The 72,089-nt window shown below is 45.6% G+C and overlaps 1 protein-coding gene and 1 long non-coding RNA gene across 2 annotated transcripts; one reads left to right on the forward strand and one right to left on the reverse strand.

Moving 5' to 3' along the window:
- Positions 1-15,694: 15,694 nt before the first annotated feature.
- Positions 15,695-30,242, reverse strand: LOC102404280 (b(0,+)-type amino acid transporter 1-like). Its single transcript, XM_006076054.3, has 7 exons — positions 29,493-30,242; positions 27,109-27,242; positions 26,812-26,941; positions 25,421-25,545; positions 23,809-23,893; positions 23,055-23,300; positions 15,695-16,196 (listed from the first exon to the last, which is right to left on the reverse strand). The coding sequence occupies exons 1-6, from the start codon at positions 30,240-30,242 to the stop codon at positions 23,067-23,069; spliced, it is 1,458 nt and encodes a 485-aa protein (XP_006076116.3). The 3' UTR covers positions 15,695-16,196; positions 23,055-23,066.
- A 30,678-nt stretch (positions 30,243-60,920) lies between these two features.
- Positions 60,921-63,820, forward strand: LOC123328604. Its single transcript, XR_006543533.2, has 2 exons — positions 60,921-61,537; positions 63,251-63,820. It is a non-coding gene; the product is annotated as an uncharacterized LOC123328604 (long non-coding RNA).
- The last annotated feature ends 8,269 nt before the right edge of the window (positions 63,821-72,089 follow it).

Here is a 72,089-nt window from a genome sequence, read left to right on the forward strand (position 1 = left end):
CTGATGCCATCCAACCATCTCATCTTCTGTCACTTGCTTCTCCTGCCCTCAGTCTTTCCTAGCATCAGGGTCTTTTCCAATGAGTTGGCTCTTTGCATCAGGTAGCCAAAGTTTCGGAGCTTCAGCTTCAGCATCAGCATCAGTCCTTGTGATAAATAATCAGGACTGATTTCCTTTAGGATTGGCTGGTTTGATCTCCTTGCAGTCCAAGGGACTCTTCAAGAGTCTTCCTCCAACGCCACAGTTCAAAAGCACCAATTCTTTGGCGCTCAGCCTTCTTTATGATCCAGCTCTCACAACCATACATGACTACTGGAAAAAAACATATTTTTGACTATACAGACCTTTTCAGCAAAGTGATGTCTCTGCTTTTTAATACACTGTCTAGGTTTGTCATCGTTTTTCTTCCAAGGTGCAAGCAGCTTTTAATTTTGTGGCTGCAGTCACTGTCCACAGTGATTTTGGAGCCCAAGGAAATGAAATCTGCCACTGTTTCCACTTTTCCCCCATCTATTAGCTATGAAGTGATGGGATTGGATGTCATGATCTTAGTTTTTTGAATGTTGAGTTTTAAACCAGCTTTTTCACTCTCCTCTTTCACCTTCATCAAGAGGCCCTTTAGTTCTTTGCTTTCTGCTGTAAGGGTGGTGTCATGTGCATATCTGAGGTTATTGATATTTCTCCCCGCAATCTTGATTCCAGCTTGTGCTTTATCCAGCCCAGCATTTCATATGATGTACTCTGTTTATAGCTTTCCTGGTAGCTTGGACAGTAAAGCGTCTGCCTACAATGCGGGAGACCCAGGTTCAATCCCTGGGTCGGGAAGATCCCCTGGAGAAGGAAATGGCAACCCACTCCAGTATTCATGCCTGGAGAATCCTATGGACCGAGGAGCCTGGTGGGCTACAGTCCATGGGGTCTCAAAGAGTCGGACACAACTGAGCGACTTCTCTTCACTTCTTCTTCACTCTGTTTATAAGTTAAATAAGCAGGGTGACAAAATACAGTGGGCACATGGTGGCTCAACCCAAATGGAGAATGCTCCACAACCTCTTGACCGCAATTGGATTTTTTAAACTTCTGGCTGAAGTTCTTGGAATTCAAACAAAATAAATAAGTTCTTAGAAATAATAAGACCAATGATGGTGATTATAGTAATAGGAGTAATAAGTAATCATTTGGGGACTTACCTGTTAGTTACTATTAAGTTGTTGACATACATTATCTCATCTAATTCTCACAACGAGCTTGAGCAAGGTGCGATTGTGACAATGATAAAAAGGGTCTGATACTGAGAGTCTTCTCCAGCCACCACTTCCCCCTCGCCCCTTTCCAGAGCTATTCTGGGTTTGCCCGCTGGACTGTAGACTCTGCTCTGTGATCATGAGTGGGGAGTAGAATGGAAAGGAGCTGAAAGGCCACGTTGATTTACAATTTAAAAGGCTCTGGAGCTTCTCCCAGAAGAAAACAGCTTGTCCAGAAGGACACAGGAGAGGTCCAGGGAGAAGTGGGGGTGAGAGGAGATTGAGAGAAGAGACATTTGGGGGAGGGGCTGCCTCGAGGACAGAGCTCTGGGGAATTTGCTGGGTTAAGAGGATGTTCAAGAAATTTTTGCTGTGCATCTTGCACTATGGCTCCCCTTGACCACTTCTGTGGGAGATGTATGTACATATTTGCATTCTTTTCAAGATTTTTTTGAGCTGAAGTTATATGTCTTCCGAAAGCAACCCAGAACAGCTAGAACTGAGTCAACCCAGTTATATTTGCCTTTCACTATTATTAGCTCCACCACTCAGCGATAAGGACACAGAGATTAGATAGTTTAAATTACTGGCCTACAGTCACACTGCCAGTAAATGTTGAAACCAAGGTCTGATGAGCACTCTGGGCTGGGGGCAGCAGTCGCCTCCCAGGGGTTCAGAGGAGCAGGTAAACACGATGCTATTTCCAGGCTTCTCCGGGTGGATGGTCTCCTAACTGCCCAGCTCACAGAGAAGTGACTCCAGGACTCTTGGGCTACGAATACCATTTTCTTCACTTGAAGTGAAGCGTGCTTCCCACATTGTCCCTTCCTCCACTTGTCCTTCTTCAGTGAATCACCTGCTCCCTTCCAGAAGCAGGCCTCCGCGTGAGCTTCTCTACCCAGGCAGTGTCTGTCTTTAAAGTCGACAGCTGCCATGGGTAACGAGGGGCCAGCAGGCCTGGCAGAGCACATTCCATGCAGAAAGTCCTGCCAGCCATTCAGTCCCTCCGCAGTCATTTCTTGGGCTCACACTCCCTGGAGGCAACTCTCCAGACTCTCAGAGCTTTCCTCTGAAACTCCATGACTTGATGGTCTATTATCATAAAATAAAACTAAGCAGGTCATTGACCTCTTAATGTTTTTTCCTTTTTCCCAAGTGGCACAAGGGTTACCACAAAGTAATATTGAAAGTCTTAGATTGCAGAAAAGATATACCTGACCAGTAAGAAGAAGGGGGTGAGGGTGGAGGCTTTGTATTTTTTGTCACGTAATGATTTCAATGCTAAAAAAACAAAAGTAAAGAGAATGATATCTACCACCCGTTTTGACAATCTTTGAATATCCCGTATTTATTTCAAATCATTTTGGTTCAGGTAAAACTCCTGTGTATCCCCCCATCCTGTTCCCCACCCTCCCTCCCTCAGATATACTGTTTAACACCCTATGCATCTACTATACACTTACTACATAGGAATGTGTCCTAAAGAATAGTTGGTGGTGTTCTACATGTTTTAAAATTTTGCACGAATAGTATTGAAATGGAGCAGGACTGTATGATCCTTGCCCCCCATCCCCTTGGTCTGTTTTTGGTCTGTGGAAAACCTTAGACAAAGAATAAGTTTAGGGGGCTTCCCTGGTAATTAAGTGGTTAAGAATCTGCCTGCCAGTGCAGGTGACATAGGTTTGATCCCTGGTCCAGGAAGATCCCACATGCTGCGAGGCAACTAATTTTGTGTGCCACAACTACTGAGCCTGTGCTCTGGAGCCTATGAACCACAACTACTGAGTCCACGTGCAGCAACTACTGAAGCCTGCGTGCCCTGGAACCCATACTCCACAACCAGAGAAGCCACCGCAACGAGAAGCCCACACCACAACGAGAGAGTAGCCCACGCTTGTTGCAACTAAAGACTGCATGTAGCAACGAAGACCCAGCGCAGCCGATAAATAAATAAATTAAATAATTTTTTTAAAAAAATGTAATCAGAGAAGTTAGAACATGCGAAAACAAAGGAAAACAGTCAAAGGAGATAAAATAATAACAGTTTAGTCGTTAAACAGTTTCAAGGACCTTTAGTTCCTTCTCAAGGGCTATAGATAATATTCTGAGCCATATCCTGTGAACCGTCTCATAGATACTACAACACTCACCACGTGGAAGAAGTTAACTACATGATGCCGAGACTGGAGCCGTGACATAAACTGCCACAATTCCGAGAACTGGCCTCAGAGAAATGGGAACAAACAGACCCTGAAACTGAAGAGTAACTGTATTTAAAATGATCAAGATGATGCAGATCTGACAGCTGATGATCAGTTTCAAGATGACTGTCAGAGCTGACTGCTGTTTCTACATGGAACCTCCTCCCTCTCTTGTCTAGAAAAGCTCTTGCCCTCTGATTGTAAGGGGAAAGTAAAGCTGTTCTTTGAACAAGCATCCACCACCACACCACACACACCTCCCAGTCCCTGGGATCCAAAATAAAGCAAACTTTCTTTTCCAACAACCTGGCCTCTTTATTGGCTTTTGAGCAGCAAGCAGCTAGACCCTGTTTCAGTTATAGTATCACACTTTACATAACTTCGGCAACTTGCTGTTTTCTCTCAATGATGTGTCTTGGTGGGCTACAGTTCATGGGGTTGCAAAATGAGTCAGACATAACTTAGCAACTAAATAACAACAAAAAGTTTAATGCATGGAGCTCTTGTTCATTCATTTTACCTGTATGGTATTCCATGATGTACATATCCATTGTTGGGCATTTGGGTTATCCTAAGTTTTTTCTGAGACAAACAATGCTGTGGTGATCAATGCTGCAAGTGGACAGGCCAGTGCGTACATGTGGAAGTTTCTAGGATCTCCTCCTGTGTCATAGGAAGAAGTTTTCTACATGGCAAAAATCCTGGGTTGCATTTCAAGTTTAGAAATTGCAGCCAAAGTCAAATGAGGTGTGCCAGTGACCCTGCCTCTGGTTTCCAGCTCAAGAGCCCTGTGTCCTAGGTGAGGGAATGTGGCCCCCTTTCCAAGAATATGCTCCCTAACAACGCCCTACCCACAGACTCAGCTGAAGTCACATATATAGACCCCACCGTGAGTCAGTTATCTTGTCTGTTTTCTTTTCAGGATTTACAGTTGGAAATAGCATTCTAGACTGTTCTGATGATTCATACTGAGTGTGACAGTGAGAGTCAGGAGGGAGGGCATGAGTGTTTAGAGAAGGGGAAATGAGATGATCAGGCAGAAATCAGGAGGACTGACATCCCATTCAGCATTTCTGGGTAATGAAGCACCCAGCAATGATCTGTTATTCTCCCAATTCTGTGGGTTCCTCTGTTGGCTTCTCTGGGCTTGCTCTTGTGGTTAATTTCATCTGGAAGATGAGCTGGGCAGGAAGACCTAAAAGGTTTTTGGTTGTATGTCTAAAAGGTGGTGCTGGCTGTTGGCTGGTTGCCTTGATTCCCTTCTATTTGTTCTTTCACTATCCAGGAGGCTAATCCAGCTTATTTCTATGGTGGTCCTGCGGTAGCATTCCAAAATGCTCTAAGGACTCTAGTGGGCAGGGCCTATACTCAGCATCACTTCTGTGAAATTCTATTGGCCACAGCAAGTCACAGGGCCAGTCCAGATTTAAGGGGAAGACTAGCTAACATTCCTCCTTGTTAGAAGGAGCAGCAAAGTCATGGGCTATTGGACAAATTGCTTCAACTATCTTCAAAACAGTCTCCCATGATTGAGCAGTTTGGGTGGAGATGGAAATCTATCATTGAGATTTTAGCTAGAGTCTTCTGTATAAATTCCAAAGTAGGTCAAGATAATATAATTCTCAACAACCTTGGCTTTCCTGACTAGAAAGAGGTTCACTGAAGGAGAGAGTTTTTTAATTATTGATGATTTCTGGCATTTCTCTTCACCTGAAAATCCAATAAAGAATCTACCTTCCATCTTTAAATAATCTGTTTTTAAGGTTTTCATGTGTACAGTGCCGTGTGCTAGGTCCTGGGGTTACAGCAGTAGATGAAACAGAGACAGTCCTTACTGTTTTGGAACTTTACTCCTACGGAAGGGAAAGGGGCATTAAACAATTAATTATACAGTTAAAGATTTAATCACAATGGTAGTAAGTGTCACAGGAGAAGTAAGGCATGCAAAGAAGAAATATAAGTGAGGGATCCTGGCCTGGTGTTAAAGCCATGGGAAACTTCCTTGAGGAAGACATGTGACTAATTTTTGAGAACTAAGTAGGCATTCTATAAACTAAGGAAGTGGAGGAGAGGGTAAAAAGGGAATATTTCAAGCAGAAGAAACAGCATGTACTAAGGCCCTAGAAAGGGAAGAAGCCTGCATGTTTGAGGAACTGAGAAATAAACAGAAGATGGGGAGGAGCTGACCACCTGAGACAGGAGAACAGACAAGAGCCGGATCGTGCAGGCCCTTGAAGACCATATAAAGGATTTTGGCTGACCTGGACTGAATTGTGTTCCCCATCAATTCATATGTTGGAGCTCTAAATTCCAGTGTGATCATATTTGGAAATAGGGCCTTTAAGTAGGTCATTAAGGTTATAATGAGGTCCTGGGAGTAGGGACCTTATCCAACAGAACTGATGTTCTTTTTTTAAAGATTTTTCTGATGTGGACCATTTTTAAAGTCTTTATTGAATTGTTACAACATTGCTTCTGTTTTATGTTTTCGTTTTTTGGCCACTAGTCACTTGGGGTCTTGGGCTTCCCTGGTGGCTCAGATGGTAAAGAATCTGCCTGCATTGCAGGAGACCCAGGTTCAATCCCTGGGTTGGGAATATCCTCTAGAGAAGGGCATAGCAGCCCACTCTAGTATTCATGCCTGGAGAATCCCAAGGACAGAGGAGCCTGGTGGGTTACAGCCCATGGGGTTGCAAAGAAGTGGACACGACTGAGCAGCTAACACACACACGCACGCGCACACACACACACACACACACATCTTAGCTCCCAACCAGGGATTGAACCTACACCCTCTGCATTGGAAGGTGAAGTCTTAACCACTGGGCCACCAGGGAAGTCCCAGGATTAGCTTTCTCATATAAGAGGAAGAAGAGACGCCAGGAGAGAGTGAGGGCCTGTTCAAGGAAAGGTCAAGTGAGGACTCACAGAAAGAAGGCAGCCATCTTCAAGTCCAAGGGAAAATTCCCACCAGAAACCAAGCCTGCCAACACCTTGATCTTGGACTTCCAGCCTCCAGGACTGTGCAAAAATTAATTTACACTATTTAGGTTCCCCAGGTTGTGGCATTTTGCTATGGTAACCCTAGCAGACAAAAAAAAAAAACATATGAAATACCGAGAATTTTGTTCTTAAAAGATCATCCTGTTGTGTGTGGGATAGATCCAAGGAATAAAAAATGTTACTCAGGGACTTTCCTGGTGGTCCAGTGGTTAAGACTCCACACTTTCAATGCAGAGGACATGGGTTCAATCCGCTGCCAGGAAAGTAAGATCCTGCAAGCTGAGAGGACAAAAAATGTTACTTGAAGATAAGTTTGGAGACTATCACAGAGATCTGTGTAAAAGGTGAAACTGGTGGCAGCAGGGATGGAGAGAAGGGAATCCTACCAGGGACAGAGGCCATTTAGAGAGAGAAGCAGAGATGGAGGCCTGCCTGGAAGAGGTGGTTGAGGAGTACTAGGGAGGTGAAAAACTCAGACAGCAGATATCTGTTCTTTTAAGAAGTTCGGCTTAGAGAGAAGAAGAGAGATGGGCAATAGACCTAGAGGGTCTATTGGAGTGACCCTAGTGGAGACCTAGTGGAGTGAAGTTTTGTTTCTGTTTTCCAAGAATATTTGTTTTGTTTTCTTATAAGGTAAGAGAGACTTAAGCACTTATTTTTAAATGCCAATGGAAAGGTCCCACATAAAGGTAAGTGCTGGAGATGTACCAGAGAGAAGACTTGAGTAAAAGCATCAGGAGGAGGCTGGAGGGATCAGGGCCAAACCACAGATGCTTTATGAAAGAGAGAATGAATGGATGAAACTAATATATAAATGAGAAAATGAATTTATGAAAAGCAGCACCCAGGGTGCTCTAACCTATGTGGTTTAGAGTCAATAGTGTGGCTGCCATCCTTTTCCAGCTACACCCACATAACCAAGGGGATCTATCTAGAAGAAGAGCTTTTTCTTCTTCCTGCAGCTGGTCATTTAGGGTCCTCCCTACAGCCTCTGGTGCAAATGTGGTGAGTGCCAGGGGGTTTCTGGGCTACCCGTTTGCTGTGCCCTCCAGTCCTGCTCGCACTCAGAGATGTCCTCTCCCATCTCACTGTGGATTGCTGCCGGCCTGCTCAACCTTGTGATCTGGTGGTTTCATGATTCGCAGTGTCAGCCTTGAGGTCACTTGATGTCCTTTGCTCAGAAGTTCTGTCTGTTCCAGGGGCCAGGACATACCAGAAGTTGTTTGTCAAAAGCATTTAGTTCTCTGCCCCAGAGGGCATGGTCTTCTTCCAGAACCACAAGGATCTGCACTGTGATTCTCCCCCTGGGTCTGGCCGCAAACTCAACACAGCATCTTTTCCCACCACCGATACCTCCACCACCACGGGATCTACTGGCCCAATGGCAGGAGGTGCTGGTGGCTGCAGCCAGGGCCTGCTATAGGGGTCCTTCATGCTGTTCAGTGTCCTGGCCCAGTCAGGCTCTCCCACTCCTCTGGTGACACACCATACCCAGATGTCAGTGGCACCAGCAGAGGGTGAACATGAAATCTTAACAACTTCCCCACCACACGTGATCAGTCCTCAGAAGCTAGCGGAACTCTTACCACTTCCCTGTGAAGCAGGGCTCAGCCTCCCTGTCATACTGACGAGGAGATGGAGGCACACGGAAGTGAAGAGGCTCATTCAAAAATCCTCCACAGGGTGAGACAGAACCAAAAAGAGCACTGAGCAGGTGACTCACACTCAGCAAGAAAATCTTTTAGAAACAGAGTAAGTGAGGTAGAGAGCAGGGGAGCATGATTGTGCATGTCTGTGATGGTTAATTTCATGTGTAAATATGCCTGGCCTATGGGATGCCCAATAGCTGATAAAATGCTATTTCTGGGTGTGTCTACAGGGATGTTTCTGGAAGAGATTAACATCTGTGTCTCAGTAGATGGAGTGAAGGAGATAAGGAGATCACTCTCACTACCATGGCATTGTCAAATCTGTTGAGAGTTTAAAAGGAAAACACATAAGTTTATATAGAGAGAAATGGATCATGTGATTATGAAGGCTAAGAACATTGATAATGTAATTTGGGTTAAATGTACCACTACTCAGTTTTTTCTTTTTCTTTTTTTAAAGTGCATTGGGCCTAGTGGTTTTGTTTTTTTAATCATTTTATTTATTTTTGGCTGTGCTGGTAAAGCCCAGCACATTGCTGCTCAGGCTTTTCCCCAGCTGCCATGAGCAGGGCCTGCTCCTCCTTGTAGTGCATGGACTTCTCACTGCAGTGGCTTCTTCTGTTGTAGAGGATGGCCTCTAGGGCACGAGGGCTTCAGTAGTTGGGCCACGTGGGTTCAGTAGTTGCTGTTCCTGGGCTCTAGAGCACAGGCTCCATAGTTGTGGTGGCTTGTGGAATCTTCCCAGACCAGGGACGGAATCCGTGTCCCCTGCATTGGCAGGAGGATTCTTTATCACTGAGCCACCAGGGAGGCCCCTCGGTTCTATCTTTTGAAGTGTCTTCCAAGCAGGATTTTGCTCAGTGATGTAAGCTTTAGTTGTTATCACTCTGTGAAAGAAAATGAAGTCACTCAGTCGTGTTCGACTCTTTGCAACCCCATGGACTGTAGCCTATCAGGCTCCTCCGTCCATGGGATTTTCCAGGCACGAGTGCTGGAGTGGATTGCCATTTCCTTCTCCAGGGGATCTTCCTGACCCAGGAATCAAACCCAGGTCTCCCACATTGCAGGCAGACGCTTTACCATCTGAGCCACCAGGGAAGCCTGTATCACTCTGTAGCAGATGCTATCTATGTACAGTTTAGAGGTGATCTTAAACCCTAAGAATGGACTGGTTGGATCTCCTTGCAGTCCAAGGGACTCTTAAGAGTCTTCTCCAACACCACAGTTCAAAAGCATCAATTCTTCGGCACTCAGCTTTCTTCACAGTCCAACTCTTACATCCATACATGACCACTGGAAAAACCATAGCCTTGACTAGACAGACCTTTGTTGGCAAAGTAATGTCTCTGCTTTTGAATATGCTATCTAGGCTGGTCATAACTTTCCTTCCAAGGAGTAAGCGTCTTTTAATTTCATGGCTGCAATCACCATCTGCAGTGATTTTGGAGCCCCCAAAAATAAAGTCAGCCACTGTTTCCACTGTTTCCCCATCTATTTGCCATGAAGTGATGGGACCAGATGCCATGATCTCAGTTTCTGAATGTTGAGCTTTTTTGGAAAAAACTCTGATGCTGGGAGGGATTGGGGGCAGGAGGAGAAGGGGATGACAGAGGATGAGATGGCTGGATGGCATCACTGACTCGATGGATGTGAGATTGAGTGAACTCCAGGAGTTGGTGATGGACAGGGAGGCCTGGCGTGCTGCAATTCATGGGGTTGCAGAGTCTGACATGACTGAGCGACTGAACTGAACTGAACTAAACGCTAAGAAAGGGCTTCCCGTGTGGCTCAGCAGGTGAAGAGCTGGCCTGCAATGAGGGAGACCAAAGTTTGATCCCTGGGTCAGGAAGATCCCCTGGAGAAGGGACTGGCTACCCACTCCAGTATTCTTGCCTGGAGATTCCATGGACGGAAGAGACTGGAGGGCTACAGTCCTTGGTGTCACAAAGAGTCAGACACGACTGAGCCACTAAACACTAAACACTTTCAGTTTAATCCTAAAATCTGCAGCTGGCAAGCTGGAGACCCCGGAGAGCAAGATGTAACTCCAGTCTGAAGTCTTGCAGGTTTGATAACCAGGAAGAGCCAATGTTACAGTTTGATTCCCAAGGCAAGAAAAATGAACTTCCCAACTCAAAAATAGTCAAGCAGCAGGAGTTCCTTCTTATTTGCAGAAGGGTCCATGATAGCTCAATTGGTAAAGAATCAGTCTACAACACAGGAGACCCCGGTTTGATTCCTGGGTTGGGAAGATCCCCTGGAGAAGGGATAGGCTACCCACTCCATTATTCTTGAGCTTCCCTTGTGGCTCAGCTGGTAAAGAATCCGCCTGCAATGTGGAAGACCTGGGTTTGAATCCTGGGTTGGGAAGATTCCCCTGGAGAAAGGAAAGGCTACCCATTCCAGTATTCTGGCCTACAGAATTCCATGAATTGTATAGTCCATGGGGTCGCAAAGAGATGGACACGACTGAGCAACTTTCACTTTCACTTTCAACCTTTTCATTCTGCTCAGGCCTTCTCCTGACCATGTGAGGCCCTCACGCATTGGTGAGGGCAGTCTGCTTTGCCAACATTATTTTGAGACATTACTTTGCCAACAAAGGTCTATCTATCTAGTCAAAGCAATGGTTTTTCCAGTTGTCATGTATGGATGTGAAAGTTGGACTATAAAGAAAGCTGAGCGCTGAAGAATTGATGCTTTTGAACTGTGGTGTTGGAGAAGACTCTTAAGAGTCCCTTGGGCTGAAAGGAGATTCAACTAGTCCATCCTAAAGGAAATCATCCCTGAATATTCATTAGAAGGGCTGAAGCTGAAGGTGAAGATCCAATACTTTGGCCACCTGATGCAAAGAACTGACGCATGGATGCTGGGCAAGATTGAAGGCAGGAGAAGGGGAGGACAGAGGATGAGATGTTTGGATGGCATCACTGACTCGATGGACATGAGTTTGAGCAATCTCCGTGAGTTGGTGATGGACAGGGAAGCCTGGCATGCTGCAGTCCATAGGGTCGCAAAGAGTCAACACAACTGAGTGACTGAACTGAATCTGCTTTACTCAGCCTAAGGATTCAAATGTTAATCCCACCTAGAAATGGCCTTACAGATACACCCAAAATAATATTTGACCAAATGTCTGGGCACACCCCATGAAATGCTGACACAGAAAATTAACCATCACAGATGCTGCTGCTGCTGGTCCTTGACGAGGTTAACAAGGTTTTGAAACCACTGCTGCAGAGTGTCTGCTTCCTTTTGGGGTGGAATTAGACCATTATCCCTGCTTCCAGCCCTATCCTCACAACCTAAAGGGGAACACCCATGACTCCAGGGCAGAAGTTACAGCAAAGACCAAGCTTGACCTGCTGGCAGGCCATGGGATGTAGAGAGCGCTTGGCTGAGTGGCAGGAACCCTGAACTGCCAGGCACAGGGCCCATGCAGCCCACTTCTCCTCCCTGACCTTGAGCTCCTCTTAGAGGTCACAGATAAAGTATCACACATCATTACACTTAAAAGTATTTTGTTTTTATGAAATTCAAATTTTACTAGACATCTTCTTTTTGTTGCACTTTATTTTTTGCTAAATTTGGCAATCCCAGTTTCTTTGGGAAGTGGGACACCACCAAAAGGGGTGTGAGAAGGCATCAGATGGGTGCACAGACAGGATGGGCCACTGCTCCTGCTGGTGGCATAAAAACAGCTTCTGGTCCAGGCCACCAGAGGGGAGCAGACCTGTTCCTCTGGGCTGGAGGGAGCCCAGCCTCCAACCCTGGAACAGGGCTTCCGGGGTGGATGGGGAGGACATGGGGTATGAGTCAGCCTAAGAGGAGGGTGGGAGATGTCACAGATCACATTAACCACAGGAGGAGGTCCCTCTCAGACCAGTCCTAACACTGGCAGTAAACATGAAGTTCCTTCCACCCACTCTTCTGGTCAGGGTTGAGAAGATTCTAAAGCAGAATTCAGAATAGTCGCTGGTGCCAGTGCTCTGCAACCCCAGCCTCCCAACCCAGTTCAGTTCAGTCGCTCAGTCATGTCCGACTCTTTGCTACCCCATGGATTGCAGCATGCCAGGCCTCTTTGTCCATCACCAACTCCCAGGCATCCTCTGTAGTTCCCCTTCTCCTCCTGCCTTCAATCTTTCCCTGAATCAGGGTCTTTTCAGATGAGTCATCAGGTGGCCAAAGTATTGGAGTTTCAGCTTCAACATCAGTCCTTCCAATGAATATTCAGGACTGATTTTCTTTAGGATGGACTGGTTTGATCTCCTTGCAGTTCAAGGGACTCTCAAGAGTCTTCTCCAACACCACAGTTCAAAAGCATCAGTTCTTCAGCGCTCAGCTTTCTTTATAGTCCAACTCCCACATCCATATATGACTACTGGAAAAACCATAGTTTTGACTAGACGGACCTTTGTTGGCAAAGTAATGTCTCTGCTTTTTAATACGCTGTCTAGGTTAGTCAGAGCTTTTCTTCCAAGGGGCAAGCGTCTTTTAATTGCATGGCTGAAGTCACCATCTGCAGTGATTTTGGAGCCCCCCAAAATAAAGTCTGTCACTGTTTCCATTGTTTCCCCATCTATTTGCCACGAAGTGATGGGACCAGATGCCATGATCTTCGTTTTCTGAATGTTGAGTTTTAAGCTAACTTTTTCACTCTCCTCTTTCACTTTCATCAAGAGGCTTTTCAGTTTTTCTCTGCTTTCTTCTGTAAGGGTGGTGTCATCTGCATATCTGAGGTTATTGATATTTCTCCTGGTAATCTTGATTCCAGCTTGTGCTTCTTCCAGCCCAGCGTTTCTCCTGATGTACTCTGCATATAAGTTAAATAAGCAGGGTGACAATATGCAGCCTTGACATGCTCCTTTTCTTATTTGGAACTAGTCTGTTGTTCCATGTCCAGTTCTAACTGTTGCTTCTTGACCTGCATACAGATTTCTCAGGTGGCAGGTCAGGTGGTCTGGTATTCCCATCTCTTGAAGAATTTTCACAGTTTGTTGTGATCCACTCAGTCAAAGGCTTTGGCATCGTCAATAAAGCAGAAGTAGATGTTTTTCTGGAACTCTCTTGCTTTTTTGATGATCCAGCGGATGTTGGCAATTTGATCTCTGGTTCCTCTTGCCTTTTCTAAACCCAGCTTAAACATCTGGAAGTTCATGGTTCATGTACTGTTGAAGCCTGGCTTGGAGGATTTTGAGCATTACTTTGCTAGTATGTGAAATGAGTGCAATTGTGTGGTAGTTTGAACATTCTTTAGCATTGCCTTTCTTTGAGATTGGAATGAAAAAAAAAACAACAAAAAAAACCCCACCTTTTCCAGTCCTGTGGCCACTGCTGTGTGGCCACAGTAAGTTTTCCAAATTTGCTGGCATGTTGAGTGCAGCACTTTCACAGCATCATCTTTTAGGATTTGAAATAGTTCAACTGGAATTCCTTCACCTCCACTAGCTTTGTTTGCAGTGATGCCTCCTAAGGCCCACTTGACTTCTCATTCCAGGATGTCTGGTTCTAGGTGAGTGATTACACCATTGTGGTTATCTGGGTTGTGAAGAGCTTTTTTGTGTAGTTCTTCTGTGTATTCTTGACACTTCTTCTTAATATCTTCTGCTTCTGTTAAGTCCATACCATTTCTGTCCTTTATTGTGCCCGTCTTCACATGAAATGTTCCCTTGGGATCTCTAATTTTCTTGAGGAGATCTCTAGTCTTTCCCATTCTATTGTTTTCCTCTATTTCTTTGCACTGACCACTGAGGAAGGCTTTCTTATCTTCCTTGCTAGTCTTGGAACTCTGCATTCAGATGGGTATATCTTTCCTTTTCTCCTTTGACTTTAGCTTCTCTTCTTTTCTCATTTATTTGGAAGGTCTCCTCGGGCAACCATTTTACCTTTTTGCATTTCTTTTTCTTGGGGATGGTCTTGATCCCTGCCTCCTGTACAAATGTCATGAACTTCTGTCCATAGTTCTTCAGGCACTCTATCAGATTTAATCCCTTGAATCTATTTGTCACTTCCACTGTATAATTGTTAGGGATTTGATTTAGGTCATACCTGAATGGTCTAATGGTTTTCCCTACTTTCTTCAATTTAAGTCTGAATTTGGCAATAAGGAGTTCATGATCTGAGCCACAGTCAGCTGCCAGTCTTGTTTTTGCTGACTGTATAGAGTTTCTCCATCTTTGGCTGCAAAGAATATAATCAATCTGATTTTGGTATTGACCATCTGGTGATGTCCATGTGTAGGGTCTTCTCTTGTGTTGTTGAAAGAGGGTATTTGCCATGACCAGTACATTCTCTTGGAAAAACTCTGTTAGCCTTTTCCCTGTTTCATTTTGTACTCCAAGGCCAAATTTGCCTCTTCCTCCAGGTATCTCTTGACTTCCTACTTTTGCATTCCAGTCCCCTATAATGAAAAGGACATCTTTTGGGAGTGTTAGTTCTAGAATGTCTTGTAGGTCTTCATAGAGCCATTCAACTTCAGCTTCTTCAGCATTACTGGTTGGGGTATAGACCTGCATTACTGTAATACTGAATGGTTTGCCTTGGAACAAACAGAGATCATTCTGTCGTTTTTGAGATTGCATCCAAGTACTGCATTTTGGACTCTTTTGTTGACTATGAGGGCTACTCCATTTCTTCTAAGGGATTCTTCCCACAGTAGTAGATATAATGGTCATCTGGGTTAAATTCACTCATTCCAGTACATTTTAGTTCACTGATTCTTAAAATGTTGATATTTACTCTTGCTATCTCTTGTTTGACCACTTCCAATTTACCTTGATTATGGACCTAACATTCCAGGTTCCTATGCAATATTGTTCTTTACAGCATCGGACTTGATTTCCATCACCAGTCACATCCACAACTGGGTGTTGGTTTTGCTTTGGCTCTGTGTCTTCATTATTTCTGGAGTTATTTCTCCACTGATCTCCAGTAGCATAGTTGGCACCTATCGACCTGGAGAGTTGATCTTTCAGTGTCCTATTTTTTTGCCTTTTCATACTGTTCATGGGGTTCTCAAGGCAAGAATACCGAAGTGGTTTGCCATTCCCTTCTCCAATGGACCACGTTTTATCAGAACACTCCACCATGACCCATCTGTCTTGGGTGGCCCTACATGGCATGGTTCAGGGTTTCATTGAATTAGACAAGGCTGTGGTCCATGTGATCAGTTTTATTAGTTTTCTGTGACTGTAGTTTTCATTCTGTCTGCCCTCTGATGGATAAGGATAAGAGGCTTATGGAAACTTCCTGATGGGAGAGACTGAGGGGGAAACTGGGTCTTGTTCTGATGGGCGGGGCCATGCTCAGTTAATCTTTAATACAATTTTCTATTGATGGGTGGCGCTTTGTTCCCTCCCTGTTGTTTGACCTGAGGCCAAACTATGGTGGAGGTAGTGAAGATATGGCGACCTCCTTCAAAAGGTCCCATGCATGCACTGCCACACTCAGTGCCCCCGACCCTGCAGCACGCCACCACTGACCCACGCCTCCACTGGAGACTCCTGGGCACCCACGGGCAAGTCTGGGTCAGTCTCTTGTGGGGTCACTGCTCCTTTCTCCTGGGTCCTGGTGCACACAAGGTTTTGCTTGTGCCCTCCAAGAGTCTGTTCCCCCCGTCCTGTGTAAGTTCTGGTGGCTCTGTGGTGGGGTTGATGGTGACCTCCTCCAAGAGGGCTTATGCCATATCCAGGTCTGCTGCACCCAGATGCCCTGCCCTTGTGCAGTCCACTGCTGACTTGTACCTTCACAGGAGACACTCAAACATTCAAACACAGGTCTGGCTCAGTCTCTGTGGAGTTTCCTCATGCACACAAGGTTTTGTTTGAGCCCTCCGAGCATCTCTGGAGGGTATAGGTTTTGATTCTAAATGTGATTTCACCCCTCCTACCATCTTGCTGAGGCTTCTTCTTTGCCTCTGGACGTGGGGTATACTTTTTTGGTGGGCTGCAACATATCCCTGTCGACGGTTGTTCAGCAGCAAGCTGTAATTTTGGAGTTCTCATGGGAGAAGATGAGCACATGTCCTTCTACTCCACCATCTTAAACGCCTCCTGTTCCTCCTCCTCCTTCATGGGCATTCCTCCAACAGCTTGTCAGATCTGTTAGAGACAGAAAATATGATGGAAAGGCATCCACTATGAAGGTCATATCTTATCAGCAGTATTAGTATCATCATTGGCATCAACTACATAAGCTGGCCACATTTTTCTGATTCCCATTATCCTTGGGCAAAATAGCAGCTAATGCCACGGGCCCTGGAATTCAGACTTCCTGAATTCAAATTTTAGTCCTACCACTTTCTACCTGTGTGACATTAGGCAAGTTGCTAAACCTCTCTCTGCCTTCATTCACAAGTTTGTGAAGATTAAATGAGTTAATATGTGTAGAATGTGAAGAAAAGTGAATGGTACCTGCCAGATATTCAATCAATGCTACTCATTACTATTGTCAGAGAAAAAAGTGGCGGTGTCTGGGAACCCCAGTTTGGGAGGTAAGGGAAAACAAAACCATCGCTGCTCACTTAGTCCCTAGCTTTCTTCTGGAGAGCGCTTACAACTTCAGAAACTAGAGTTCACTAAGGACCTCCTGAGCTGCGTGATCACCCTGAGGATTTTACAAGTTGACAAAATCCCTCTCATTCAGAGGTAAGGGGACAGACATACAAAGAGGGGGGCTTTCCTGCAAGTTGGCTTGTGCTCTTCAGAAGTGGATACAAGTTTCTGTAGGAAACTGGGAGGACACTGGGTCCCGAGGAAGCTGCTGGGAGGAAACCACAGGTGAGCTGAGACCCAGAGGATGGGCAAGAGTTTGTGGAGCAAGGGCAGGAGGGCAGGACAATGTGCTAATCAGTCCTCGAGCTGTGGTGTCTCTGCTCCAGACCCACATGGATTCTCTGCTTTGTGCCACTGGCGTTGGAGCCCTGGGGATCCTGCCTGTCCCTTGTCAGTGGTCCCTGGTAGGTACTGCCAATCTGTGGCACCAGAAGCAAACTAGCAAGTAGGCAGAGACAAACGACTTGCTCCCTCTTGTCTGCTCAGTGTCCTGCCAGCTTCTCCCCTCCACGACTTCTTCAGCCTGAGAGCAGCAGTGGAAGCCTCCAGGTGTCTTCAGCCTCAGTAGCTGAGCAGTTGACAAAGGGCAGGAGACAAGAGGCTGTGCAGAGAGCACCGGGGTAAAGCAGTTGGCATGTAGAATCAGAAGGGCTCCCAGGGCAAGATCAAGTGTGCAGATGGCCCTCATACACAGCACTTGATACCAGAAAGGGGCAGCTGGGGACCAGAACCGGCCCCTGAGCAGGTCAGAAACAAAGCCCAGGCCTTGGGAAGTGAGGTCAAGGTATAGGGCCTGAGTCAGGGCAGCTATGGTGCCAAGGAGCCCACACTGCCTTCCAAGCACTGGTGGTTTGTTCAGACATCCCTGAGGCCAGACTTGGGGCCAGGACTCGGAGAGTGGCAGGTCTGGGAGGGACTGCTCTAAAGACTGGGGGCTGAGACTGCACCCCCAGACCACAAGGGAGCTAACCATCCTCTAAGTGCCTTGTTGCCTGCATGGACCAAACCCCCTCCCCTTCTCCCATATTGAGAGGAAAGATCTTTAAGAGCTCCTCTGTGGGATGAACTCCAGGGAGGGGCATGAGTGTGGTGACGTGTATGCAGAAAGCGTGCACATGTATTTCTACAATTGAGTGTGGGGGCTATTTTTAGAATAGACCTGGTAGATTGCTATGAGGTTGATCATTCCCTTAAACAGCTTGTTTGTGGCATCAAAAACTTCTGTCTTCAGCACTCTTATTCACTCCTGTGGTTTCCATTTCCCCTTTATTTCTAAATATGCATTTTCAGCCTTGACTTGGTTTTTGAGCTCCAGATACACAAAGCCCCTAACCATCTTCACAGGAACCACTCACAGCATTTCAAACTAAACAAAGCAAAACATCTGCCCTTGCTCCAAACCTGCCCCTCCTCCCCTCTTCCCAATTTCCAGGAAACAGCACGCTCACCAAGTCACCCAGAGGCAAACCTTGAGTCCTGGCTGACATCTCCACCTCCTCACCCACAACCAAAAGACCAGGCCAGTCTTCCTTGCCGTATGTCCCAGGTCCTTCTGCATCCCTCACACCCTCTGCCACCAGCCCAGTTCCCATCCACAGAGAGCACTCACCCTCAGTTCCTTCCAGCACAGGGAGCCAGATTCATCTTCCAAAGCACCACCCTCCTCCCCAGAGATGCACTTTAACTCCAGCCCGCATACCTCACTCAGGGGTCCCCATTGTCTGAGCCAAACTGTCTCACAGCCTTTCCCTCTCTAGACTCACACATCCTCCCTGGGCCACCCAGACAGGCCCCACCACACTCCCAGAGCAGGCCAGCCAGGGGCATGGTCCCATGTTGGAGCAGGAGGCCGGGTAGTACAGACTTTAGCCCTGCCTGGTTGCCCATAGTAACAGGATGGAATCTCTCTGTGTCTGAGGCTCCCACTCAAGAGGCCCCTCTCTGGGCTGAGATGATTAACAGTCGTGAGCGGCACCAGGATCCATGAATCACAGACAGAGATGGACGCCTGGAGCAGGGTCAGGGCACAAAGGCAGTAACTCAGGTTCCCCCAGGCTCACACAGTCTGCCCCTCACACAGTCCCCAGGCCCCTGTGAGGACCCGGGACAGGCCTGCGCCCAGTGAGAAGTGAGGATGAGGCCAGTGCTCTTCTCTGCCAAGGGGCTATCTTTTTTCCAGTTCTTGTCTCACCATCTGTTTCTCTGCCTTTTCGTCTCTGTCCAGATCACGTGGCATTGGTGACACATTGATCAGATCACCTCTGATGGGACACTGACTCTAAAGATGGCCTCTTTAAAATATACAATATCAATTTTCCACCTTGAAAACTGTACAGTATACCTAATTCTAAGATGAAAAGCATAGCTGTATACATCTAAGCTTTATTCCCATAATAAAAGCTGTTTCCGAGGGGCATATGCTCAGAGATGGTTAGCAAAATGCTATATTTTTTCCTCCTTTTATATAGCTGTTTTAATGGCGTATCATTTTATCCCAGGACCCCGGCTAACTGGGCAGCCACTGGAAGACTGCTAATCACCAAAGCATAGGGAAGTGGAAAGTGTAGGAAATTGTGCCCTGGCGCTTGAAAGTTTAACCTTGAAATGACATGTAACAGTTCAACTCATTTTTGGGGAGGGGGGCTGTGTTCCCCAATCAGGGATTGAATCCAGGCCTTGGCAGTGAAAGTGCCGAGTCCTAACCACTGGACCGGCAGGAAATTCCCTCAACTCATGTTTTAGTGATCGAAACAAGTCATATGTTCTCATCTCACTTCAAGTAGGTAGGGAAATGCAGTTCTACCATGGACTTAGAAGGAGAGCTAAAACTAGCAAACTGCACAAATGACCAGCAATGGAGGGCTCAAATCCCTGGCCTGCGGATCGGGATATGAAGGGACAACTGCTTCCCATCAACAGGTGGAACTACCTGTCGGTTCCACCTGTTGGAACCAACTACATGGGTTGTGATTTCTCCAATGAGCAAAACAGCAGTGGACTCCCTTCCGTGGTTTACAAGTATGTACAGACGCTTCCCAGAAACAAACAAGGAACCTGATTGCTCTGGAAATGGTGGGTGTGGAGCAAGATATTTTGCCTTTCACTTTATATCCTTTGCAATGTTTGAAATTCTAATCATGGCATTCATCTGTGCAGATTTATCTATAGGATGGGTTTCCTTGGTGGCTCAGTGGTAAAGAATCTGCCTGCCAATGCAGGAGATGCAAGTTTAATCCCTGGGTTGGGAAGATCCCCTGGAGAAGGAAATAGCAACTCACTCCAGTATTCTTGCCTGGAGAATCCCATGGACAGAGGAGCCTGGAGGGCCACAGTCCATGGGATCACAAAGAGTTGGACACGACTTAGTAACTAAACAACAACAACTATCTATAAGACTCATCTTCCCTACTCTAACTACTCAGCAGAAGAGTGCAAATGGCCAAAGAATTGAGTGCTTATGATTTGGAGTAACCAAGCTTTGCCCAAAATAGATCATCCATGTGCTGATGGGACTGACCTCGGGTGAAAGAACACTGCCCTTCCCCTAGGAACCCAGCCAGCTCCAGCCCCAGATATTTCCTGGTACTTGATGCTTCTCTGGAGAAAACAGTAAATACTCCAGCCTTTGTCCTCAAGACTCAGGACATTTCTTCTCAGTCCAAAGGACACATTATACCATCTCTGGACTTAGAGAAGAAAAGCAACAGTGGACACCATGACCATGGCTCAGAGCAAGCAAGTCCAATGTACTAGTTTCTTAATAATTCTCAGATTTTCATCTGGATTGCTTCCTACTACCATCTTGGAGCCCAAGAAGGGGTCCTGGGCAGGACAGGAGTTCAGGTAAGGTGTGCTGATCAACTGCAGGCAGAAGGAAGCTGTCCTCCCAGAGCCTGGCCCTGGGGACACTTTGTGCCATCCCTGTAGGCCTGGGAGTCAAAATGCAGTTGGTAATGGGAAGGATGGGAAGATGGAGTCACAAAGTGAGAAACAGCCTACCTGGGCTGCATGACCCAGGGCCAGTGGTGGTCCAAACCCTACTCTGCTCTCCACATCCAAGCATGCATCCACTGCCAGCTAGGGGGGACTGCTCCAGACTTAGAAGATGTCCCTCATCCTCAGACAACCTTCTCAGAACAGGGCCTCAGAGCCCAGGGCAGAGCAGGGGCAAATGGGTAGAGAGTGCAAGTCATTAAAAATACAAACATGATATGTTCCTTTATCACTCAACAAATAGTTCAATATTTTGATTCACCAGGCATTTTTGATTAGCAAGGAGCCCAGGACCAAGATGGGAACTAAGGAACACACAGTTCAGTTCAGTTGCTCAGTCATGTCCGACTCTTTGCGACCCTATGAATTGCAGCACGCCAGGCCTCCCTGTCCATCACCAACTCCCGGAGTTCACCCAAATTCCTGTCCATTGAGTTGGTGATGCCATCCAGCCATCTCATCCTCTGTCGTCCCCTTCTCCTCCTGCCCCCAATCCCTCCCAGCATCAGAGTCTTTTCCAATGAGTCAATTCTTTGCATCAGGTGGCCAAAGTATTGGAGTTTCAGCTTCAACATCAGTCCTTCCAAAGAATACCCAGAACTGATCTCCTTTTGGATGGACTGGTTGGATCTCCTTGCAGTCCAAGGGACTCTCAGAGTCTTCTCCAACACCACAGTTCAAAAGCATCAATTCTTCGGCGCTCAGCTTTCTTCACAGTCCAACTCTCACATCCATGCATGACCACAGGAAAAACCATAGCCTTGACTAGACGGACCTTTGTTGGCAAAGTAATGTCTCTGCTTTTGAATATGCTATCTAGGTTGGTCATAACTTTCCTTCCAAGGAGTAAGCGTCTTTTAATTTCATGGCTGCAATCACCATCTGCAGTGATTTTGGAGCCCCCAAAAATAAAGTCAGCCACTGTTTCCACTGTTTCCCCATCTATTTGCCATGAAGTGATGGGACCAGATGCCGTGATTAGTTTTCTGAATGTTGAGCTTTAAGCCAACTTTTTCACTCTCCTCTTTCACTTTCATCAAGAGGCTTTTTAGTTCCTCTTTACTTTCTGCCAAAGGACATACAAACATGTCTAAAAACTAACCCCCACCATCACTAAACCCACCACCCAGAGGGGAGTATGACCCAAAACCAGACACTGGGGTGCAGGCTCCAGTGAGGCTGACAGAGTCACACACACACAGGAGTCACCTCTCCTGACATTTTCAGGAGCTGCATCCTCAGCATTTCCAGGTATTGAAGTCATTCCTTCCTCTCCCTCATTCCCACCTGGGCAGCCAGATACCTCTCCACTTTAGTCCTATAATCATATTAGTCTTATGGTATCTGTTCTTTTTTTTTTTTAACATTTATTTGTTTGTTTGTTTGACTGTACCATATCTTAGTTGTAACATGCAGGATCTTCGATCTTCATTGTAATATGTGCGATCTAGTTCCCTGAGCAGGGATCGAACCTGGGGCCCCTGCATTGAGAGTGTGGAGTCTTAGCCACTGGACCACCAGGGAAGTCCCCTGGGACCTGTTCTAACTTTTCTTCATTTCTTTGAGAAATTTGACTGTCCTCCCTTGTACCCAAACCAAATAAAACCCCTCTTCCCAAGGATATGCCTCTTGCTTCTTTCTCTGTTCAAGCAAGTTAGTAGCTTTAAACATTAGCTGAAGAATCGTGTCTTCTGGAACAAGTTTTATCAGAACCAGAGTTTTTCTAGTTGTAATAGATAAGAATCCATTCAAACCCACTTGAGCCAAAATTGATATATTATAAGGTGTCAGGTTGTTCCAGACAATCAAAAAGCAGGTTTTCCCAGTTCTTGGGGACCATATAATTTCTCAACACCATCTCACTATGTATCTCCTTCATCCTTCTTTGTTGACCAGGCCACACACATATCATATGGGATCTTAGTTCCCCAATATCAGGGATCGAACTCATGCCCCATGCGTTGTTAGCACAGAGTCTTAACCATTGGAATGCCAGGGAAGTCCCATCTTCTTCATTCTTCTCTCCAGGGTGGCTTTCTCTACTTCTCTACCCACATCATGGAAGATCCCAAGATTTACAATTCCTCAGCTCAAGCAACCATCAGAATTCTAATGTCAAAATTTCAAAAGAAGGGCAAGTGTTTCAAGTTGTCCACCTGAAATATCAAATAACTGTGACCCAGAGAGACAGTCATGTAATTCCAGCATGACTGTGAGATCCACCTGTGAAGAAAGAGCAGCTCTTACAGAAGAGAAGAACACTGTCCTGGGCAGATAACCCCAAACTCCACATCATCTGCATCATGGCACTTAAGGAACTTATTAGGATTATGCATAGTCAACCTACAGAGAAGCTGGCCAGGCCTCTTGTGTGCAGATGGAGGTGTCTACAGCAACAAGGGCAGTGCTGACCTGTCCAGTCCTTCAGTCAGCATTCTTCGTGGTTGAAGCAACTTCCATGAGCAGCTGGAGATGCAGGGTGACGACCTGCAAACACTCGGGCTGGTACCGGAAGTAGACAAACAGGAAATAGACCAGGAAGCCACTGAGCAGGAACAGGAAGACATACAGGAACTCTGGCTGGGGATGGGCCACGATGGGCGCCAGCACCAGGTAGACAGATGTAAGGACCATGGTGGCAGGGATGATGATGGGGACCTGCAGGGACAGAGAGACCTGGATGATGAAGACATGCCTGGGAGGTGGCACAGGGCGCCTGGGCTCTGTCCCTTCTGCCTGCCTGCCTTCCTGCTGCTTCCACCTGCCACCAACTCCTCTCTTCCAGAACCTACCATAACAACTTGTCAGGCCAAGGGAGACACCTTGGGCCACAGAGGCCCCTCCAGGGAGCAGAGACTTTGGTGCCCAGCCTGATCCTCTCTGTTACATGAGTCTCACTGGGTGCGTGCATCCTCTTCTCTGTTCAACTCCCACTGTTCTCCCTCTGTGTCCTCTAGAAGAGAAAGGCATCCCCAGCAAGGAGAGTCAATGCCTTGTGCTCCAACTGTCCTTTACCCCCAGGACACACAGAAATTCCCTCCCAAAAACAACAGTGTTGACCACTTTCTTTCTTCCTCTGGGCCTCAAGTGAGGCCGTGGTCCAACCATCTGCGTCATGCAACAGCTTATAGTTGAAAAAGAAACCCATGTAGGTCCTGAAATCTACTTTGTAAGGTCGGGGAAGATTCTTCTTTATCCGCAAGTACAGGAGACCGCTGAAGGTGATTCTGTAGGTGAGCCAGCCAAGGAAGCTGAAAGGCAAATGTGAGCCACTTGTTAACAGGCCCTGCCATGGTGGGGCTGGCAAGAGGGGCCGGCCTACTAAGTGCAGACCTAGAGTAGAGCTGCAAGCACATCAGGGCCTCTCAGCCACCCCCAGCTCCCCTGATCCATGCGGCCGAAGGAAAGAAGAATGCAAGGCTGGGGCACCGAGGACAGGGTATGCTGGAGGGCCCAGCTGGAGCTTTGTCTTCAGGCATGAAGGGGCCCACGCACAAGCCCACCCATCCACGAGGCTCCAGGCCAGGCCTTCTCTGACTGCCCCTGGCTGGCTGGAGGAGGGCAATTTCAAAGGAAGGAGGACTATCTGTGTTTCCCAAAGAAAGAATCTGGTGGAACCTCAAGGAAGGCTGTGTTCCCCTTAAGGGCTGCACACTCATAGCAGACTGCACCACCTTGGAGTTGGTGATGGGCACCAGAAAAACCTTTGGCCCCTCTGTCTGTTGTAGGTCTGATGTGAAGTCCACATAACCTTGGAGGCCATCTCTTGAGGTTGTCCAGATGGGGAGAGATGGGGCCCTGGCTGACATGAATCATCCTTGAGTTCTCATCTGTGCCAGGACATTCTCTGTCACTCGCCCCCATCTCAGGCTGAAGATCCTTAAGAGACACCACGGATTTGATTTTATCTTCACTGTACAATGAATTTTTTCTTTCTCATGGGAAAAAGATAAAAAGAAAAATAATGTCTGTTACTTAATGTTCTGAAGAAAGGGACATCGAGTACTATATATCTTGTTCCAAAAGATTACTCTTAGAACAACAGAGGAAGAGAACATGTGATGCTTGCAAAATTACTCTGAGAAGTCCTCTGCCCCAGACATCATGCCTGCCTGGTGGGTTAAGAGTCTATTTGGTGAGAGAAGTTTAAAAATGACAACTGGATATCACAACAGCCCATCATTTCTACCCCAGAGCAAGCAATAAAGGGGGTCAGAACATCTCCCCACTTTGATGCACTTCCGGAGAGTGCCCACACAGCTTGGCTGTGGGTCTGCCCTGAGTTCAGCAGAGCTCTGTTGGGTCAGATCCAGAACAAAGACCAGACTACAAAGGAAAAATGACACCAAGCCAAAGGCTATGAGTCATGTGAGTGAAGCCTGAATATTTTTTTACATTGTCCTGCAGACAGAGTAAAGGGACAAGAAAAGAGAAAGCAAATAACAAAGACAACACAAGACTTTATTTCTTGGTGAAAATTGGTCTCATTGAATTTATGGAAGCAGTGCAAGAGAGGAGGATGCTATGTTTAATTTTGGAAACTGAATTGGGAGAGAATGGTTAAAACAGTGTGTGTGTGTGTATGTGTGTGCAGACGCTCTGAGCCTGAGCCTCCAGAAGTGTGTGCATGTGTTTTTGTGTCTGTGTGCATGTTTGTGTGTATCATAGGGGCTTCTGGAAATGTGCTTGCAGGATAAGAGTATATATGTGTGCATGCCTGTAAATGGGTACACATAGGGGCCATGAGATACTCAGCCTGAGGGGGCAGTCTCACTTGCCTCAAGAAGTTCACGATGGTATTGAAGTTTCCGGAGATGACCAGGATCAAAGCCATCGCTGTGGTGAACATCAGAGCTGGAGCTGGAGTGAGGCGATGCACGTGAACCATGGACAGAAGTTGGGGCTGGGGAGCAAAGTCAGGTGTCAGGTAACCTCCAGTGGAGCCCCGGTGGGGGTCTGTCCCCAGAAACTCCCACCTTCTTCTCCTGCCAAACTCCCTCAGGACACCAGGGTACCCAACCAGATAGTCCCCAATTCCCATGGCTTCCTTCCAGATGTAGGTCACTGGGGATCTCCTGGAGTGACCAGACTCAGGGGGCAGGTTAGGGGGGCCCATCCCTCCAGACCATCCAAGACCCTGTAGCTTAGGACGTGGGGTTGCAGTGTGGAGAGCTGTAGCAGGTGCCTGGCCAACCAAATCTTTTGACTTTCTATTGCTCCCCCTGAAGATAGAAAGAGGGACCAGGAAGGGAAGACTGAGAAGGAGAGGGGAGAGGAACGGTCGGCTATGGGTGGAGCATGGAGAGGGATACAGTCTACTGTGTAGACTGCGTTATCCTTCAGCAAATACTCAGTCCCCTACTCTCTGCCTCTGTGGAAGAAATATATTAATAGTTTCCATCCACTGATTTGAGCTTGCCAATGAACAGTGAGCAGGAGAGACCCACCAGAAGCTCTAAATATGTGTGTGGTTTGGCTTGGTTTCTTGAACCCCTGCCACCTGCCATGGCAAAAACATGCCCCAGGAGCCCCTATGGCCTGGGTCCCAGGATTAGAACAGACTCACAGTCAGAGTGAGAAGATGTGAACACAAGCCCTGGCCTGCCCTAGCCACTCTGACCTTTTAACTCATGAGCAACATGGAATGTCTGTTGTTCTCAGCCTCTGGAATTAGGGGCTGTCTCCTGTACAGCGTTACTGCAGCAAAAACTGACAGAGTGACAGAGAGTCCCCCAGGCATGGGGGGCCCAGCGGGCACACACTGGCTCCTGGGGCTCCTCCCCACTGCCCCGGCACCACTGTTGAACAAAGACGTCCCTGTCACCTACAAACCTCTACAGTGTGACCCAGCACAGTGATCTCCCAGAACGTGAAGGTAAAAGGACTGGAGTGTAAGTGGAGAGGTAGGGAATATGTGAGCCCTACTCTCAGCAGAAAAGAGGGCTCTGTCTTTTGAGGAAGCCCTGGTTTGGGCTAAATGCTGAGCTCCGGGAGGAGAAAGCTTAGCTGGCTGTCCTTAGAGGTATGTCCCCCCTACAGTTCCTTAGTTCCTGCCTCACTGTTGTCCATATGAGATCAACAGCTTTTAAAAGGCTAATGTTTTAAACTCTGTACTCTGTATTCTCCTGCTGCCCCCATCACCTTGCCTAGTGCACATCCCATGTCTCACCAGGTGGCCCTCTCGGGCAGCCACGTAGGACACACGGCTTCCGCTGAAGAACGACACATTGGCAGAGCCGAACAACGAGAGGGCGACAGCCAAGGGCACCAGCCAAGCCCAGGCCCCCAGAACCTGATTCCTAGGACAACAGAGGAATCGAGGGAAGGATCTCCAGCAGCAACCAGGAAGACAGCCTCAAGGCCACATCGGAAACAGAGCGAGCAAACCCAGGGATACTTTGGAATACTCATGGGGGACTATCCTTCCCCAGGGCGGGGCTGTGAACAGGTCATGTGACTCACTTACCCCCAGCTCACAGCCATTGCATCGGTGGAAAGGATCTCACTGGGAGAGAGCACTAGGAGGTAACTGATGTTGGGCAGGATGTACAGGCCAGTGACCAGGGGGATGGTGATCATCAGTGCCCACACCAGGTTCTGCTGCAGAGTTGGGGAGAAGAGGCCACATGTTAGCCTGTGAGGTCCTTTCCAGGGTCTCCGAGCAAGCTCAGGAGTGCAGCACTGAACTGATCCTGGCCCCAGGACACACGCCAGGCCAGGGGGGCACTGGCCATGTGTCCCTCCTCCATGAACTTAGAGTCCCACGGCATGGACAGGCCAACCGACAGGTGTGCTAGGAAGCCGTGAGGAGGACTCACAGTCAGAGCGGTGGAGGTACAGTGGAGGGTGGGGACCCGGGGGCGGGGGGGGGGGTGGGAAGCCATCATCAGAACAAGCAGGGCCTTATGCTGGGTTTTCCTTGAAGAATGGAGGAGATTCCAGCAGGTGGGAAGTAGGGAGGGGCGTTCCCAGCAGGGACACCTGCAGAGCAGGGGTGCAGAGAAGAGGCAGGAAAGTTAGAGATCTCCACGGTCAGATGGTCCCTCCAGCCTGTATTCTAGGACCCACAGTGCCAACTCTGCCTAGTCTCTGGGTCCCCAGGACACAGGCCCAGACTAAGGGCCATTCCATCCAGGGGTTCTCTTCTGCACCTCAGTCTCCTAGAGAGGAAATTGGGAATCACTGGGGATCTGTGAACTGTGATTCCCCCACTGTCCTGCCTCTCTGCAGGGTGTGAGGATCAGCAAAGCGGAAGGGAAAGGAAGGGCCTGGACACAGGGACTATGGGCACTGGAACTGGTTTGCATTGAAAGAGCCTCAGCACCTAGCGGACCCAGGTCACCCCCAAAAATGTATTCAGCAAGCATGCAATAAAAGTTGAGGAATGCATGAAAAGTAGGTGAAATCAGAGTGTGGACTGCTCCTTCCCACTCCGTACCCCTAGTTCTGGATATCATTCTGGAGCCAGGAGCAAATGGAGGGAAAGGGCCTCCCTCAAACTTGACCCAGCATTTCCCTAGGCTCAGACTAGCCCTGTAAGAACACACTTCAGAGTGGGAGAATCATGTCCAGGCACTCCCAGGTCTCCTGGAGGGCTTTCTCTAGAGGTCTTTTGGTTGACCTTGGGAAGAGCAGGCAAACACTATGAATGTACAACCCCTCCCTTCCGTACCAAATGGTACAACAGAACATGACATTGCTATTCCTGACATGTGAAACAATACAGAGAAGCCACCCTTCCTCACTAAGACACAAGGAGCTCTCTTTCAGACTTGGGATGGCGCTGTCCCTGTGTGGGCTGCACCAGCGTTCCAGGCAGACCTCCTCCCCACCCCTAAAAAGGACCCTCCCTCATTTAAGCATCTACCCTTGATGCACATATCTTCTGTTCTCCAATATGATATAAAAGGCAGTTTCTATGGGGCTCTGTAATAACCTAGAGGAAAGGGTGAGACGTGGGAGGGAGACTCAAGGAGGAGGGGACATATGTACATGGTTAATTCATGTTGATGTATGACAGAAATCAAACCAATATTGTAAAACAATCACCAATCAATTAAAAATAAACAAAATAAATATTTAAGACTTTTAAAAAAGCAGTTCCTAGAGCTTTCTGCCAGAGCTGAGATCTGAGCACAGAAAAGTTTGGAAGTGGGTTTGGGAGGAAGGGCAGGGGGGCATGGAGGATGAAGAAATAATCTCGGAGCCCACTTCTGGTCCTTGGGGTCAGCCTGGGTGCTGAGCCGATCCTCAGCTATCCCCCAAGTCCCCTAGTAAAGTCCATAGTTTCCCACTGCCTCCCAAGAGCCCTGCAGACCAAGCCCCTCCCAAAGCAATGACTAGCCAGCCCCAGGTTCACAGGTGGAGTGAGACAGGCAGGACTGGCTCGTCCTTCTGTCCCAGCCCTGAAGCTATGTCCTGTAGTAGGCTCCCATGCTTCAGCAAATATGACCTATGTATCTACTACAATGTTCCAGAGAGAACAATCCAGGAGAGAGAAAGCTGAGTCATCAAGCACAGCTTCTTACAAGGGGTCTGACTTCCAAGTCACTCCCCCTTTCTAAACCTCAGTTTTCCCAACTGAAAAATGGGATGATAATGTCTACCTTCCAGGAAAGCAAAATGAGCCCATGGATAGAAAACAATAAAGATCCCCCCTTACTTGAGAAGCTAGTATTCATATAATTACATAAACTAATCAGAAAAGACATTGGGCTGGCACTTTAGTCCCATGAGTACAGAAAGGGAGCCCCTCTTTTCAGCTGATCTCAGAGTCTTCACTCAAATAACAATTATCGGAACTACTACTATTTGGAGATTTCAGCCCCTGAAGCAGTGTTGCAGACTCACGTTTGAATTCTTGAGTTCCTCCGTCACCTGGCTGAGGCTATTCCAGCCATCAAAGGACCACAGCCACTGGTAGAAGGCCATGCTGATGTGCCCGGGCTGCTGGGACGTGTTGTGGAAGGCAGACTGCAGGGCTTCCATGCGGCCTCGGCCCTGGCCCAGCACCACGGCGCCAACCCCCATGATGACCAGCAAGGAGAACACTTGGGCAGTCGTGCACATGTTCATCAGCGTGGCGGCCATCCGCGAGCTCCAGCAGTTGACCAACATCAGCAGCAGGATGCAGGTGGTAGCCACCACCTTGACCATGGCCTGGGGCAGCGAGAAGCAGCCTGGGTAAAAGGGGACCAGGACATACTTGGCAACGCTCAGTGAGATGGCTGCAATGGTGGCCGGTCTGCCCACCAGCACAAACGTGTAGATGACCAGGAAGACAGGTAAGGAGCCAAAAGTTCGTAGGATGTAGGTATATTCCCCTCCAGATTCAGGAACCAGAGCCCCCAGTTCAGCATAGCACAGGGCACCCAGTGTGGCCAGAAGGCCACAGACTGCCCAGACTGCGAGGTTGGCCCCAGGGCTGCCCGTGTAGACCAAGACACCCTGCGGTGACATGAAGATGCCACAGCCGATCATAGAGCCTGCAGTCAAGGACACGGCGCTCCACAGGCCCATGTCCCTCAGCCTCAGCCCCTCATCCCCTGCCTCCTGCTCGGCCACCCCCTCTTCGCCATCTCCTTGCTGACTTCTCTTCATCCCAGAGCTTCAACAGTCACTGCAGCTAACTGAGCAGAAGCAGATGCTCTGATACTATCAGGCTCATGGGCTTCCTGCAGGAGTTAATGATTACAGAGCCTGGAGGAATCTGAGCCAGGGGCCAGAGAGCCAGAACACAGCATTCAGAGGGGACCATGCCTCTCCTGATCTCCCAGCCCTTGTCCAGCCAGAACCCAGGACAGGGAGGTTGCAGGAGTTGTTCAGTGACTCAGCTCAGGAAAAGTTAAGGAAAGACAGGTTTTAGGAGGAATCCCTGGTGCCCAATTCCACAACAACATGTCTGTGGAATCACAGTTGGCTGAATGCTCCGTGCCAACAGTATGACTGCTGAGTTACTGCACATTAGGACCCTAAGAAACTTCTGGAATACTTTTATCAGCCAAACAGTATAATCCCAGCTTTATTCAGATTCCAAGAAAAATGGCATGAGTCGTGTTCTAAAGCAGAATGAAAATGTTTAAAGAAGAGCATCCAAATAGCTTGAGAGAGAACTTGTTCCCCCTGCAGGAAGGGAGTAGGTGGTTAAACGTACAGGGTCTAGAGTGGAACCACCTTCATTCAAATCCCAGCTCTAGTTCCTCACAGCTGTGTGACCCGAGACAAGGCCTCTGAACCTCACCCTATTTATCAGTAAGCTGATTACAATACCCGCTATATAGGGTTACTCTAAGTACCAAAGAACTTAAAACCCATTCAAAGTGGCTAGAATAGCAAATGACATGTAGTAAGATTTCCTTATATAGTAGACATCACTATCTGGCTAAGAATTTCATTAGTTTCCTAAAGATAGATAGATAGATTGATATTTAATTTAACATAATTTTATTGATACATAATCATTTCAAGATATGGTATATAACTTTTTAATTGATCTTTCCTTATATTTTTCAAATCTTGACTTATGAATGTCATTGGTATTGTTATACAGAGTCAATGGGACTCAGTGGTATTTGGGGTAAAGTTGCTGGCATCCAAAGTGGGCAGAGAGGTACTTGCAGTCACCTGAACAGACTGGCCTAGCTCAAGCCAGCCGTATGGACTGCTTGGATCTCATGTACATGTGTAATCAATAAAACTCGAGACAGATGCAAAGGGCGTTGCTGTCACTGGTTCCTGGGGTATCCATCCTGCTTCCTCCCCTTGCTATACCAAAGCCCAAAGGGCAGTGGTCCTCAAAAAATATAGGGCCATCTTCTTCAGAAATAACTCTGGAGAAGGGGCCCTCCAAGATTCAAAAGGAGGTCCTTCAACATCCTTACTCAGTAGGAAGAGAAAGAAGAGGAAAAAGAAGCAGATAAGAAAGAAAGTAGATAGAAGAATTGATGGAAAGATGTTAGGAAAGAAGAGAGTACTGGAGGCTTGGGAAAGGAAACCAGCTGCCTTTCTGGTCATAGCTAAATAGTAACCAAGACACTCAGACTTGTCTTTCTCCAGGCACTGCTGCTGGTGGGTATTGCAAAGGTTAGCCAACTGCGGAGGGTGAGAATAGTCCACAAGGTCATGGTCACCTCTCACACCACTGGCAGTTCTCAGGGTTTCCAAGACCACCCTTAGACTCAATAATTTGCTAGAAGGACTCACAGAATTCACCAAAAGCTTTTATACTCAAGTTATGTTTTATTACACCTAAAAGATACAGATTAAAGTCAGCCATGGAGGGGAGGACAAAGCCCAAAAACCGAGGGTCCAAACACAGACCTGCCAGCCCTCCTTGCCCAGTGGAACAGGACATAGGTGTTCTCCTTCCATCAGTGTTGACAACACACACATCACACTGCCAACCAGGGAGGCGCTCTGCGTCCACTCTTTACTGGGGTCCCATCACTTAGACATGGCTGGCTGCTCCGGTGGCTGACCTCAGTTTCTAGCCCCTCAGGAGGTCAGGGTGACATTTCATGACCCAAAGATCCCATCCAAAATCACTCTGTTAATACTATGTGGTTGGCCCAAGGCCCCCAGGCAATTCTGATCAAGCATGACATTCCAAGGGCTTAGAGATTACCTCCCAGAAGCTGAAAGTAAGGTCCAGACCTCTGTTGGGGCAAGGTTAAATTCTTTGCCACACAGATATGGTACTTGTGACCTGAAGAACATTATGAGCACACAAATATTGGGTTTTGTGTGTGTGTGTGTGTGTGTGTGTGTTTGGCTGCACTGGATCTTTGTCACAGCCCACAGGTTTCTCTAGTCGCTGTACCAGGACTTAGTTGCCCCAAGGCATGCAGAATCTTAGTCCCCCAATGAGCAATTGAGTTCACATCCTCTGCATTGGAAGATGGATTCTGAACCACGGGACCATGAGGGAAGTCCCTAAATTTTGTTTTTAATGACTCACTTCATGTGTCAAGAGAGGAGGCCCTGAATGCCAGACTAAGAGGCTGGGACTAGCCAGGAATGGGAAGGAAACAAGTGGAAGGGAGAGTGGGGAAGGGCCCACCGCAGCAGGGTCTTTCTGAGATGGGGGAACTGGAGACTCTGGGGTTCTGTGGGCTTCAGTTAGCAATTTCTGCAGCCTTTGCAGAATCTGACACAGCGTGGTCTTCAGCTCCAGGTCAGCGTCTGCCTATGAGCAAGGAGCCCCTGAAGCAGAGCCAAGCTCAGACGGTGTCCCTGTGCTGCCACCACAGGTGGACGTGGTGGCCGATGTGATCCAGTCTGAGGCTCAGCAGAACGGATGCAGCGAGAGGAAATTCAGCATCTGGGGATCAGAGCACTGTCTTCATCACGGTGTTCTCAACAAGATCTTCATTAACTCAACTTTCCATCACTAAAATGAGGATGATCCTCCCACAAAAGTGCTCATGAGAATAAGCCAAAATCCCTTGAATCCCACCATCCAGGGGAGATGAATGGAATTATATTATCAAAAACTCACAATTTCAGGACTTCCCTGATGGTCCAGTGGCTAAGATACCATGCTCCCAATGCAGGGGGCCCAGGTTTGATCCCTGGTCAGGGAACTGGATTCCCTATGCCACAAATAAAGATCCCGCATGCTGTAACAAAGATCAAAGTCCCCACGTGCTGCAACTTCTCCAGGCCACAATACTGGAGTGTACAGCCTTTCCCTTCTCCAGGGGAATCTTCCCAACCCAGGGACTGAACCCAGGTCTCCCACATGGCAGGTGGATTCTTTACCAGCTGAGCCACAAGGGAAGCCCAAGAATACTGGAGTGGGTGGCTCATCCCTTCTCCAGCGGGTCTTCCCAACCCAGGAATCAAACCAGAGTCTCCTGCATTCCAGGTGGATTCTTTACCAACTGAGCTACCAGAGAAGCCCAACTAAGACACAGCACAGCCAAATAAATACATTAAAATACTTTTAAAAAAAGAACCTCACATTTCCTACTCTTGCCCCCAGTCATGCCTGATCTCAAGGCCCCTGCCATGTCTCCTCAAGTATATCTGAGACATAACAAGAAATCTCATCTATGCTCAAAACCAGCTTGATAGCCTCCATCCATACATGGCATCCACTCTGCTCCCCATCCTGCTCCAATCCTGCCTGTCAGTGCCTGATAACAGGGATCAGCAGCTCTTTCTGTAAAGGACCAGATAGTAAGGCATTTGGGCCTTAAACAAGAAAAAAAAGCTGAATCCTGGTCAGAACAGGAAGCTTTGTGAACTAGCTGGCTAAACACTGATGTGCCCCTAGTACATACACAGAGCCCATCTGCAAAGACTAAGAGATTGTGTTGATATCAGCCGTTGAAGAAGCTCTCCTTCCAATCGTTGGCTGCCTACTAAGCTAATAGAACAGATAACTTAGGGGCCACACGTAACCATATAGATATTATAAAATAGTTCATAAAAGTCACTAAACAAAGAGCAACTTCTACAAGCAGCACCAAAAAACCCTTGGAAGGCAATCTTATCTCCAGATTTGCCATATTACAGTATTTAAAATGTCCACTTTTCAACAACAGCAAATAATGGGGCATGCAAAAAAAAAAAAAAAAAAAAAACAAGAAAATATAGCCCATGGATGAAGGCAGCAAAGGCAAATCATCAATGAAAACTATCCCTGAGGAAGCTCAGATATTGGACTTACTAGACAAAGATGTACATCAGATGTTACATTTTGAGTACATGTCAAGAGCTAAAGGAAACCATGCCCAAAGAATTAAAAGAAACCACAAGACTTACAGAGGGGAGATGGCGATGGAGTAGGACGGGGAGAACACTTTCTCCCCTACAAATTCATCAAAAGAGCATTTAAACATCGAGTAAATTCCACAAAACAACTTCTGAATGCCAGCAGAGGACATCAGGCACCCAGAAAAGCAACCTAACTCTTCGAAAGGAGGTAGGAAAAAATATAAAAGACAAAAAAAGAGACAAAAGAGGGAGGGATGGAGTTCCATCCCGGGAAGGGAGTCTTAAAAAGAGAGAAGTTTCCAAACACCAGGAAACCTTCTCACTGCCGAATCTGTGCCGAGCTTTGGAAGCACACAGGGCAACATAACAGGGATAAAAAATAAATAAACAATTAAAACTCGCAGATTGCGAGCCCTACGGTAACTCCCCCAGCAGAGAAGCAGCGCAGATGCCGGCACACGCCATTAGCAAGCAGGGCTGGGCAGGGAGGCGCAGCGCAGGCTGCATCGCTTAGAGTAAGAATCTGGCCTAAATACCCTGAGCGCTATCTGAGAGAAATAATTTGGGCTAGCAAACCAGACTGTGAGATATCTACCACGCGAAAAGCCAGCCCTAACCTAAGACACCGCCAGGCCTGCGCACGGAACAAAGGACTGAACAGAGATAGCCGGCTGCAGACCTTCTCCCTCCAGTGACAGGCAGCCAGAACCGGAAGGGGGCAATCGCAGCCCCAGAGAGACATTATCTATAAAACTGTAAGCAGGCTTCTTTGCTAACTAAAACTTCTTGGGGGTCTGGATGGTCAACATCTGCCTGAGAAGGTGCGCGGGTTTTACACCCAGATAACCGAGTGGCGGGGAGGCGATAAGTCGCAGCATTGGCGCTCGCCAAACACCTCATCACCTGAGCTGCACGTGCGGACCTGGGAAGAGCACAAAACGCAGGCCCAACCGAGTGGGCGCCTCTGAGGACTACCCGAGTGCCTGAACCTGAGCGGCTTGGACCTGGGAGGTGCATGCTGCCCAGGGCCGGCCTCGGATTGTTCCCGGTGGAACAACCTAGAGCCAGAGCAGTGTGGGCAGGGAGGCTACACGCGCCGTGAGCGGGGGCAGACCCAGTGTGGCTGAGGCACTGTGACCGCACGCCACTGTTATTTGTTTGCAGCATCCCTCCCTCCCTCCCCACAGCGCGACTGAACAAGTGAGCCTAAAAAAAAGAAAAAAAAGTGTCCTCCACCGTCCCCTTTGTGTCAGGGCGGAAACCAGACACTGAAGAGACCAGCAAATCGAAGAAGCTATAACAGAGGGAAACACCTTGAATGCTACAGGCAATAGATTAAAACCCTGTGGTTACTACGGACTACATAGGAAGGGGCCTATAGATCTTGAGAAATATAAGTCGGACCAAGGAACTAGCCAAAAATGAACTGAACCCACAATACTCACAACAAAACCAGAGAAAGTCCTAGATACATTTTTACTATTTTTACGATCATTCTTTCTTTCTTTCTTTCTTTTTTAATTTTTAAAAAAAAATTTAAGTCCTCTATTGTTCCTTTAATTTTCACTTTTATAACCTATTACTTTGCAAAAAAAAAAAGACCCTATTTTTTTCTTCTTCAGCAAACTTCATATATATATATTTTATAATTTTTTGACCTTGTTTTTTTTTTTCCTTCTTTTCCTTAACATTGTAGTTTTGAAATTCCAAACTCTACTCTAGATTTTTAATTTTAGCTTTTTGGTATATGTTATAAATTTTGTACCTATAGTTTTTTTTTGTAATTTCTGTGACTTTTTTTTTCCTCTGTTTCTTTCTCTTCTTCTTTTATATAACATTGTATATCTGAAATTCCAAACTCTACTCTAGATTTTTAATTTATGCTTTTTGGTATTTGATATCAATTTTGTACCTGTATTTTCTTTATAATTTTTGCGACATTGTTTGTTTCTGTTTGTTTGTTTGTATTCTCTCTTTATTTTTCTTCTTCTTTTTTTTTAACATTGTATTTTTGAAATACCAAACTCTACTCTAGATTTTTAATTTTGCTTTTTGGTATTACTTATCAATTTTGTACCTGTATTTGCTTTATAATTTTTGCGACCTTGTTTGTTTTTCTTTGTTCATTTTTTCTCTCTTTCTTCCCCTTCTTCTTGTCTTTAACATCATATTTTTGAAATTCCAAACTCTACTCTAGATTTTTAATTTTTGCTTTTATGTATTTGTTACCAATTTTGTACCTTTAAGAACCCAATCTTCAGGACCCATTTTTCACTAGGGAGCGAGATTACTTGGCTTGACTGCTCTCTCTCCCTTTGGACTCTCCTTTTTCTCCACCAGGTCACCTGTGTCTCCTCCCTAACCCCTCTCTACTCTACCCAACTCTGTGAATTTCTGCGTGTTCCAGATGGTGGAGAACACTTAGGGAACTGATTACTGGCTGGATCTGTCTCCCTCCTTTTCATTTCCCCCTTTTATCCTCCTGGCCACCTCTGTCTCCTTCCTCCTTCTCTTCTCTGTACAACTCCATGAACATCTCTGAGCGGTCCAGTTGTGGAGTGCACATAAGGAAGTGACTACTGGCTAGCCCACTCTCTCCACTATTGATTCCACCTCATCTCATTTGGGTCACCTCTAACTCCCTCCTCCCTCCTCTTCTCCATGTAATGCTATGAACCTCTCTGAGTGACCCTCACAGTAGAGAAACTTTTCATCTTTAACGTAAATGTTTTATCAATGGTGCTGTATAGAAGGAGAAGTTTTGAAACTACTGTAAAAATAAGACCGATAACTGGAAGCAGGAGGCTTAAGTCCAAACCCTGACTCCAGGGAACTCCTGACTCCAAGGAACATTAATTGACAGGAGCTCATCAAACGCCTCCATACCGACACTGAAACCAAGCACCACACAAGGCCCAACAAGTTCCAGGGCAAGACATACCAAGCAAATTCTCCAGCAACAAAGGAACACAGCCCTGAGCTTCAAGATACAGGCTGCCCAAAGTCACCCCAAAACCATAGACATCTCATAACTCATTACTGGACATTTCATTGCACTCCAGAGAGAAGAAATACAGCTCCACCCACCAGAACACCGACACAAGCTTCCCTAACCAGGAAACCTTGACAAGCCACCTGTACAAACCCACACACAGCGAGGAAACGCCACAATAAAGAGAACTCCACAAACTGCCAAAATACAGAAAGAACACCCCAAACTCAGCAATTTAAACAAGATGAAGAGACGGAGGAATACACAGCAGATAAAGGAACAGGATAAATGCCCACCAAACCAAACAAAAGAGGAAGAGATAGGGAATCTACCTGATAAAGAATTCCAAATAATGATAGTGAAATTGATCCAAAATCTTGAAATTAAAATGGAATCACAGATAAATAGCCTGGAGACAAGGATTGAGAAGATGCAAGAAAGGTTTAACAAGGACCTAGAAGAAATAAAAAAGAGTCAATATATAATGAATAATGCAATAAATGAAATTAAAAACACTCTGGAGGCAACAAATAGTAGAATAACAGAGGCAGAAGATAGGATTAGTGAATTAGAAGATAGAATGGTAGAAATAAATGAATCAGAGAGGATAAAAGAAAAATGAATTAAAAGAAATGAGGACAATCTCAGAGACCTCCAGGACAATATTAAACGCTACAACATTCGAATCATAGGGGTCCCAGAAGAAGAAGACAAAAAGAAAGAACGTGAGAAAATACTTGAGGAGATAATAGTTGAAAACTTCCCTAAAATGGGGAAGGAAATAATCACCCAAGTCCAAGAAACCCAGAGAGTCCCAAACAGGATAAACCCAAGGCGAAACACCCCAAGACACATATTAATCAAATTAACAAAGATCAAACACAAAGAACAAATATTAAAAGCAGCAAGGGAAAAACAACAAATAACACACAAGGGAATTCCCATAAGGATAACAGCTGATCTTTCAATAGAAACTCTTCAAGCCAGGAGGGAATGGCAAGACATACTTAAAATGATGAAAGAAAATAACCTACAGCCCAGATTATTGTACCCAGCAAGGATCTCATTCAAGTATGAAGGAGAAATCAAAAGCTTTTCAGACAAGCAAAAGCTGAGAGAATTCTGCACCACCAAACCAACTCTCCAACAAATACTTAAGGATATTCTCTAGACAGGAAACACAAAAACGGTGTATAAATTCGAACCCAAAACAATAAAGTAAATGGCAACGGGATCATACTTATCAATAATTACCTTAAACGTAAATGGGTTGAATGCCCTAACCAAAAGACAAAGACTGGCTGAATGGATACAAAAACAAAACCCCTACATATGTTGTCTACAAGAGACCCACCTCAAAACAGGGGACACATACAGACTGAAAGTGAAGGGCTGGAAAAAGATTTTCCATGCAAATAGGGACCAAAAGAAAGCAGGAGTAGCAATACTCATATCAGATAAAATAGACTTTAAAACAAAGGCTGTGAAAAGAGACAAAGATGGTCACTACATAATGATCAAAGGATCAATCCAAGAAGAAGATATAACAATTATAAATATATATGCACCCAATACGGGAGCACTGCAGTATGTAAGACAAATGCTAACAAGTATGAAAGGAGAAATTAACAATAACACAATAATAGTGGGAGACTTTAATACCCCACTCACACCTATGGATAGATCAACTAAACAGAAAATTAAAAAGGAAACACAAACTTTAAATGATACAATAGACCAGTTAGACCTAATTGATATCTATAGGACATTTCATCCCAAAACAATGAATTTCACCTTTTTCTCAAGCGCACATGGAACCTTCTCCAGGATAGATCACATCCTGGGCCATAAAGCTAGCCTTGGTAAATTCAAAAAAATTGAAATCATTCCAAGCATCTTTTCTGACCACAATGCAGTAAGATTAGATCTCAATTACAGGAGAAAAACTATTAAAAAATCCAACATATGGAGGCTGAACAACACGCTGCTGAATAACCAACAAATCACAGAAGAAATCAAAAAAGAAATCAAAATTTGCATAGAAACAAATGAAAATGAAAACACAACAACCCAAAACCTGTGGGACACGGTAAAAGCAGTCCTAAGAGGAAAGTTCATAGCAATACAGGCACACCTCAAGAAACAAGAAAAAAGTCAAATAAATAACCTAACTCTACACCTAAAGCAACTAGAAAAGGAAGAAATGAAGAACCCCAGGGTTAGTAGAAGGAAAGAAATCTTAAAAATTAGAGCAGAAATAAATGCAAAAGAAACAAAAGAGACCATAGCAAAAATCAACAAAACCAAAAGCTGGTTCTTTGAAAGGATAAATAATGTTGACAAACCATTAGCCAGACTCATCAAGAAACAAAGGGAGAAAAATCAAATCAATAAAATGAGAAATGAAAATGGAGAGATCACAACAGACAACACAGAAATACAAAGGATCATAAGAGACTACTATCAACAATTATATGCCAATAAAATGGACAACATGGAAGAAATGGACAAATTCATAGAAAAGTACAACTTTCCAAAACTCGACCAGGAAGAAATAGAAAATCTTAACAGACCCATCACAAGCACGGAAATTTAAACTGTAATCAAAAATCTTCCAGCAAACAAAAGCCCAGGTCCAGATGGCTTCACAGCTGAATTCTACCAAAAATTTAGAGAAGAGCTAACACCTATCCTGCTCAAACTCTTCCAGAAAATTGCAGAGGAAGGTAAACTTCCAAACTCATTCTATGAGGCCACCATCACCCTAATACCAAAACCTGACAAAGATGCCACAAAAAAAGAAAACTACAGGCCAATATCACTGATGAACATAGATGCAAAAATCCTTAACAAAATTCTAGCAATCAGAATCCAACAACACATTAAAAAGATCATACACCATGACCAAGTGGGCTGTATCCCAGGGATGCAAGGATTCTTCAATATCCGCAAATCAATCAATGTAATACACCACATTAACAAATTGAAAAATAAAAACCATATGATTATCTCAATAGATGCAGAGAAAGCCTTTGACAAAATTCAACATCCATTTATGATAAAAACTCTCCAGAAAGCAGGAATAGAAGGAACATACCTCAACATAATAAAAGCTATATATGACAAACCCACAGCAAACATTATCCTCAATGGTGAAAAATTGAAAGCATTTCCTCTAAAGTCAGGAACAAGACAGGGGTGCCCACTTTCACCTTTACTATTCAACATAGTTTTGGAAGTTTTGGCCACAGCAATCAGAGCAGAAAAAGAAATAAAAGGAATCCAAATTGGAAAAGAAGAAGTAAAACTCTCACTATTTGCAGATGACATGATCCTCTACATAGAAAACCCTAAAGACTCCACCAGAAAATTCCTAGAACTAATCAATGACTATAGTAAAGTTGCAGGATATAAAATCAACACCCAGAAATCCCTTGCATTCCTATACACTAATAATGAGAAAACAGAAAGAGAAATTAAGGAAACAATTCCATTCACCATTGCAACGGAAAAAATAAAATACTTAGGAATATATCTACCTAAAGAATCTAAAGACCTATATAGAGAAAACTATAAAACACTGGTGAAAGAAATCAAAGAGGACACTAACAGATGGAGAAATATACCATGTTCATGGATTGGCAGAATCAATATAGTGAAAATGAGTATACTACCCAAAGCAATTTATAGATTCAATGCAATCCCTATCAAGCTACCAACAGTATTCTTCACAGAGCTAGAACAAATAATTTCACAATTTGTATGGAAATACAAAAAACCTCGAATAGCCAAAGCGATCTTGAGAAAGAAGAATGGAACTGGAGGAATCAACCTACCTGACTTCAGGCTCTACTACAAAACCACAGTTATCAAGACAGTATGGTACTGGCACAAAGACAGAAATATAGATCAATGGAACAAAATAGAAAGCCCAGAGATAAATCCACGCACATATGGACACCTTATCTTTGACAAAGGAGGCAAGAATATACAATGGATTAAAGACAATCTCTTTAACAAGTGGTGCTGGGAAATCTGGTCAACCACTTGTAAAAGAATGAAACTAGAACACTTTCTAACACCATACACAAAAATAAACTCAAAATGGATTAAAGATCTAAACGTAAGACCAGAAACTATAAAACTCCTAGAGGAGAACATAGGCAAAACACTCTCTGACATACATCACAGCAGGATCCTCTATGACCCACCTCCCAGAATACTGGAAATAAAAGCAAAAATAAACAAATGGGACCTAATTAACCTTAAAAGCTTCTGCACATCAAAGGAAACTATTAGCAAGGTGAAAAGACAGCATTCAAAATGGGAGAAAATAATAGCAAATGAAGCAACTGACAAACAACTAATCTCAAAAATATACAAGCAACTCCTACAGCTCCACTCCAGAAAAATAAATGACCCAATCAAAAAATGGGCCAAAGAACTAAATAGACATTTCTCCAAAGAAGACATACAGATGGCTAACAAACACATGAAAAGATGCTCAACATCACTCATTATCAGAGAAATGCAAATCAAAACCACTATGAGGTACCATTTGACACCAGTCAGAATGGCTGCGATCCAAAAGTCTACAAGTAATAAATGCTGGAGAGGGTGTGGAGAAAAAGGAACCCTCTTACACTGTTGGTGGGAATGCAAACTAGTACAGCCACTATGGAGAACAGTGTGGAGAGTCCTTAAAAAACTGGAAATAGAACTGCCTTATGACCCAGCAATCCCACTGCTGGGCATACACACTGAGGAAACCAGAAGGGAAAGAGACACGTGTACCCCAATGTTCATCTCAGCACTGTTTATAATAGCCAGGACATGGAAGCAACCTAGATGTCCATCAGCAGATGAATGGATAAGAAAGCAGTGGTACATATACACAATGGAGTATTACTCAGCCATTAAAAATAATACATTTGAATCAGTTCTGATGAGGTGGATGAAACTGGAGCCTATTATAGAGTGAAGTAAGCCAGAAAGAAAAACACCAATACAGTATACTAACGCATATATATGGAATTTAGAAAGATGGTAACAATAACCCTGTGTACGAGACAGCAAAAGAGACACTGATGTATAGAACAGTCTTATGGACTCTGTGGGAGAGGGAGAGGGTGGGAGGATTTGGGAGAATGGCATTGAAACATGTAAAATATCATATATGAAACGAGTTGCCAGTCCAGGTTCGATGCACGATACTGGATGCTTGGGGCTAGTGCACTGGGATGGCCCAGAGGGATGGTATGGGGAGGGAGGAGGGAGGAGGGTTCAGGGTGGGGAACACATGTATACCTGTGGCGGATTCATTTTGATGGCAAAACTAATACAATTATGTAAAGTTTAAAAAATAAAATAAAATTAATTAAAAAAAAATAAAAATAAAAAAATAAAAGAAACCACAAGATAATGTCTCATGAAACAGAATATCAATAAAGAGAGAGAAATCATTAAGAAAAAAGCTAAAAGTAGACCTTCAGGCCAAAATGAAAGGTCACTAGCTAGTAATGCAAATCCCCATGAAGAAATAAAGAACACTGGTAAAAGTAATAACAGATAAATGTAAAAAAAAATTAATGTATTTTTTTTGTCTTTACATCTTCCTTTTTCCTACCTAATTTAAAAGACAATCACACACACACACACACACACACACACAAGACAATCACAAATGGTGCTGGGGCACTGGATAGCTACATGAAAAAGAATAAATTTGGACTTGCATTTCATACCATATACAAAAAAATTACCCGAAATGGGCCAAACACCTAAATGTAGGAGCTAAAAGTATAAAACTCTTAGATGGGAACATACTTGTAAATCTTCATGACCTTGGATTAAGCAATGATTTCTTAAATATGCCACCAAAAGTACAAGCTACAAAATAAAAAAATAAATAACAATAAATAGGATTTGATCAAAATTTGTGCATCAAAGGACACTATCTTGAAAGTGAAAAGACAGTCCACAGAAAGAGAGAAAATATTTGCAAACAGTGTATCCAATAAGAGTCCAGATCCAAAATACATAAAGAACTCTTAGAATCCAACAACAAAAGACAACCCATTTAAAAAATGGATGAAGGATTTGAATACACATTTCTTCAAAGAGGACATTCAAATGGCCATCAAGTACATAAAAGATGTCCAACATCACTAGTCATTAGAAATGCAAATCAAAGCCACAAGGAGATACCTGCTCACACCTACTAGGATGGCTACAATTAAAAAAACAAAAATAAGAAATATTGAGGAGGATGCAAGAAATTCACACACTCAATACGACTGAATCTTACCCCGTTTCTCACATAGGAATATAAAATGGTACAGCCTCTGTGGAAACCATTTTGAAGTTCCTCAAAAATTTAAAGATTAAGTTACCACATGACCCACAAAGTCCATTTCTAGATACATAACCACTAGAATTAAAAAATTATATTCACACAAAAACGTATATATGAATTTTTATAGCAGATTATTCTTTTAGCCAAACAGAAAAAAACAACTCAAATGTCTATCAATCAATGAATGGATAAATGAAGTGTGGTATATCCATACAGTAGAATATGATTCAGCCAAAAAAAAGAGTGAAATACTAATACATGTTAGTATATCGATAAACCCTGAGAGTATTATGCTAAGTGAAAGAAGCCAGACACAAAAGGCCACAAAAGGAGCCAGACATAAATGCCACTGCAACTGCATTTATATAAATCATCCAGAATAGGTAAATCCATAGGAAGTGGATTACTAGTTGCCAGGGGCTGAGAAATAACTGCTTTAATATGAATGGGGCTTCTTTGAGGTGCAATGAGGATATTTTAGAGTTAGATAGCACTGATGACTGTACAATACTATGACTATACTAAACCTTTGAAATGGTTAAGATGGTAAATTTTATATATGAATTTTATCTCAAATTTTATTAAATTAAAAAAAATTAGCTGCTGAGCTTTGGAAGGGGAATATGCAAGTTCAGGGTCCCAAAGCCTGAGTTCTGTTAGCTTTAAGGAAAATCTACCCTGTCTCTCCAACACCAAGGTAGCAGGAAGTCCAGTCTCCTCCTGTGATTCTCCTGGTCAGTTACCCACTATGTCCCCTGGATATTTACTGCTGTCAATCTTCTTGTCCATCAGCTACTCTGCTGGGAGAGAGGAAAAGCAGACCTGCCCCTTGTGGTCAGATGCCGCAGCCAGCGCAGCAGGTAGGAATCGCCGCACAGTTTGGGGAAAAGAAACTAGGGACAGAATTAAAGTTTTAAAGATGGGACCGGAGGACTCAAGACCTCTTGGATCAAGAGCCCTGTTCCTCAGAGCCACATCATTTTATTTAGTGTCTTGGCAAGTAGAAAGTATCTGTTGTGCTACGATGAAGTCAGCTTCCTGTGTCCCTGGTCATGTTTCCCATTCTATTGATTACTTCAAACTATCTTTGTTCTTTTCTTGTACAAGGGCTATCACCTAGCTGGAGGTCATAGACCTGAATATGCCTTGGGAAAACATCTTGGTGTGTACACAAGAAGCATTCTGAACTTGCGCTGACCCTGTGTTCCAAGGCCCACACTGTGTTTTTCCTTAGCTTAGGAGGGCATGACAACGCCAACTGATCAACCCGATGTACTTTTATTTGGGTTATGCTGTATTGCTATATTTTGCTTTTATTGTTTTCCCATGGTGATTTTCTCATGGTTTAGCCAGGGCAATAGGCGGCTGACTATTAACCCCTGCGGTCAGACCTCACAATTACTACAGAGAGCCCTGTCTGCATAATGTACCCGCAAGTACCCAGAAAATGCAGTGCTGTGGATGCATGAGTGTTTATAAATGAAAACTTTGTATCTAAAATGAACTAAATATTAACCTATCCTCTGTGAGGCACTATCTTAACCCTCTCATGAGCTACGGGAAGTATAGTTTTGGCAGGGCCCTGGAGGTGAGCTGACCCAATAGCATTCTGTTTACTGTTGGTGACACTATAGTGCAAAGTAGGGCAATACAGAGTCCAGGTCCAGAGCCAGCCAGTGACTCCAGCCATGCTGAGTGGAGTGACTACAGACTCCATGCACATTAGTGAACTCTGGTCTCAACAGAACAGATCAAGACCAAAGTGGTCATGTCAGATGGCCCTTCCAGAGATTTCTCCCTCTTCTGAATTCCAGTATTCTTGCCTGGAAAATCGCATGGACAGAGAAGCCTGGTAGGCTACAGTCCATGGGGTCGCAAAGAGTCGGACACAACTGAGCGACTTCACTTTCACTTTCTTTCACTTTTCAAACTTCAGTAGCTTCTGTATCCCTTCTACTGAACTTACCACTTTCTCCTTCATTTTCTAAGTATTTGCCTCCTCTTTTAGCTTCTCCTCTCAGACCCTGATGCTGGGAAAGACTGAAGGTGGGAGGAGAAGGGGATGACAGAGGATGAGATGGTTGGATGGCATCACCAACTCAATGGACATGAGTTTGAGTAAACTCCAGGAGTTGGTGATGGACAGGGAGGCCTCGAATTCTGCAGTCCATGGGGTTGCAAAGAGTCAGACATGACAGAGCAACTGAACTGAACTCAGCAGGTGAGCTCTTTAAGATGGAAATAGGTCTCATTTGTTTCTGTATCTCTTACAGTTGAGCCCAACAAGAGGGATCGTGAAACATTTCCTGGAGAGCTGAGAGAATGAATGAGTGGGTGAGAGAATGAATGAATGAGTGAGCAAGTGAGCAAGTAAAGAATAGATTAGAGTTAAGCGAATGAGTCAAAGTATGAATAAGAGCTTGTGTGAATGCACAACCTCCCCACTAAGCTCTGAATTCAGAGATCAGTCTGAGAACCAAATGATGGTGTCCGTGGGCTGTCTGGGATTTTATTAATACTACTTGGGTTGCCTGCGTGAGGTGGGAAGGAGCTTGGAAAGAGCTATCAACACTACACAGCCTTGGGGAAGCGGCCCTGAGAAGCTCAGGGTAAGGAGACAGTAGAACATAGTCCTGGGCATAGCCCCCAAAGATGCTACCTGGAACAGACCGGAAGAGGTTTGGCTGGTCCTTCTCATTGCTGACCAGACAGACTCCAGGCTCTCAGCACAGACTCATCTGTGTGGTCCCTGATCTATGCAGGGTGATTCAACCTCCTCCCCTCCCATGAGCTTGGAAGTACCCACACCTGATGAGAAGTTTAAACAAGGCTCCTGCTAGGTCCTTGTATGTAAATGCATGCCTCTCTTGCTCCCTGAAGTCAAGGATCCTGACCCCTGTGTCCCTCAGTCTCCAGATGGTCAGCCCCATGCCCTTTTTTCTTCCATACCTGACCCTGGCTATATAGAAACCCTGGGCTGACCTGGCTTATGGAACCAGTCCTCACCCCTCTGCCTACTCAGCCCTTTGTCCATCAATTCTACCTTCAACTTGACCCCTTTGCCCAGCTATGGCTTGTGCTTTGGACCTTCCCAGAAGGAACATAAGAAGGAGAAGATAAGTGAGATGTTAAAGATGTTCTACCTCTTCTACTTGATCAGAGAAAAGGAAGACCAGGGTGCGTGTTTATGGAGGGAGTTGGTTCTTCACTTACCAAGAAACTCCATAGTGGGTGGAGGGAGGGTGGAGAAGAACCTAGGTAAAGATAAGAGGGTCTGAGAACCTGGGCCAGACAATGGCTTGGGCTCAGAGGGAAGGAAGGACGAAAAGAAAAAGCACCTGCAATTCCAGTACCCAGCATGCTGTCACATGTTGATGTGTGTTCCTGAAGCCTTTTTCCCCTGCATATATGTTCTGTTAATTTATAAATACCAGATTATACTGGATATACTATTTTTTTTATTGTGGCAAATATACTTCACATAAAACTTACCATTTTAAGCATTTTAAGTGTACAATTCAGTGGTATTGTGTATGTGCTAAATTGCTTCAGTTTTGTCCAATTTTTTTGCGACCTTATGGACTGTAGCCTGCCAGGCTCCTCTGTTCATGGGATTCTCCAGGCAAGAATACTGGATTGGGTTGCCTTGTCTTCCTCCAAAGGTTCTTCCCTGACCCAGGGATCAAACCCACATCTCTTATATCTCCTGCCTTGACAGGTGGACTCTTTACCCCTAGTGCCACCTGGGAAGCCCCTCAGTGGCGTTAGTTAAGTCCATTCAAACTGTTGTAAACCATTACCATCATCCATCTCCAGAACTTTTTTATCTTCCCAGACCGAATCTCTGTCCCTTAAACACTAACTCCCCCTTCCCTGCCTCTGCACACTGTTGTTTAACCTTTTGTTTTGTTTTGTTTTCGCTTAAAAATACCTTAAGAATTGTCTTCAGTGGCTTTCCCATGACTATTCTCAAAAACAAACCAGAACTTTCTTTCTCTGGGTCTCAGCCCGTGTGACAGGTTGGATCAGCCATGGCGCCATCTTGGTAGAAGATGTCAGCACGAGTTAACCAGTTAAGGGAAACCAAAATTTTGATCAACGGAGTCTTCTGGGAGCATATCTATTGAACACATCTTCCATCTGGCCTGCAGCTTAGCCTGGCCATCTCTCAGCCACTTTGGTGACACCACATTGCCTCCCCCGAGTGGCAACCTACTGATTTCCCACAGAAGGACCAAGGGTGTCCTGCTACAGAGCATGCAAGAATGTCCAGATCTTTGCCATTCTATATAGGGATTTGGAAGAGCACTAGCTCGGGTTCTGCCCCTGAACAACTATACCATGTGGACATTTGCAGGGTCTGTCCCCATTTACCAAGGTCACTGCACACACCTTTCTCCTCCCAGAGTTCCAAACAGGGAGCAGGGTAGAAAACCCTTCTGTTTTCAGTTTTCCTTTTAGTATGTGTATCTGTATAGCTCCCGCATCCAATATGGAGATAGGAAGAGGAAGTCCAGACACACATACCCAAACTCTTGTTTCTCTTATCTCTCTGTTATCCTCCCTATATACCTCTGGGCCAAAGAGCTCAGCTCTCCATCTCCAGTCTGGGTGAAACATCCTGTCCTTCTTCATCCCTCTGGCTAGAAGCCTTGTGGGAGCAGCAGTCATGGACTGAATGCAAGCTTTTCTTTAAGCGAGAAGCTCTGTGGTGAGTATATCAAGATGTTTCTTGAAATGAGAGCTAGAGAACATTCAGAAAGCATGTGTGTTTGTGCTCAGTCATTCAGTTGTGTTAGACTCTTTGCAACCCCACGGACTGTAGCCTACCAGGCTCCTCTGTCCATGGGATTTTCCAGACAAAAATACTGCAGTGAGCTGCCATGCCCTCCTCCAGAAGATCTTCCGGACCCAGGGATTAAACCCACATCTCTTGCTTCTTCTACATTGGCAGGCGGATTGTTTACCACTAGCGCCACCTGGGAAACTAGAGGGCATCCAGAAAGTAGAGGTTACCAAAGACATTGCTTTAAGATCTCCAAGTACTACCCTCACCCCTGACAAACAAGCAGGATCTCAGCAGGCCAGGGGGCCCCTATTCTGTGCTACTTTAAGGGGAAGATGGCAGAGTCTGATGAAGGGTGGGCCAGCTACTACAGAAAAAAACACTTATTCTGTTTTGGCAAATTTAAAGAAAAAGGAAAATGAGACAAATTTTTGAAAAATAAAGAGAGAGAGAAATTTGATGAAACCAGATGCCCACAAAACCTCAGGGCCCAATTCTCCATCAGGGACATCACGGCTGTTGCTGAAATGAGAGCAGCCGGGCTTGTGGAATTGTGGATGAGAGGGGCTGGCCTTGCATTGGCCCATGTGCGCAGTTATGCCTAGGCCAGCCACTGGAAGCCCCATTCCTGGCCTTCCCACGCTCCAGCCAGGGAAGTGGTATTTCTTCTGTAAGTGGTATTTCTTAGACCTTGCCTCTTGCTGGGCTTCCACCTTCTTTTGGAAGGAATAGGAGCTACAGAGCCAGCCATGTCAGCTCAGCTAAAGCAGGAGGAATGGACTAGTTCTGCAGATTGGTGTGGCTGAGCTCAGAGAAAGTGACCCCAGGATCCAGGGATCTTCAGGATGCTGGTCAGGGGCAGTGACTTGCTACCAAAGACCTTGATTTCCCAGGCCCGGGTCCTCAAACTCCTCTTGACTAGGCCTCTTCTCAGAGCCCAGAGGAGCTGAGGCTGCCCCTGGGTGGTCACAGCTTTGAAGCTGGGCTATGTGTGCATGCGTGTGTACATGTGTGTATGTATGCATGTGTACCTATGTGTGTGCATGTAAGTATGTCTGCATGTATGGATGTGTGCATGAATATAAGTATGGTATAGGGAAGTTGAGGGAGAGGCATGGGTTGCAACTGGGGCCTGACCCCAAGTAAGTACTCTGTTGTAGGGGTTCCCTCCCAGTATGCCCCCTCTCCCACCATATCATTCCATATTTTCCCCTTCATCTGGAAAAACTTAGTTTCTCTTGGCCAGACCATGCCTTCAGGAATGCAGGCCCAGGCACACGGCTCAGACGCAGCCTCTTTGACCTGTGACCACAAGGAGACTTTGAGGATCTCACACATGGGGTTTCACACACCCAGGCAACCAGGCCCAGGTGAGGCTTCCAGGTAGGGTGGGATGGAGCAGCCCGGGGTCCAGCCTGGGCTTTTGACACCCTGGACAATCTGAGAGCCTGTATTTCCCGGAAGAATCCTTTCAAAAACGCCCTGGGACATGAACAGTGGGGATAAGGCCCAGTTCCAATTTCTAAGGCTCTGGAGCCCTTGAGAGAGCAGAGGAAAGGGACTGTCAACTCAGAGATCTTAAGGAGGCCCTGGCTCTTCTCTGAGCCTGAAACACCCCATCTGTCCAAGGTAGGTCATTCAGTGGGCTACTGTGTCTCTCTGCTACAACAAAGCACAGCAAAGGAGGAGTAGTTCCTGCCCTCTCTACTGAGCATGGCATTCCTACCCCACCCCATCTATCCTATCCCCAACCTCACCCCTAGACAGAGGCAGAGCACTGGCAGAGGCTGGGAGGGTGGACACTGGGTCTGGACTGTGAGTTGCTGCCCTCTAGTGGGCCCAGAGGGAGGGAAGGAGAGAGAACTAGATAGAAAGGAGAGAGTTGGGGAGAGGGAAGGGACAGGGAAAGGGAGAGAGAAAGGCCTCAAAGCAAAGGAGGGTAGAGGAGGTTGGGGTTGGGGAGGACACAGGAGATGGAGCAAGTTGAAGAGAGGTCTCCATGTGGGCATCTCTGCCCCTGGGCAGCGCTCTTTCCCACCACATGGTCCATGTTCCCACCTGACTTGTACACCAGTCACCGAGAGCTCTATCTGGTTGAGTGTGACCAGGACTTTCACTCAACTCCAAGAGCTCCAACCAAGACAGGAATTCCTGAACCCACTGGGGGTTTTGCTGGGTTGGTCCAGGTGTTTCCTCTTGAGTGGCCCCCTCTGAAGAGCAGCTGCCAGATGGGTCAGCTCGGGTTTCATCTCTCTACGCCTCCAACTGCCCCATTGATCCCTCTGATTTCCACTCCACCTTTATGTTTCTGCTAAATCTGTATTTCTGTCCTTGAGCTTCCTCCAGAACTTCAGACCTATACACCCAGCTGTCTACTGGATTCTCCGTCTACCTGTCCCTTAAACACCTCAAAGCTCAACACATCTGAAACAGAACTCATCACCTTCCCCAGGCCCTCTTTTCCTACCAGCCCTGCCAGGATTCCTTAATCATTCTCCATTTTTTCTAAGAGGTGGACCCTCTGGTGGCCACCAAGTTCTCCCTCAAGAAGGACAGGTTTAATCCCCAAATGCTAGGAGTGCTGCTAGCAGAAAGCCCTCAGCTGTCCATCTGCCTCAGGGATATCATCAGCATCAGGACCCGTCTTAGCTATGCCCACTCCTTTTCCAGTGAGGTCTACATCCAAAGAACCATCACTGTGGGAACCGAAAGCCCTGCTCCATTGCTGGGGTTGGCACAGTTCTGCAGGGTCATCCGCGTAGGGTCAGCTGGGCTTTCTGTTGAGGCTGCATTGTGGCTCACTTGTCCATCTTCCCATCCTGCTTCCTTTCCTTCCCTCCTCCAGGTGCTGATGCCAAGAGAGCTACCTAATCAACCTGTGGGACTGGAATCTCAGAACCCCCCTTTCAGGAAATGCAAATTCTGGGCGCAAACCTGAGTCCTGGCTGATGTCTCCTCCTCCCCACCCACAATCAAGAAGACCAGGCCAGTCTTCCTTGCCATATGTCCCAGGTCCTTCCGCATCCCTCATACCCTCTGCCACCAGCCCAGGTCCCATCCACAGAGAGCGCTCACCCTCAGTTCCTTACAGCACAGAGAGCCAGATTCATTTTCCAAAGCACCACCCTCCTCCCCAGAGATGCAGTTTAACTCCAGCCTGCATACCTCACTCAGGGGTCCCCATTGTCTGAGCCAAACTGTCTCACAGCCTTTCCCTCTCTAGACCCACACATCCTCTCCCTCTCTAGACCCACACATCCTCCCTGGGCCGCCCAGACAGGCCCCACCACACTCCCAGAGCAGGCCAGCCAGGGGCATGGTCCCATGTTGGAGCAGGAGGCCAGGTGGTACAGACTTTAGCCCTGCCTGGTTGCCCGTAGTAACAGGATGGAATCTCTCTGTGTCTGAGGCTCCCACTCAAGAGGCCCCTCTCTGGGCTGAGATGATTAACAGTCGTGAGCGGCACCAGGATCCATGAATCACAGACAGAGATGGACGCCTGGAGCATGGTCAGGGCACAAAGGCAGTAACTCAGGTTCCCCCAGGCTCACACATTCTGCCCCTCACACAGTCCCCAGGTCCCTGTGAGGACCCGGGACAGGCCTGCACCCAGTGCGAAGTGAGGATGAGGCCGGTGCCCTTCTCTGACAAACGACTCCATTTCTTCTTTTCTCATCATCTAGACTTTTCTTTCTCTTACAGCACTGAACTTTATAGAGTCAGATCCTGTGGCACTGACTAGGTGATATATTGATCTTACTATCTCGTATGTAAAATCAAGCCCTTAAAAGTCACTCACTCTTAGATTCAGAATTCTTTTTCTTTCTATATTTTTGTGGGTTTTCATTTCTAACTTTGGCAGGTATATAAAAATTGTTTTAATTTTTGCTCTTTCAGTTCAGTTCAGTCGCTCAGTTGTGTCCGACTCTTTGCGACCCCATGAATTGCATCACGCCAGGCCTCCCTGTCCATCACCAACTCCTGGAGTTTACTCAAACTCTGCTGGCAAGTATGGTCAAGGGGATTTTTTTTTTATATCCATCTTACTTATAATTTTATTTATTCATTCATTTAGTTTTGGCCGTGCTGGGTCTTTGTTGCTGCTTGGGCTTTTTTCTAGTTGTGGCAAGTGGGGGCTACTCTCCAGTGTGCAAGTTTCTCATTAGGCTGGCTTTTCTGGTTGCGGAGCAAGTGTTCCAGGGAGCTCGGACTTCAGCAGTTGTGGCACGTGGGCCCAGTAGTTGCAGCTCCCAGGTTCTAGAGCATAGGCTCAATAGTTGTAGCTCATGGGCTTAGTCGCTCCATGACACATGGAATCTTCCCGGACCAGGGATCAAATCCTGCGTCTCCTGCATTGGAAGGTGGATACTTTACCACTGAGCCACCAAGGAAGCCCTGGTATTTGTTTTTTATGTGGTTACTAAAGCAGAAATCTCCTTGGCTGGTGTAACTTTGTAGTTGCAAAGAGACAGAGTACAGGGCATTCAATTTTTTATGTGAATTGCAGTGAAGATGATATATCCTTAAGCCAGGAGCTGGAACAATGACTTCCTTAGCAGGCCAGTTCTGTGGTGTCAGGGGAGCCATACCTGGAAGCTCAGCTCCCAGTCTGCCCTTCCTGCCCTTCCAATAATTTTGTAATCACCTAACTCCCCTGTAATAAGTCTATTTCTGTTTCAGTTATCTGGAGTCATTTTCATTATCTGCAACCATACCTTAAACTGACACAGTGGGTAGAGAGGAGAGTTACAAGTGTCAGAGGCGCTCTTCATATTATATTACTAATGTCAATACCAATGGATATGTTTGCGTGATTTACCCCCCAAGAATGGACAAGAAGCCCTGACCCAGGTTCTGTCTTTGCACAGCAATACTGGCCCCTTCCTTGTCTTAGTTTCTCAGCCGCTTCAACAAGATATCGCTGCTTATATATTAGTCAGGACTGTTTAGTTATGAATGACAGAAACTGTTAATTCAGTATACTACAGGCCAAAAAAAAAAAAATATATATATATATATATGTATATATAATGTTGCTGCTGCTGCTGCTGCTAAGTCGCTTCAGTCGTGTCCAACTCTGTGCGACCCTATAGACAGCAGCTCACCAGGCCCCGCTGTCCCTGGGATTCTCCAGGCAAGAACACTGGAGTGGGTTGCCATTTCCTTCTCCAATGCATGAAAGTGAAAAGTGAAAATGAAGTTGCTCAGTCGTGTCCGACTCTTAGTGACCCCATGGACTACAGCCTACCAGGCTCCTCTGTCCATATATAATGTTAGACACAACCAAACAGCAAGAAGGGTTAGGATATCTTTTCCTCTCTTCCCCTTAACTTTCTTTCTCTCACTGTTTTCCTGTCTCTCTGTCATGTAAATCTGTATATGTTAGCTTTTTCTCTCCCAGGCTGGCTGTCACGTACAAAAATGTCATTATGACTGCTGGCAGCTCTTGGCTCATATCATCATAATTTGTAAGAGAAAGGAGAGGGACCTTCCTCCCTTGACTTCAGTTTGAAAAAGCCCCAGGGAATAATTCTGACTGAATTAATTTGGTTCACATGCTTGTCCTTTGGATAAATCACTATATCATGAGAGTGGCTTAGCCTGGTTCAAGCAGGGTCTGTCACTGGAAAAGATGAAATGATACAAATGACCACAATAATGTGAACTCCTGGCTGCTCAACACTCAAACAATCCTATCTTTATATATATATAAAGATATATATATATATATATAAATCCTATCTTTATATATATATATATATATATGCAATTCTAACAATGGTCATGCTTAGAAATACATTCAGTATGATAGATTGTTTCAAAAACAGCTGCAATAATTTCTCTCCATGTGCCCATGTCTTCAGACAGTCCTAGTGACATACTGGTAAACTGGTTCTCTGAAAAAAAAAAAAAAAAGTCTTGGTTGGTAGCATTTCCCAATTTCTGTGGTATAAATGTTCCCACTGTGGGCAATTTCAAGCTACAAGCTGTTTAACAACTAGTGTGAAAAACTCCTGGAAATTTAACAGTCAGTTCTCAAACTCACATCGCTCCATCCCCTCCCACAATATCTGAGGGTTTGCCCTTATGTCACTTTGGGAGACAACAGCAAACTTGAAGCCAGCAGAGGCTTAATAAGTGCTTGCATGTTGAAGCTCACCCTCTCTCACTCCCCGTGGAACCCTGACATCAGCCACATGAACGAAGTAGGTGATTGAGAGGGGCTGTGAGAGACACAAAACTAACCGTCCTGTTCTCCTAGCCAACAGCCAGAAATGTGAGGAGTTATTGGCCTCCAGAACTGGAAGAAAGCCATAGAAGCTTATGTGAACCCAGCGAAGGCTCATGGAACTATCCACTGAACCCAGCCTAAATTGCTGACCCACAGAATCATTGGTTAATCATTGTTGTTGTTGATTCGTCCCTAAGTCGTGTCCGACTGTTTTGTGACCCCATGTACTGTAACTCACCAGACTCCTCTGTCAATGGGATTTCCTAGGCAACAGTACTAGAGTGGGTTGCCATTTCCTTTTTCAAGGGATCTTCCCTGACCCAGGGATCAAACCCCTCTCTCCTACATTGGCAGGAAGATTCTTTACCACTGAGCCACCTGGGACAGTCCATATATCCCGCTACAGAAGCTAAAACATTCCTCAAACTCCCTTCCAGCATGGGTGTGAGCATATGATCTTGGTTCTGCCAAACAGATGCATTTACCTTTTGAATCAGAGAATTGTGATGTGAAGAAGTAGGAAACCCATTTGGTTTCTTAGTGGTGACAGTTCTAGGGACAGTGTCAGTATCATTGGTGTGGGCAATGCAAACTTCAGGGTTTCTCCCAGGAGCTTCATCACATAATTTCTATGTTATGATCTGGAATATTGTCCCTGTCTTCATATCCTTCAAGCCTAGTTTTTCAGTCTTGTCTCCTTCCTAACACACACAACACTCCTACCACCAATTCTATAGAGTTTAATCTGGTCCAACTGCCTGGGTTTAAACCCGAACTTTATCACTAATTGGCTGTGTGAGAAACTTTCCTTGAGAAAGTTCCCTAACCTTTCTATGCGATTTTTCCATCATAATGTGTGGTTAACCATAGTATCATAGTATCAATCATAGTATCATAGTATCAACCATAGTATCAATCACATACTATCAATGTGGGGTTAACCATAGAATGGTAATACTATGGTAATAGATATATTACCATAAAATACATAGTAATAGATACTACAACAACAGCTATTATTGTTGTCATAAAGGTTGTGGTAAGGATTACATTGGTTTCATACAAGCAAAGAATTTCAAATGACAGTTGGCAAAGTTTAAATGCTTAACAAATGCTGTGTATGTGCTCAAGTCACTCAGTGGTGTCCAACTCTTTGCAACCCCGTGGACTGTAGCCCACCAGGCTCCTCTGTTCATAGGATTTTCCAGGCAAGAATAGTGGAGTTGCCATTAATACATGTTCCTAAAATTAATAAAAGTTGCCACTAATAAATGTTAGTATTGCTTTATTACTTAATGTCATAGTAATAAATCTTTTAATGCATAAATCAGTTTCTGTTGCTTACAACTATGAATGCTGCCAAAAACAATGTCACCAATAGAGAGTTTATAGCATACCTTGCTAAACAAGAGTTGTAAGATGCAGCTATTTATTAAGTTTCAAGTGAGCCACTTGGCTGCTAAATGCTCTCTTGACAGGGGGGATTCACTTTGTCCAGGTCCTCCACAGCCATTGTTGGGATCTGCTCTGTCTTAACAGCTCACCTGCTATTGCCGCAGGTGTAAGAAGCATGGGGAAGGCTTTGATACTCCAGCACTACTCTGGAGCCACAGGCACCAGAGAAGATGTCTGGAGGCATTTTGCCTGAATGTGTCATGCTGGCATTTCTACATTTCTATGCTGAATCATGCTGTCTGCATGATGGGGGGATTCTATGACTTGATGTGCTTTCATGGGCCTTCCCCATGGAAGTAAACACAAGTTCCTCCACCCTCATATCCCCAAACATATCTGGAGCTCTCTTGTCTCCACATGACTTTGGTCCCAATATGTGCATGTATGCGTTAATGGAGGTCCTCCAAGGAACAGATACCAAGATGAAATGTACAGAAAACTTATCAGAAGAAATTTCAGTGAAAGAAAATGAGGAGGAAGTCAGGTAAGGTGGGAAGAGATGTCAATCCACGATATATGTCTGACCTGCAGTGAAGGAGAAAGTCAAGAAAGGAAGAAAAGTTGGGAGGAAGCTTGCTGTTCAGTTAGAAAGAAAGTTGAGTGGGTATTTCTCAGGCCACAGTCACTCTTTCAGAACTCCTCTGTCTCCCAGGAATGGGCCTGAGTACCTCAGCTTACTCAGTAATTGGCTGGGAGAGGCTGTGAGAAGCACAACTCCACGGACCTGCAGAAATGGATATTGGAGGAAGGGGGAGCTTTTCAATATAACATCCTGCTACAATTTCCAGTACTCTTGCCTGGAAAATCCCATGGATGGAGAAGCCTGGTAGGCTGCAGTCCATGGGGTCACACAGAGTCGGACACGACTGGGCGACTTCACTTTCATTTTTCACTTTCATGCATTGGAGAAGGAAATGGCAACTCAGTGTTGCCACTCCAGTGTTCTTACCTGGAGAATCCTAGGGATGGCAGAGCCTGGTGGGCTGCCGTCCATGGGGTCGCACAGAGTAGGACATGACTGAAGCAACTTAGCAGCAGCAGCAGCTACAATTTGCTAGACATACTGAGCGACTTCCCTTTCACTTTTCACTTTCATGCATTGGAGAAGGAAATGGCAACCCACTCCAGTGTTCTTGCCTGGAGAATCCCAGGGACAGCGGAGCCTGGTGGGCTGCCATCTCTGGGGTCGCACAGAGTCAGACACGACTGAGAAAAAAAGCAATGAGAAAAAAAAGCTAGTTCCTTTACTGTATGTGGGGCTTCCCTAGTAACTCAGGTGGTAAAGAATCCACCTGCAATTTCAGGAGACCCCAGTTTGAGTCCTGGGTCAGGAAGATCCCCTGGAAAAGGGATAGGCTACCCACTCTAGTATTCCTGGGCTTCCCTTGTGGCTCAGCTGGTAAAGAATCTGCCTGCAATGTGGGAAACCTGGGTTTGATCCCTGGGTTGGGAAGATCCCCTGGAAAAGGGAAAGGCTACCTACTCCAGTATTCTGGCCTAGAGAATTATAGAGTTGGACATGACTGAGTGACTTCACTTTTACTTTACTATACGTAATTTTTTAAAAATCCAGATGGATTAAAGAGATAATGCAAAAAAGTTATAAAAGAATGTGAAGAAAATTTGGAAGAATTAAAAGACAGAAATATATGGGGAAAAGATGTCTGAATTCTAAATAGAAAAAATAAGATATAGCTATCAGAGTCTAAAGTGATCCTCTCTGGGACAGAAGTGAGAGGAGTGGGAATGAGTGGAACAAAGATCTGTAATATTTTGACTTTTTTAAACAATTAAATAAAAATAAAGTTAATTCATGGACTTCCCTGGTGATCCAGTGGTAACTATAGGCTTTCAATGCAAGGAGCACAGGTTTGATCCCTGGTCAGGGAACTAAGATCCCACAACCTGCATGGCAGAGCCAACAAAATTTTTTTTTAATTTAAAAACTAAAGTTAATTTTAAAAAAAGAGACTAAGAGGACATTACATACTACTTTTTCAACAAATTTAAAATTTAGGGAAAATAAATGACTTATATGGTAAACCATTAAATAAATTAAAGCGGAAGTTTAAAAAATTATAAGAAAAAAAGGTCTAGGTGACTTTATACGAACATTCTGTCAAATTTCAAAGAATCGAGCATTCTAATACAAATTATCAGAGAAAAGGGAAAACTGGAAACATTGCCCAAATTATTTGATGAGGTTAGAATAGTCTTACCACCACCAGATAAGAACAGGTCAAGAAAGAAAAATTTTAAAGTTAATCCCATCTGTGAATACCAATGCAAATTTTCTGAAAGTAACGTTAGAGAATTGAATCCAACGTGTGTCTTTTACTTTTTTGGTTTATCATGATAAAAATTGGTTTATGTCACCAACGCAAAGATGTCTAAATTTCAGAAAACTTATTATAATTAATTTACCATATTAACTCATTAAGTGAAAAAAAAAATACTATCTCAACAGCTGCAGGAAACCGACATTTGCTAGAGTTTAATACTGTAAATTGGGGCTTCTCACAACCCCTCCTCGAGTTTGATAATTTGCTTGAATAGCTCACAGAAAGCAGGAAGCACTAGTTTACTGGTTTATAATTACGAACATAACAAAGGATGCGGATGAACAGTCAGATGTAGAGGTACATAGGCAAGGCCTGGAAGAGTTCCCAGTACCAGAGCTTCTGTCTCCATGGAGTTGGGGTGCACCCCCCTATCCCAACCCAGGAGCTCCCTGAAGCCAGTACCTTAGGGATTGTTATGGAGGCTTCATCACCTAGGCATGATGGATAGTTCACTCAATCTCTAGTCCCTATCCCCTCCCTGGAGAATAAGGTTTGGGGCTGAGTTCCAAGCTTCTGATCATGCTTAGTCTTTCTGGTGACAGGTTCCCACCCAGAAGCTCACCCAGAGTTCACTGCATTAAAACAAAAGATGTTCCCATCACCCAGGAAATTCCAAGGGATTTCGAAGGCTGGACTCTGCTAAGAGGTTCTTATCAACCCCCATCACTTAGGAAATTGCAAGGATTTTAAGAGCTCTGTGTCAAGAATGGGGTCAGAGACCAAATAATAGCACAAAAGATGTTCTTTGCACCTTTATCACTCAGGGAATGACAAGGGTTTTAGGACCTTCGTGGAACTGGGATCAAAGACCAAATACTGGCAGAAGCTGAAGGCTGAAACCAACACATGTTTTCCTTAGTATTTCACACATTCTTCTTTCGTCCTTACAGTCATTTTTTGTAGTTGGCAATCCTCCATACTTACTTTCTAATTATTTCTACTTTATTTTTATTGTGTATTATAATTATGTATTATTAATTATTTCTTTCTATTTATCTCTAGTAACTGTTAATAAAATTGCGGTGTGGTTTCTGTCACCTGATTGGACTGTGACAGACAGTCTGGGACTTGCAGTTGACAGCTGGAATGGGAGGCAATCTTGTGGAACTGAGCCCTTAACCTGTGGAGTCTGTTAGTGTCAGAATTCAATCAAAGGACACCCAGTCGGTGTCCACCAGAAACTGGAGAATTGCTTGATGTGGAAAATCCCTCACCTTTGGTGTCAGAGGTAGTGTGAGTAGTAGTAAAGCAAACAGGAATCTTTTTTAGCATAAAAAAAAGTTATTTCCATTATGAAATTTCATACTCAGCCAAACTAAGAGACATAAAATCCACAACTCAAAAATGCATAAATGCTACCAAAAGCTGCTAAATTTACTTCATAATCTTTATGAAGGTAATAGACTGTGAAAGCCTCTAGAGTATGGAAGTGAAATGCAAACCAGCCCCAGGGTAACAGATTCCAGAAACCCCAGCATGAAGACTTCCTTTAGGTAAAAGGCTCAACCTGAGGTGATGAGCTGGTATCCCTCACATACAAGAGCTGTGATACTTACAGGCTTCCCAGGTGGTGCTAGTGATAAGGAATCTGTCTGCCAAAGCAGGAGACATGGATTCAAAATCTGAGTTGGAAAGATCCCGAAGAGAAGGAAATGGCAACCCACTCCAATATTCTTGACTGGAAAATTCCGTGGACAGAGGAGCCTGGCAGGTTACAGTCCATGAGGTCGAATAGAGTCAGAACAACTGAGCATGCACACGTGCATGGTAGTTAATGAGGACAGGAGAGAAACTTCTTTGAGAAAAGTGAAACAACCTAGTAACAACTAACAAGAGAAAAACATTAACAAAACTTTGTTCCTTGAAACAAACTCCAACAAATAGGTCAACAAGGGAAGTTCAAAGGCAGCCAGCATTAATTCGAAGAACGAGGGGAAAAAAAAAAAAAAGACAGGAAATTGCTGCAAAACTTACCAGCTACAAGGAATCACCTGTTTGCCAAGAAACAGGTGAAAATTTTGACCGAACAGGTGGCCATTACTTTCAAAGACTTAACAAAGAAATAGACTCAGTAAGGAAGAATGAATAAAATAAATATGTAGTCCCAGAGAAGAAATGGTCAGAAGACAAGAGAAAACAATCTAGCACATTTGCAGAACTCAGAAAAGAGGTACAAGGAAAAAAAAAATCACAGAAATCAAAACAAAAGTAGAGAAGTAATAGGGGAGTGGGGGTAAAAATACAGAAAAAGTGCTTGAGAATAGAGATCAAACAAGCATAGAAAATGCGAAGAAATAATTTCTAGATAAATCCTAAAGACGCTGACACACAGAGAAGACCGTGGAGATGCAACAAGCCCAGAATTGGAGTCCCCAAAGAAGGAAAACAGTATCATAGAGCTGGACAAATTGTGCAAGAAGTTCCTAAAATAAAGGCAACTTGACACATTGTGCACCAGGGGAAGTAGACACAAAGTGGCCAGTAAGTGCTGGGACATATTACATATTAAAAATAAAGTAACAATCCCTCTTTCTCTTTCTTTTCTCTTTCCCTTCTCATCAATTAGGTCCAGAAGTCATTTGGTGGCACCGAGCACAACAGGCATGCACAGTGGTGCTTGGGGGTGGTGGGGTGGGCTACTGCAGCGGTAGCATTGGAGCATCAGCTGAGTAAGGAGGACACCTGAGTGAAGAGTGCAGTGGACAGAATGTGTCCTCCCAAATTCATATGTTGAAATCCCACTTGCAACGTCATGGTATTCGGAGCTGGAACTTTGGGAGGTGATTAGGTCATGAGGGTGAAGCCTTCATGCGTGGGGTTAGTGACCTTGAAAATAAAAGGGATTCCAAAGAGCTCCCTCCCTTTGTTTCCATGATACAGTGAGAAGCAGGCAGTCTGCAGTCTGGAAGAAGGTCCTCATCAGAACCAACTCTGCTGGTACTCTGGTCTCAGACATCCAGTTTCCAGAACTATGAGAAACTTGTGTCTGTTGTTTACATGCCATCCAGTCCAAGGTACTGTGGATTTCAAAAAAATATTCACAACCTAAAAGTTGAGAGTTATATTGCATTCAGCAGAAATTTTTAGGACTTTAGCCCAGAAAGGAGTATCTCAAGCAACCCTGAGAAAACTGCTCTGAGGAGGTGAAGGGGGGACCTAGGTTATTTAGAAGTTTTGCAACAAAAGGCAGGTAGTCTGAATATCAAAAGATTATTGCTAATTAAAGAAAATGGGGTATCCCAGGTTAAGGAAATTAGCACTTTGTACGTATGGGAAAAGATGCAAGAGTCTGGGCTCACTGAAATCATTCCTCTGATATGCACTTCACCTGTCTGAGGCCAGTATCCTGTGTTTTCATACCCTGAGTTTCCTCAGGGCTAACCATAGGGAGTTATTGCAATCTTATGGCTGCTGCTGCTGCTGCTGCTAAGTCACTTCAGTCGTGTCCGACTCTGTGTGACCCCATAGACGGCAGCCCACCAGGCTCCCCCGTCCCTGGGATTCTCCAGGCAAGAACACTGGAGTGGGTTGCCATTTCCTTCTCCAATGCATGAAAGTGAAAAGTGAAAGTGAAGTCACTCAGTTGTGTCTGACCCTCAGCGACCCCATGGACTGCAGCCCTCCAGGCTCCTCCGTCCATGGGATTTTCCAGGCAAGAGTACTGGAGTGGGGTGCCATTGCTTTCTCCGCTGATGGCTGCTAGATAGCAAGTATTCTGTTCCTTCTTGAGTGTCCTCAGGGCTCATTGGCTTACATTCAGTTCAGTTCAATTGCTCAGTCGTGTCCGATTCTTTGTGACTCCGTGGACTGCAGCACGCCAGGCTTCCCTGTCCATCACCAACTCCTGGAGTTTACCCAAACTCACGTCCATTGAGTCGGTGATGCCATCCAACCATCTCATCCTCTGTTGTCCCCTTCTCCTCCTGCCTTCAATCTTTCCCAGTATCAGGGTCTTTTCCAATGAGTCAGCTCTTTGCCTGATAGGTGCTTACATTGGAGGGTTACAATCACTGATGACTGTGATAACCTGTTTACCAATATGGCAGGAAATATTGCATTTCTCAGCACTTTGTTATAGCAGCCTGAACTAAGACCAAAAGTGACTAGTCCTGGGAGGTTGGAGCCTAAGGAAGGAGCCACATGGGGAACAGCTGGCTTGCAAAGGGTCTCACAGCCCAAGTAGAGTAAGGTGAAGGTCCATGTTGGAGCTTAAGTGGGTGAGGAGGACTTCCTTGTGGTGGGACAGCTCAGCACTGGGTGTTGAGCCCAAACAGCATGAGAATGGCCTCAGCACAGGTGAGAGGCAGACAAGTATCATATGTCCTGCCTGGGGCTTGGGGCTATAAGGCGCAGGCAGGGTTAAAAGGCTGTGCATACTCAGCAAAGTGCACACATGGCAGCGCCAGCGTGTAGGTGACAGAAAGGCAGACATGGAGCATGGATAGGGGAGGTGTAAAAGGACATCACCTCTGACCCCTGGACTCAGGAACCTGGGTGCCTAGCTCAGCACAGCACATAGCACCCAGCATGACCAGGAGACCACAGACGGCTCAGACCATGGGGCTGGCCCCACGGCTGTCCGTGGGGATCAACACAAATGCAGAGACATGAAGGTGCCAGAGCTGATCAGGAGCGCTGCTGCAGGCCAATTTCCATCCCGCCCCAGGGTCCCACCCACAGGCTCTTGTCTGCCACCTTCTCACTTTGATTTCTCCTCCCCAACCCAGGACTTCAGTAGAAGCTGCCTTGGGTTGATCAGAAGCAGATGATTTGAACGACCTGCAAGAGTTAATGACCACAGCAGCCCAAGGGCGTTTGAATCAGAGATAAGCAGGTGACTCTGAAGACTCTGGTTTCTGCTCTAGGCTCTGTGTCTGGCACCTCACTGACTCAGACTTGTGTAAACTCAGCACACAGGTTCCCAAGACATCTCAGCCAAGTTCCAGAAAGGAGAGGTTTTCATGCAAGCTCCCAGGATTCACTCTCTATAATGCCATTGGTGAAGAGCTCATTGAAGAGGATTTTGAACTTAAAATGTAAACTCCAAACAATCGCAGATGGAAGGTCAGAGTTCTTTGTAAGGGCAAATCAGCAAAGATATTAGGAGGCACTCCTTCCGGGTCAGACAGCATGGGATGAGGGTTGCAGGTGAGAAAGCTAAAGAATCGGTGATAAGGAAGATAATGGACAGGACTGGAAAGGGATGTTTTCATCAGTCACACCTGGATAAGGGTTTCAGCCATTTCAGAGGTTGGAGGATTATAGAACAGGGTGGTAATAAATTTTCTCTGCTATGGTGGAAATGTTCTCTGTCTGTACTAATACAGCAGCACTAGGAACACGTAGCTAATGAGCACTTGAAATGTGACTGGTGCAGCTGAAGATCTGTATTTTTTTATTTTATTTAACTTGCATTCATGAAAATATTTAAATAGGCCCATGTGGCTAGTGGCAACCACAGCAGACAGCTCAGCTCTACAGAATTGGTGACCATTGTATAATTGACTCCTGATGTACTGGGTGAGTTATGGTTATTTTCAATTGTCTCAGATAATAATAATTTAAAAAAGTATTTCAGATACAATTTTTAGTTAAAGAATCCTTAATTCGTGTAAGTCGAGTCTGCAGAGCTCTGGAGTCACCTGTAGGCAAGTTAAGTGAAGTCATCTGCTGCTTGTGGTCCAGACGGTGGTGTCCAGAGAGGGCGGAGTAAATGAGGAAGTGCTCCCCAATGGGCATTACTGGAGCACAATGAGGAACAGTCCCTGTCTTGTGTAAAGAAGAAGCTTGGTGAATAGGTAAAGTGCCACGGAGACTCCCCAGTGAAGTAGAATTCCCCAGGGATCCTGTCCCCACCTACACCTGCAACGAGGGTACCTCTCCCTGGCCTCAGTACCAGCGCCCCTCATGCAAAGGCCACAACTCCCAAGAATGTTCTCCTATGTCCAAAGCTGCTGCCTGAGGTGTTAGAGGAGCTGGGTTCCAGGTACAAATATCCCTGATTTTGTGAAATACTTTGCCACCCCAGCCCTGGAGCAACCCTATTTGTTTCACCCAAATGCTCAGACTTCAGCAACATCTGGTTGCCATGAGAGGTTACTAAAAAAAACAAACTAATTTTTAACAATCATGAGATCTTCCTCTACCTCCTGCCTCCCTCCCTCTCTCTGAGGTGGAAGCCCTTTGGGTAAGCCTCCCTTCAGGTATCTTGAGACCCTCTGGAATGCCTTTTTGTCTGTGGTTTACCCTTCCTATCACTCACTAGCTTCCCCCACTTGGAGCACTGAGGTTCAGGTACACCCCCAGTGCCCAGTTTCTGCAAATGTCAACCTCTGGCCAGGCCTGCTACGGATCTGGGTTCTTGCCGAAGAATCATATATAAATATGGCTTACAAAAAACAAAGTGCTGTGCTCAGAGCTCAGAGTGTTCTTAAAGAGAAAAGGCCAAAAGCCCAGTAGATGCCTCTCTCCTGTCTGAAGTCAGAGAAGAGCAGGGCTGGAAGCCTCCCCAGAGATGACCCAAAGTAATGCCATCGTTCTCCTTGTGAGGACAGCCTCAGACTCACTGGGCCAGTCATTGCCAAAACTCAGGATGGGTTGCATGGGCCCGGCAGGCAGTGCCATATTCTGGAAACCAGATCCCATCAGCCATGGCATGTTCTTAGCCTCACCACCTGGTTTCAGACATCCACCCAAGTGTTTATACCTCCTCTCACTACCAGGGAGAAGACAGTTACCACACAAATGCTCTCACTCCCAAAGTCCTACAGAAGTCAGGGCTGACCCTGAGGCCCCGTGCCTGACGGTGAATGAGTGAAGCCAGCCTGTGATACCTCAGGGTGGTCACACCCTTCTGGAGACTCTGTGGGTCTCCCACTGCCTTCCAGGCCTGAGTTCTAGGAGTCAGCATCTAGGCACCATTCTATACTCCCAACACCATTGACTGGAGAAGGCTCCTGAGATATCTTCACCCATGACCAGCACCCCTAAACCCCCTGCCCTGAAGAAACACAGCTTGTTCCATTGTCTGTGTCCCCACCAGGCACACGCATGCAAGTTTAGTCGCTCAGTCATGTCCGACTCTTGCGACCCCATCGACTGTAGCCTGCCATGGCATTCTGTCCATGAGAATCTGTCCATGGGATTCTCCAGGTGAGAATACTGGAGTGGGTTGCCATTTCCTTCTCCAGGGGATCTTTCCAACCCAGGGATCGAACCCAGGTCTCCTGCATTGCAGTAAGACTCTTTACCGACTGAGCTACGAGGGAAGCCAGAAAACCACAAAGCCAATGCCCAGGCCAGGCTCCAGGGCAGCGAGGGGAAAATCTGTCAGCAGGTGGAGCTCTGGGTACAACACACAGGGCAGCAGGTGATGGAGCCAACCCTCCGGCATTCAGGGGGTGAGCAGCAGTTAGGGAGAGGGGCCGAGGGGTCCTCCTGGTGAGGAGCACTGGTAGGAACCTCCAGAAGCTGCGTGGTGCCTCCTTGGGTCAGCAGAGCCTCGTTGACCCAGTCAGTGCCGATCCCTCCTGGAGGAGGGGAGGCAGCCATGATACCTCAGCTGCTTCCTTCACAGAGAAAAGGGAGACCAAGGGGGTCTGAAACATGAAGGGGGTCTGGGCACTCTCCTGAGCCAACTTGGGTCCCTCCCTGTGGTCCATATCCCAGAATCTTCAGCTCCTAGAACAATCCTCCAAGGCAATGGTCCCCCAACTTGTTGGCACCAGGGACTGGTTTCATGGAAGACAATTTTTCCATGGATGGGCTGGGGTGGGGATGGCTTGGGGATGATTCAAGTGCATGGACTACAGCTCTCCAGGCTCCTCTGTCCATGGAATTCTCCAAGTAAGAATACTGGAGTGGGTAGCCATCCCTTCTCAGGGGATATTCCCAACCTAGGGATCGAATCCTGGTCTCCTGCATTGCAGGCAGGTTTTCTTGTTTGTTTGTTTTTTTACTGTCTGAGCCACCAGTGAAGCCCCTATTATTACATCAGCTCCACCTCAGATCGTCAGGCATTAGATCCTGGAGGTTGGGGGTTATCTGCTATAAGGCCTAAAATTGTGCTTTGCACATAGCACATACTCAGGAAATATTTGCCCAATGAATGGGTGACTCTGAAAGTTAGACTCTACTCACCTGCTGCTGCTGATTTCCTGGCAAAACTAGGTTGCAGCTTCTATCTTTGTGTGTTGGGACAAGGTCTTGTCCCCTCATTGTCTCAGTCCCTGGTCCCTGGCCCTTGGCAAGAACTCTGGGACCATCACAGTGCCCTCTCCTCAAGTTTCACTCGGCATGGACAGAATTGGGACTTGGGAAGCCGGCAAGATTCTCTAGCGTGGGCAGAATTTTGACAAGTCTGGGCCGAATCCTGGTGTCACTCCTGTCAGACAGGTTTAGATGGCTCTGTTTCATAGCGCCTGCAGTCCTGAAGAGTGGCATAAACATCTCACAGCCCTCCCTCATCTCAAATGCCCTTTCATGGGACAGCTGCCAGCTGCAGTGAGGTCAAAAGTAGAGCCAGACAGCACCTTCCTTGACGGTTCCCTTCAGAGGGTTGGGAGGAAATCCCCACAAAAGCTTTCTCTCCTGAGACGCTTAGGTGAACATGAGCAGACACTGCCTACGATTAATTCATCCATTCACTCCACACACTTGACTCAAGAGCCTTCATGTCAGGCACTATCCCAGGATCTGGGGTCCAGCACTGAAGACAATGAAGTCCCCACTCTCATGGAGCTTACATTCTTGTGCAGGAAGACCAATGATAAATAATTCTTGGGACGGTGCTGTGCTACATGCCAAGAAGAAAAATCAATCAGAGTAAGGAGATACAGAATGGCTGCGTGGGAAGTGTGTGTGTGTGTGTGTGTGTGTGTGTGTGTGTGATCTAAGGAAGTGTCTTCAGAGATCTTTCAGAGAAAAGTGAATTTGAACAGAGATCTGGAGAAAGTGAGGAAGTGAGCTATGAGTGTATCTGGGGAGAAATGGTCCAGGCAGAGGAGTTAAAAACACAAAGACCCTGAAGCACGAGTGTCTGGTGTGTTTTAGGACCAGCCCAGCATCCAGCGTGGCTTAAGGGAGGGTGAAAGGAGTAGGTCTGAGATGTAGCTGGAAGCCAGATTACGAATGGCATGGTAAAGATTTTGGATTTATTCCAAGTGAGACAGGCAGCTATTGAAGGGTTCTGAGTGGACATGATCCGACTTGAGTTATGAAAGGGACACACTGCTGGGTGCAGAAGAGACTAGGGCAGGGCAAGGGTAAGGGCAGGGAGATGAGGTTTCGCAATAATCCAGCTGAGGGATGATGGTAGCCCAGATCATGGTGGTTAGTGGTCATGATGGAAAGAGTAAAAAATGGGTGGAATCTGAATATATTTCAAAGGCAAACCGACAGGATTATTCTGATGGATTGCGTGTGATATTAGAGAAAGATAAAAGTCAAAGATGACTCCAGGGATGACTCAGACTGTTGATCTGAACAAAGAGGAAGAAGGAAGCTGCGGCAAGAAATGGCCTTGCACCCTGGGATCTTGTATTTCTCTGAGAAGGAAATGAAAATCAGGACATGCCGAGGGTCTCGACTTAGCGATTTTAGCCCGCTGAAGATGGTGACCCTGCAAAGGTGTTGATGGGCATGTAAGTGCAATAGCGGCACAGTGAAGACAGGACACTGCTGGTGGGGATATGGGTGCAGACGCAGGTTAGCACATGCACACGGGTGTGTATCATGAGATGCCTGTACCGTAAGGCACACTCAGAATCTCATTAAAGCAGGAGCCTGAAAGAGCATCTACTCATCTTAATTTTAACCAATGTATGCACTAGCCTTTGACTTGAACAGTCCAATAAGATTCACCTAGCTCTGTATTATCTATAGCGAAATCTTGAGATTATGTGGAATTGTGTGTAGACACTAAAACGATTAGTTGAAAAGGAGGAGCACAAACTGCGGAATGAGAACCACAATCCATTTACTCTAGATTCCCATGGACATTGAATTATAAATACTGGCCAGAAGGTTCTGATCTTTGCCCTCAGTTTCTCCTCACTTAGAAGCTGGTAAAAATGTGTAACTAATGTGGCCAAGAGATTAATTTCTTCCCCTCAGGATTCCTCCATGTCCAACTTTGGGGCCCACACTGAGATTGTCCTACCTGATGTAGTTTGCTCCAGGGTGTTTTACCTTTTTTTTTTCCCCCCACACTGCATGGCATGTGGGATCTTAGTTCCAGGACAAGGGAGTGTCTGGTGTCTGGCCCCTGGTGTCTGGACCAGGGATCCAACCCATTCCCCACCCCCCCTTCCCCTCCCCCTGTGCAATGGAAGGGTGGAGTCTTTAACCACTGGATTGTCAGGAAAGTCCCTGGGACATTAACTTCTTGCTTCAAACCATTTGTTACTATTCATGACCAAGGATTCTTAGTTTTTGCTTATGTCTGTATTTCAAAGGAGAATTTGTTTCTTTCTAATATGTTCTATGAAATGCTGAATGTTGGCTCCATTTATTGACCAGGCAAGACAATACAACAGGGTAGTTTGGTGTTGGACAAGCTCTCTAGGATCAGCCCTTTCTGTGAGCATCAGAGATGAGGGTGGGTGCAGGGGGAACTTAAAGCCCCTTTGACACAGGCAGCGCACAGGGGACCATGAACACTGAAGGTGAGTGAACAGGAAAAACTCTTTGTTTCCTCTGCGTGTGTGCTAAGTCGCTTCAGTTATATCCAGCTCTTTATGACCCTATGGACCATAGCCTGCCAGGCTCCTGTCCATGGGATTCTCCAGGCAAGAATACTGAAGTGGGTTGCCATGCGCTCTGCCAGGGGATCGTCCCAAACCAGGGATTGAACCTGCATCTCTTATGTCTCCTGCATTGACAGGTGGGTTCTTTACCACTAGAGCCATCTGGGAAGCCTTTGTTTCCTTTCAGTTCAGTTTAGTTCAGTTCAGTCGCTCAGTCGTGTCCGACTCTTTGGGACCCCATGAATCGCAGCATGGCAGGCCTCCCTGTCCATCACCAACTCCCGGAGTTCACCCAAACTCATGTCCATCAAGTCGGTGATGCCATCCAGCCATCTCATCCTCTGTCATCCCCTTCTCCTCCTGCCCCCAATCCCTCCCAGCATCAGAGTCTTTTCCAATGAGTCAACTCTTCGCATGAGGTGGCCAAAGTACGGGAGTTTCAGCTTTAGCATCAGTCCTTCCAATGAACACCCAGGGCTGATCTCCTTCAGAATGGACTGGTTGGATCTCCTTGCAGTCCAAGGGACTCTCAAGAGTCTTCTTCAGCACCACAGTTCAAAAGTATCTATTCTTCGGCGCTCAGCTTTCTTCACAGTCCAACTCTCACATCCATACATGGCCACAGGAAAAACCATAGCCTTGACTAGATGGACCTTTGTTGGCAAAGTAATGTCTCTGCTTTTTAATATGCTGTCTAGGTTGGTCATAACTTTCCTTCCTTTATGTACCAACTAATGGAAAAAAAACTCTTTTCTCCCTCTGTTACTCTTAATATTTCACTTCTTGTCACCAAATATGTGTGTGGGGGGCGAGGGGTGTAGTTCTCACACCAAGCAATTCTCCAGTTCTCTCTGGATGTTAACTGGTGTCCTATTATCATAATTCATTCAATTCTGACACTCTCTACCCAGTGTTAGGGCAGACCCTGCAGCTTAAGGGCCAGTCCCAGAAGATTTGCTCCACCCTCCCCCACTTCAGGTGTCAGTTGCAGGTCCAGGTTGTCACCTGTGCTTCTGACCTGTTGCTGCTGCTGCTAGGTCAATTCAGTAGTGTCCGACTCTGTGCAACCTCATAGACGGCAGCCCACCAGGCTCCCCTGTCCCTGGGATTCTCCAGGCAAGAACACCGGAGTGGATTGCCATTTCCTTCTCCAATGCATGAAAGTGAAAAGTGAAAGTGAAGTCGCTCAGTCGTGTCCGACTCTTAGCAACCCCATGGACTGCAGCCAACCAGGCTCCTCCGTCCATGGGATTTTCCATGCAAGAGTACTGGAGTGGGTTGCCATTGCCTTCTCTGGATTCTGACCTACTGGCTACAAATCAGAGGTTCCCAAGTTTCCACAGTGATCTCCTTGGCTTCGATAATTTGCTGGAGAGGCTCACAAAAGTCAGAAAAATAGTTTACTAGTTTTACTAGTTATTACTGGTAACTAGATTACCAGTTTATTTATAAAGGAATACTTCTCAGAAAGCCAGATGGCAGAGATGCCTAGGATGGGGCACAGGGAAAGGGGTGCAGAGTTTCCACACCCTTTCCACATATGCCATCCTCTGGCACCCCAACATCTTCATCAACCCAGAATTTCCCCAAACTCCAGTTGTTTAGGGCTTTTGGAGGCTTCATTTGTAGACAAGATTGCTTAAATCTTTGGAGTTGGTGATTGAATTCAATCTTCAGTCTCTCCTAGTTCTGCTGGAAATCAAGGGGTGAGGTTGAAAGTTTCAATCTTTTATCTTGATTACCCAGTCAGTTGCCCTGGCAACCAGCCAACCTCCACCCTTAGAAGTTTTCCAAAAGTCACTTTCATAAATGTAAACTCACGTGTGGTTGAAAGAGACTTGTTATGAATAGCCAAAGAAAACTTTATTTCTCTTTTCATGTAGAAAATTCCAAGGGTTTTAGGAGCTCTAAGCCAGGAATGCGGCCTACAAGCAAATATATATTTCTTATTATAAATCACAATTTCACAGTGAACCTGGTGTACTACTAGAACATTCTCAATAATATTCTGTATATGTTTTTTTCTCACAGAAATGCATCTCTCGTTTAATGACAAAATGACAAAATACAATCTACTTTCAAAATCTCCATCCCTGGCAGTCTATAAAGCAGAAGATTCTAGTAGATTTTCATAGACACTAAGGACAGATGGTTATTTATTTTTGAATTTATGAGCATAGTTTGACTCCCTGACTCACCTCACTGCCTCAGAAATCACCCCAATGGAATGCAAGTCAGACGCTGGGAATTATGGAAGTCTGAGATAGTACAAGGTCTCTTGTTCCAGTTCTGCCCTTGTCTTGGTCAGAGACATTGGATAAAGTCATAGATCTCACAGTCTCTAGGATCTACCCTTCTTATTTCAAGCCAAGAAGACTGTTACTCTCCATGATGCCCAAATGGCCAGGATTTCCCTCTGAAAAACCATAAAAAGCTGGGAGAACCCCACCCTATCCAGGCATGTTTATATTCAGGGATATGCCTCTGGCTCTCCTTCTAATATTCAGTTGGCCTCTCCTTCAAGGGCAATAGAATGCATGAGATCACAACAGCCTTGGCTTTAGGAACAAACATTTAGAGAACACAAGCGAATAAACCCATAGCCACCACAGCTTATCCAAGCTAGAACAAGTGTTCCCAGAACCCAAAACATACCACAATCCAGATCTCCATTGTTTAATTGCCTGTCATGGAAGAGCAATTGGCAGTCAATTTTTAGTTGACAGCAGCGGTGGGGGGCGGGGGGGGGGGGTTGCGGTTGGGGGGTTGAGAGGGGGGAGCACGGAGTGTCTTTATTTATTTTGTACCGGCTTTAGGGCAA

Source organism: Bubalus bubalis, chromosome 12, assembly GCF_019923935.1.
Source record: "Bubalus bubalis isolate 160015118507 breed Murrah chromosome 12, NDDB_SH_1, whole genome shotgun sequence".
In the NCBI taxonomy this organism is placed as follows: domain Eukaryota; kingdom Metazoa; phylum Chordata; class Mammalia; order Artiodactyla; family Bovidae; genus Bubalus; species Bubalus bubalis.

Excerpts from the sequence above, each read along its gene's own strand:
- LOC102404280 (XM_006076054.3), bottom strand. The coding sequence starts at position 30,242 with ATGAAGAGAAGTCAGCAAGGAGATGGCGAAGAGGGGGTGGCCGAGCAG. Across the intron at positions 25,546-26,811 it reads CTGCCCGAGAGGGCCACCTG|CCCCAACTTCTGTCCATGGT; the intron begins GTGAGACATGGG and ends TTTGCTCCCCAG. Across the intron at positions 23,894-25,420 it reads ACCATCGTGAACTTCTTGAG|CTTCCTTGGCTGGCTCACCT; the intron begins GCAAGTGAGACT and ends TTTGCCTTTCAG.